This window comes from Bufo gargarizans, chromosome 2 (genome assembly GCF_014858855.1).
Source record: "Bufo gargarizans isolate SCDJY-AF-19 chromosome 2, ASM1485885v1, whole genome shotgun sequence".
Taxonomy (NCBI): Eukaryota; Metazoa; Chordata; class Amphibia; order Anura; family Bufonidae; genus Bufo; species Bufo gargarizans.
Window position 1 is genome coordinate 190924816 of NC_058081.1, and position 72089 is coordinate 190996904.

The 72089-nt window shown below is 43.8% G+C and overlaps 1 protein-coding gene across 12 annotated transcripts; it reads right to left on the reverse strand.

Moving 5' to 3' along the window:
- Positions 1 to 9919: 9919 nt before the first annotated feature.
- On the reverse strand, positions 9920 to 54983 carry TPM1 (tropomyosin 1). Of its 12 annotated transcripts, none has more exons than XM_044279818.1 (10): positions 54688 to 54948; positions 53766 to 53891; positions 53443 to 53568; positions 35273 to 35406; positions 34491 to 34608; positions 33990 to 34060; positions 31648 to 31723; positions 29440 to 29502; positions 29284 to 29353; positions 9920 to 10152 (listed from the first exon to the last, which is right to left on the reverse strand). In XM_044279818.1, the coding sequence occupies exons 1-10, from the start codon at positions 54799 to 54801 to the stop codon at positions 10070 to 10072; spliced, it is 981 nt and encodes a 326-aa protein (XP_044135753.1). In that variant the 5' UTR covers positions 54802 to 54948; the 3' UTR covers positions 9920 to 10069. The 12 variants fall into 12 exon arrangements, with proteins under 12 accessions (XP_044135753.1, XP_044135747.1, XP_044135744.1 ...); XM_044279806.1 differs by lacking the exons at positions 9920 to 10152; positions 53766 to 53891 and adding exons at positions 14730 to 14910; positions 27430 to 27508 and having other exon boundaries at positions 54688 to 54931; XM_044279812.1 differs by lacking the exons at positions 31648 to 31723; positions 53443 to 53568 and adding an exon at positions 32408 to 32483 and having other exon boundaries at positions 54688 to 54983.
- Between the last annotated feature and the right edge of the window lie 17106 nt (positions 54984 to 72089).

Here is a 72089-nt window from a genome sequence, read left to right on the forward strand (position 1 = left end):
AATGGCACGCCACTGCAAGATGCTGTGGTAGCCATGCTGGTTCAATATGCCTTCAATTTTGAATAAATCCCCAACAGTGTCACCAGCAAAGCACCCCCACACCACCACACCTCCTCCTCCATGCTTCACGGTGGGAACCAGGCACGTAGAGTCCATCCGTTCACCTTTTCTGCGTCGCACAAAGACACAGTGGTTGGATCTCAAATTTGGACTCATCAGACCAAAGCACAGATTTCCACTGGTCTAATGTCCATTCCTTGTGTTCTTTAGCCCAAACAAGTCTCTTCTGCTTGTTGCCTGTCCTTAGCAGTGGTTTCCTAGCAGATATTCTACCATGAAGGCCTGATTCACACAGTCTCCTCTTAACAGTTGTTGTAGAGATGTGTCTGCTGCTAGAACTCTGTGTGGCATTGACCTGGTCTCTAATCTGAGCTGCTGTTAACCTGCGATTTCTGAGGCTGGTGACTCTGATGAACTTATCCTCCCCAGTAGAGGTGACTCTTGATCTTCCTTTCCTGGGGCGGTCCACATGTGAGCCAGTTTCTTTGTAGCGCTTGATGGTTTTTGTGACTGCACTTGGGGACACTTTCAAAGTTTTCCCAATTTTTCGGACTGACTGACCTTCATTTCTTAAAGTAATGATGGCCACCCGTTTTTCTTTACTTAGCTGCTTTTTTCTTGCCATAATACAAATTCTAACAGTCTATTCAGTAGGACTATCAGCTGTGTATCCACAACTGCAACTGATGGTCCCAACCCCATTTATAAGGCAAGAAATCCCACTTATTAAACCTGACAGGGCACACCTGTGAAGTAAAAACCATTTCAGGTGACTACCTCTTGAAGCTCATCAAGAGAATGCCAAGAGTGTGCAAAGCAGTAATCAAAGCAAAAGGTGGCTACTTTGAAGAACCTAGAATATGGCATATTTTCAGTTGTTTCACACTTTTTTGTTATGTATATAATTCCACATGTTAATTCATAGTTTTGATGCCTTCAGTGTGAATCTACAATTTTCATAGTCATGAAAATAAAGAAAACTCTTTGAATGAGAAGGCATGTCCAAACTTTTGGTCTGTACTGTACATGGGGACCTAATTACCGGGGATAAGGATATTTTGGGGGTATTCCATGCTCACTTTAGGGACGTCTATCGGTCTAGACTGACAGTCAGCCCAACGGATAGAGAAGTATTTGATGGATATTTCCTTGCCCATTTTAACTGTGGAGCTGTTTGATGGAGATATCCGGCTGGAGGAACTTGAGCTGGCGTTGAGATCTTTTCCTAATGAAAAGGCACCTGAGGGGCGGATGGCTTGCAGGTGGAATTTTATCAGAGGCAACAGGAGTTTCTTCTCCCGCACCTACTTAATGTTTTTTATGAACTCATATCGGGCAGGTACTTTACCCAGTTCGATGAGGGAGGCGATTGTGGTAGTGCTTCCAAAACCAGGCAAGGATCCTACACAGGTAGATTCTTATCATCCCATTTCACTGTTAATGGCAGACGTAAAAATATATATGTTGTCAGTACTATTATTCATGAAGACCAATCTGGCTTGTTGCCAGGAATATCTACATCCTTAAATCTTAGACGCCTGTTCCTGAATCTCCAGTTGGATAAGGAGGAAGGAGGGAACTGTGGGGCTGTGATCTCACTCGATGCTGCAAAAGCTTCTGATAGCGTAGAGTGGGATTACCTTTGGGCAGTTTGGTCCAAAATAGCATTTGGCCCGATTTCCATAAAATGGGTGCAACTGCTCTATAACCAACCCAGAGCTAGGATTAGAGTAAATGGAGGGATTTCTCCAGCGCTGGCACTAGAGAGGGGAACAAAGCAGGGCTGCCCACTGCCACCTCTCTTATTTGCTATAGCGATAGAACCGCTGGCTTGCCTCCTTAGAGCCACACAGATTTTCCAGGGCCTCAAAAGGGGGGGGGGGGGGGGGGGACGGACTTGGAGGAGCATGCATCGCTATATGCAGATTATATCCTGCTATATATAGGTGACCTGATCTCTTCCATAGACCCTATTATCTCACTTATCTCTGAATTTGGCAGGCAGTCTGGACTGCTTATCAACTGGAATAAGTCTGTGATATTCCCTTTGTCCCCAGTCCTGGAAAATTTCTGTCTTGATCATACTAAACTCAGGGTAGTATCCTCATTTAAGTATCTGGGAGTGGACATCTCCATCAATCCAGATAGATACATACCAGATAATTTACTGCCTCTACTAACTAAGTTTAAAACGAAGGCTGCCCATATCCCTAGTGGATAGGGGGTAACCTAATTAAAATGGTGCTGATGCCAAAACTCTTATAGTGCTCCATAATTCTCCAGTATGGATTTCTATACATTATTTTTACAATATTCAGCAAATATTTTGTTTCCTGTTGTGGAAGGATAAGAGAAGTAGAATTAAATATGAACCTCTACAGAGGGCCAAGGATGAGGGTGGTTTGGTGCTGCCTAACCCCTCATTATACTTTCTTTCAGCTCAGCTGCAACACTTTAACCACTTCAACCCCGCTAGCTAAAACCCCCTTCATGACCAGAGCACTTTTTACACTTCGGCACTACACTCCTTTCACCGTTTATCGCTCGGTCATGCAACTTACCACCCAAATGAATTTTACCTCCTTTTCTTCTCACTAATAGAGCTTTCATTTGGTGGTATTTCATCGCTGCTGACATTTTTACTTTTTTTGTTATTAATCGAAATTTAACGATTTTTTTGCAAAAAAATGACATTTTTCACTTTCAGCTGTAAAATTTTGCAAAAAAAAAAACGACATCCATATATAAATTTTTCGCTAAATTTATTGTTCTACATGTCTTTGATAAAAAAAAAATGGTTTGGGTAAAAGTTATAGCATTTACAAACTATGGTACAAAAATGTGAATTTCCGCTTTTTGAAGCAGCTCTGACTTTCTGAGCACCTGTCATGTTTCCTGAGGTTCTACAATGCCCAGACAGTAGAAAACCCCCACAAATGACCCCATTTCGGAAAGTAGACACCCTAAGGTATTCACTGATGGGCATAGTGAGTTCATAGAACTTTTTATTTTTTGTCACAAGTTAGCGGAAAATGATGATTTTTATTTTAATTTTTTTTTTTCTTACAAAGTCTCATATTCCACTAACTTGCGACAAAAAATAAAAAAATTCTAGGAACTCGCCATGCCCCTCACAGAATACCTTGGGGTGTCTTCTTTCCAAAATGGGGTCACTTGTGGGGTAGTTATACTGCCCTGGCAATTTAGGGGCCCAAATGTGTGAGAAGAACTTTGCAATCAAAATGTGTAAAAAAATGGCCTGCGAAATCCGAAAGGTGCACTTTGGAATATGTGCCCCTTTGCCCACCTTGGCTGCAAAAAAGTGTCACACATCTGGTATCGCCGTACTCAGGAGAAGTTGGGGAATGTGTTTTGTGGTGTCATTTTACATATACCCATGCTGGGTGAGAGAAATATCTTGGCAAAAGACAACTTTTCCAATTTTTTTATACAAAGTTGGCATTTGGCAAGTTGGCAAGATATTTTTCTCACCCAGCATGGGTATATGTAAAATGACACCCCAAAACACATTCCCCAACTTCTCCTGAGTACGGCGATACCAGATGTGTGACACTTTTTTGCAGCCTAGATGCGCAAAGGTGCCCAAATTCCTTTTAGGAGGGCATTTTTAGACATTTGGATCCCAGACTTCTTCTCACACTTTCGGGCCCCTAAAAAGCCAGGGCAGTATAAATACCCCACATGTGACCCCACTTTGGAAAGAAGACACCCCAAGGTATTCAATGAGGGGCCTGGCGAGTTCATAGATTTTTTTTTTTTTTGCATAAGTTAGCGGAAATTGATTTTTTTTTGTTTTTTTCTCACAAAGTCTCACTTTCCGCTAACTTAGGACAAAAATTTCAATCTTTCATGGACTCAATATGCCCCTCACGGAATACCTTGGGGTGTCTTCTTTCCGAAATGGGGTCACATGTGGGGTATTTATACTGCCCTGGCTTTTTAGGGGCCCTAAAGCGTGAGAAGAAGTCTGGAATATAAATGTCTAAAAATGTTTACGCATTTGGATTCCGTGAGGGGTATGGAGAGTTCATGTGAGATTTTATTTTTTGACACAAGTTAGTGGAATATGAGACTTAGTAAGAAAAAACAAACACAAAAAAAATATATATTTCCGCTAACTTGGGCCAAAAAAAATGTCTGAATGGAGCCTTACGGGGGGGGGGGGGGGGGGGGGGGTGATCACCCATATAGACTCCCTGATCACCCCCCTGGTAAGGCTCCATTCAGACGTCCGTATGATTTTTACGGATCCATGGATTGGATCCGCAAAACACATGCGGACGTCTGAATGGAGCCTTACAGGGGGGTGATCAATGACAGGGGGTGATCAGGGAGTGTATATGGGTGATCACCCCTCTGTCATTGATCACCCCCCTGTAAGGTTCCATTCAGACGTCCGCATGTGTTTTGCGGATCCGATCCATGTATCCGTAAAAATCATACGGACGTCTGAATGGAGCCTTACAGGGGGGTGATCAATGACAGGGGGTGATCAGGGAGTGTATATGGGTGATCACCCCCCTGTAAGGCTCCATTCAGACGTCCGCATGTGTTTTGCAGATCCGATCCATGTATCCGTAAAAATCATACGGACGTCTGAATGGAGCCTTACAGGGGGGTGATCAGGGAATCTATATGGGTGATCACCCGCCTGTCATTGATCACCCCCCTGTAAGGCTCCATTCAGACGTCCGTATGTGTTTTGCGGATCCGATCCATGTATCCGTAAAAATCATACGGACGTCTGAACGGAGCCTGACAGGGGGGGTGATCAGGGGGTTCATAAGGGGTTAATAAGTGACGGGGCGGGGGGGTGTAGTGTAGTGTGGTGTTTGGTGCGACTTTACTGAGCTACCTGTGTCCTCTGGTGGTCGATCCAAACAAAAGGGACCACCAGAGGACCAGGTAGCAGGTATATTAGACGCTGTTATGCGTCCAGGAGTAAATCAACCACCTCCCGGACACATCGGTGCATTAGGCGGTCGGGTGGTGGTTAAAGGGATGGAATACGGCGGGAGAAGTGGGGAGAGAAGGTAGGCTAGTGGCATGGGCATCTGGTTATTTGCCACTAGTAGTCCTGGAGGGGGATGTAGACCCTAGGTTTAAATCTGCTCAAATTCTGGTGCTTATGCAGAGGGTGTAGACTAAGGCTAGAGAACTCTTGGGTAGCTCAGGACTGTTGAATCTCTCTCCCATCTGGAATAATCCTCTGTTACCTGAATTACCCCAATTAACGGGGTTCTCCCAACGAGGAAGTAATGGCGTTTGGCATATTGGCCAATTATACTCCCAGAGACTTCTAAAGCAGTTTCAGCAGCTGTGTTCCGAGTTTGGCCTCCCCTCCACACGTTTCTATAAATACTTGCAGCTGAGGCACGCATTGGATGCGCAATTAAGGCTTTCCTCACTACAGTACATGACTAATCAGACGCTTGATGCTGTGGTGGCAACAGGGTCTGTAAATGGAGCCATCTCAAAAGTATATGTTTCATTGCATGAGGACTTCTTGAAAAAAAAAAAAAATAAATCCTGACTCAGATTAAAGCAAAATGGGAAGAGGATGTGGGAACAATTGCTGACACCCAGTGGGACGAAGTACTCGTATTAACCCCAAATGTATCCCTTAGTGAAGCAGCTAGGCTATTGCAGCGGTTTATGCTCTATAGAGAGTATATTAAACCCCAGTATTTCTCTATAAAAATGGATATAGAACTGATTCCTGCTGTCCGCAGTGTGGGGAGGCAGGGGCTGACTTATTTCACATGTTGTGGAGCTGTGATAACCTGAAAAGTATACTGGCATGACGTTGTAAAACCTACAGTGCAAACTTTTCCCCTGATCCTAAAATGTGTCTGCTTGGTATCTTTCATGCCTACAGCCGCCTATTATTATAGGTATTAATAGAATGCTATACCAGGCACGTAAACCACTGGCAGAGAGGTGATTCACCCGCTTCCTCCAGTTATAGCATAGTTTATTGCTAGGCTGAATGTAGGGATTTGATTGGAAAGGAGGGGGGGGGGGGGGGGGGGAAGGTATATTGCAAATGAAATTGTCTTTCAAAATTTGAGTATTAGTCTCTGAATAGACCGATCCGGAGTAAGCAGTCCTTGGCTGGCTCTTAATAGTACACATTATGGGATAACATTGCTCAATGTGTTAGGTGAGTGGAGGCTATTGATGGAATGCTGCCACCACCTGTGTCTTCTCATTAACTGACAAAGAAATGTAGGCTATTCTAGCCTGCTGCCATTTATGTACGGGTTATATTGGCTACAGACTGTTAATGTTCTGTCTTGGAGAGGGGGGGGGGGGAGGGGGGGATTTGTTGTTGAGATTGCACTCACGGTTTATTCTTTGACTAATCAAGATTGAATTGTCTACACAATGTATTTTTGAATCCACATGACTTCTCTTGTGATGAAGTGAACTTCTTTTATATATCCCAAAAAAAAAGCCCCCACACAAGACCATAGAATAAAAATATGGCCCTCAGAAAAAAAAAAAAATTTAACCACTTGAAAAAAAAAAAACTAAAATTGGTATCTCTGTAATCATACTAATCAGTAGAATTAAGATAATGTCATTTTTCCTGCACAGTCCATGCTGCAATAACAAAAACACAAGAAGCAATAGCAGAATTGCTGCCTTTTCTTTATTCGGCTTCTCAAAAAGTGTAATAAAGTGGCCAGAAAATTGTAAGTACCAATGATAAATGGCAACTAATCCCACAAAAAATAAATAAGCCCCCACACAGCTCAGTTGAGAAAAATATAAATGTTTCGTTCTCAGAAAATGCTGTAATGGTGCCTCAGGCTGTTATATAGCAACATGTCGTCTGTAAACCAATCCATCAAAATATCCACTGAAAATTCAAAAGGTGATCTTTCCCTTCTGAACTCTGCCGTGTACATCAGTTTACACCCACATTTATGACATTACAATACCCGTCTTACAATGTAAAGGGCATTGTGAGGCTCAGATGGCATGCGCTGGGCACAACATATTGGCCACTGAAATGCCATATCTGTGGAAAACTTGCAATTTGAATTTTGCACAGTCCACTGCACATTCATTTCTACAAAACACCTGTGCGGTCAAAAAGCTCACTAAACACCTAGGCTACTTTCACACTTGCGTTTTTTCTTTGCGGATCCGTTACAATAATACAACCACATGCATCCTCCATGAACGGATCCGGTTGTATTATGTCTTTTATGGCCAAGACTGATCTGTCATGACAGCCAAAAAAAGTTTCACTTTGCACCATCTGCTGTTAATTTTTGCCAAACAAAATGGGGGGGGGGGGGGGGGTAGTCAAAACGCTCACTACATCCCTTGGTAAATTCTGTAAGGGAGTTTCCACAATTGGGTCACTTCTTGGGCGGATGCGGGGGGGGCAGGTTGTCATTATATTTCACCTCGGAGCCTCTGCAGTTGTCAGCCAGTGCAGTATAAGTCACCAAACTAGGCCTTAAATGCACATGGTGCTCCTTCCTTTCTGAGCCGTGCTGTGCACCCAGACAGCAGTTTACAAGAACCTATTTGGCGTTACCGTATTCAAGACAAAATGGGTAGCAAATTGTGGGGTGCAATACATCCTATTAAGGCTACTTTCACACTAGCGTTCGGGGCTCCGCTGTTAGATTAAAAAAAAAAAAATCTGCAAAAAAGTGAACTTTTGAAATTTCACATCCATTTTTCTTTAATTCTTGTGGAACATCTAAAGGGTTAATGAAGTTTGTAAAATTAGTTTATAATACCTTGAGGATTTTAGCTTGGGGTGTTTTTTGTTATGTAGGCCCCTCAGTCACTTCATTGCTGAATTGATCCTTTTAAAATTAGGTTTTGGGAAAAAGAAAAAATTTCATTTAAAATTCTAAGCTTTCTAATGTCAAAATAAATAAAAATTTACATTTACAAAATGATGCCAATATAAAAAGGTGTGCATATGAGGAATGTTAAGTAATAATTTTATGAGGTGTCACTGTCTTGTCTTAGAGACAGTGAAATTCAAATTTTGAACATGGCAATTTTTATTTTATTTTTTAGAAAGGAAAAGTTTTACCTTTGACTCAAATTTACCACCGTTATGAAATACAATTTGTCAAAATAATCTCAGAAAGGCTTGGATAAGTTAAAGCATTCCAAGGTTATTACCATATAGTGACAGTCAGATTAGCAAAAATTTTCCTGGGCCTTAAAAGGAGTTTTCCAAGATTTTTATATACGGTAGTTATGACCTCTGGATAGGTCATCAGTACCCAAATGGTGAGGGTTGATCAGCGGCAGTCCTGGGTCACCCACCAATCCGGTACTTCTGACCTATCCAGAGGATAGATCAGTAAAAACAAAAATTAGGAAAACCCTTTAAAAAGGTGAAAAGTGGCTAGGGTTAATCATAAAAAAAAAAAAAGTGTGTAAATATGTCCCAAAAGCAAAAAAAAAAAATTGACTGGACGTAATCCATACAGGCAGCAAAGCTTAGGAAGACAAAAATATAGAAAATTTCAAGTGTGCTTTTTATTTCATATTACAAGGTTTTACGCTTTTGGTTCAAATCTAAAACTTGTGTAAAAATAAAACAAAATAGAAGTGATGCATTGCAAAGGCTATGTCCACATTGATAATCTCTCCCAAATTTGCATTATTCTGGAATAGTTAGAAGATCTGCATTCAGTTAAAAAAAAAAAAAAAAAAAAAAAAAAAAAAAAAAAAAAAAAAAAAAAAAAATATATATATATAGGGGGAGGAGGAATGCAGTTAGGCCATATAAACAGACCTGATGTAAAGATGATTTGGAAGACAATAAGTCTACACTGACCAGCTGCTGAAATCTCAGATTTTAAATTAGATACAAGTTAAATAAACTAAAGTCTATAAACAACCATTGTACATTAGAACAACCGTATGTAAATTCAAATAACCCTTTCTATAGTAAACATTGGGTATGTGCCATACTGCTTTTCGGGAATATATCTTCATATAATCAAGATGGTTCTAGCTTTGGCTATATTAATATATATATATATTTAGGTTAGGTAAAGGGAAACTCATGTTTTTGACCTGGAGCAATTTACCATAATCTCGTTCACATGCCATCCAGTGTAAACACTATACTAAAGCCTATAATGGATTCTGTTCTGTTTTACACGTCTTCAGCATGACCATGTTCTATAGAGGTATATGGATTTGGACCAGATATTTGGTTGTGATGATTTTTAGAGATGAGCGAATTTATGCTCATGAAATTCGTTCACACTTCATTTGGTGGTAAAAGGTAAATTGCGTTATGGATTCCGTTACCACGGACCATAACGCAATTCTATGACGGGATGCCTTTAGAGGCATTTGGTTATTCATTTCGTCATAATAGAAGTCTATGGGCTGCAAACCGGATCAGTCCCGTTTCCATTATGCAGCCCATAGACTTCTATTATGATGGAACGAATAACGGAATGCCTCTAAAAGGCATTCTGTCATAGAATTGCGTTATGGTCCGTGGTAAAGGAATCCATAATGCAATTCACCCTTTAGCACAAAAAAGGAAAAAAAAAAAAAAACATGAACGTATTTCAAAGGAGGAAATTCGCTAGCCTTTAATGATTTTGCATCTAGAAACTGAAAAAATAAAAGTTAAATTTGTATGACAACTGAATTTGAATAAAAATTAGCAGGCAGGCAGATACCCAAACAAACCGTTAAAATATCAGACACGTTTGGAAGATGTTTGGCCATTAACAGGCCACCCATTCTTGGCACGATGGCTAACTGCATTCTCATCCATCCCTTCCCAGTTTTATCTGTTGACCCCCCCATTTAGTCTTTAGCCATTTGTAAAAAGGGAAGGAGGGAGAGGAGGGAAGAAGGGAAAAAACAAAAAACAAAAAACTAAACGTATATCCATTCCAATCCCAGCCATTATCGGGACTTGTCAAGCAGTGTCTTCAGAAAACCAGATGTCACAGGTAAACACCGGCAGATCTTTTTACATGTTGTTTAATTCCTGAAGTGTTTGGTCCAACATTTGATGCATATTTAAGTTCTCTTCTTTTGCATGTGTCACTTTTTCTGTTTAAAAAATAAAATAAAAATCATGAGGGTAAGGTATGTGACAGTCTTCTGTCTAGACACCAAATTAATGCGCAAAACAATTACACAAAAGCAGTTAGTTCTATGCACTCAACTCACATGCGTTAACATTTTCATGAATATAGCATTCAGTAAAAACAAAAAAACGCGAGTGGAATATGACCATGTACATGTATCCTTGTGGATCTTTTCTACTAAAGCTAGAAAAACGAATGAATGCGGATTAAGGCCCTGTTCACATCTCCGTCAAGCAGATCTTGCACAAATGCAGTCTGTTGGCAGGACAAAAAAAAAAAAAAAAGTTGCATACAGCGGTATTTGTCCAACCAAAACTTGGCATTTATGCCGTAAAAGCATCCGGATCTCATTACAGTCAATGGGGATCAAGTGGTAAACTGAAGAATTCTGCAATGCCAAAACCGGTAGTCTGCTGGATCTGCTTGACGGAGATGTGAACAAGGCCCAAGTCACATTTATAAATGGTTCCATGTACATATATTTTCTTTAAATACATTTAAGACTGGGTAAATTTGTAATTTTGGCAACTATTTCCATGCAATAAAATGGGTTACATTTAACAGGAAAATAAAATTAGAAACATTTAAAAGGAAAACAAACAACCGGCGAGGATAAGTCGTGTTATAAGGTTGCTAAATTAGTAATTAGATTACTTTAAAATGAAAGCATATGATCACCTTTGTAGATAAATACAGTATATCCCTTATTTGCATAAAAAGTTGAGCAACTTTACATATCCTCCGCTTTAGGGTACTTTCACACTAGCGTTATTCTTTTCCGGTATTGAGTTCCGTCCTAGGGGCTCAATACCGTAAAAAAAAAAATATATATATATTATTAGTTTAATCCCAATGCATACAGAATGGAGAGCATTCCGTTCAGGACGTCTTCAAGTTCAGTCCCTCTTACGGTATTTGGCCGGAAAAATAAAATAAAAATACTGCAGCATGCTGTGGTATTTTCTCAGTCCAAAATTCCGGAACACTTATTTCCATTGAAATGTATTAGTGCCGGATCAGGCATCAAAATTGCCACTGACTGATCCAGTCTGCGCAGACCTTTAAAAATAATAAATACTGGATCCGTTTTTTCCGGATGACACCAGAGAGACGGATCCGGTATTTCAATGCATTTGTCAGACAGATCCACATCAGTCTGCAAATGATATCAGTTTGCATACAGATTTCCGTATCCGGCAGGCAGTTTCGGCAACAGAACTGCCTGCTGGATTCTCAACGCAAGTGTGGAAGTACCCTTAATTCTCTGACACTAATCCCAAATGACACATTCTACTCCAGAGCTATGTTTATAGGTTACATTTAGTACTGCATTTTGGGAAAGTGTCCCTCTAAAAAAGGTGGCCATACACAGTCTAAACTTCAGCCAAAACGATGATTTGTTAGGCGAAATTTAACAACGGAGGACATACCATCGTCTAAAACAGCGGTCAGCAACCTCCAGCTTTTGTGAAACTACAACTCCCAGCATGCATACTTGCTCTGCTATTCTCAGAACCCCCATATAAAGGAATGGAGTATGCTGGGAATTGTAGTTTTACAACAGCTGGAGTGCTGCAGGTTGATGGAGGAAAAAGATCATTTGTGAAAGAAAGTTCTTTGAAAGAACATTCCCAGAAAGATCTTTGCTCTTTCACCCAGTGTCACTGAACATGTGTGAACTTGTATGGCTGGTTTCAACAACTGTAAAGGTAAATATGGACTAAAATGTGTATGGCCACATCTGTAAAATAAACATTTATCGGATGATCACTTGTTCAACTGCTGATCAACCTACATGGGATGGCCACCTTATATCGCCAACCGGTTGTTGAATGTGATATACAGCGCAACTAAACTCTTTCTGCAGTGATTATATGTATAAACTGTAAGATATAGTACTGTATAATGATCTAAAAAGGCAAACATATGCTACAAATGGTAAAGATAAGATTCACAAATACAAAAAACTACCAACTAAGAATTAGATTTTTGAAAATAAATGGGTTTTTAGAGACCAAAACACTCATGACATTCTTAGAACATTAAAATTAATTCAACCACATTATCTAAAAAAAAAAAAATTGAGTTATTTTCACACCAAGCCATTAATCTTAGACGATATGTACAAGTATTGTTACACCTGATTAAATCACAAGCAAACCATGGCAGAAGTCAATACAATACCTTGTCTAGGTGTACCACACAGTAACATGTGACAGGGCTTCAAGTCACCAGAGGGTTCATTGCTGTTTAATCTACCTCCAAATACTAATATTTATTATTATTTTTTATTCCTCAAAATATCATCAGTGCTGTATTCGTACAAGAGGCAGACTGCAAACAGGGCTAAACACAAACAGGATGAGTTGGTTCCCCTGCAGTCATCCATAGGTACAGATGGTGCTGGGCTGTAACATCTGAATGGTCTACACAGGGGCTGGGACTGAGAAGCCTAAATGTGACAACTCCATTGGGCCCTACAAGTTGGTTGCTGTAGTGGCGACATGTTAATTGCTTCTCCACTGGATTTTTCGGACTCGTAGCGAATGTTTTGTCTGGTCCATGTGTGCCTGATGCCAGCAGATCTAATCTACTGGATTTTAGATGCTCTGTACTACCAACAGTTTATGTGCAGCAACCAGTAAATGTATCCACAGAATATGCACTACCATCACAGGGAAGGGCATGCTTGGAGGCAATACAATTAAATACCGTACATGTTTATAGGCACATCAGACAAAGGAGCTGGCCCAAAGAATAGTTGGATAGCAGTTAGATATTTTTTTTTCAGAATGTCAGTGTCCATAGAAATTAAAAACATTGAAAAATTGAGACAAAGTAGACTGTGCAAGCACTCGGAACATGACAAGCATTGCTCTGTGCTGTAATATACACCCATAATGCATGTATTTATATGTTCATGTTATTACATTTGCATAAAGTGAGATTAAGCGCCAACCTCCAATTCAGATTAGAAGAAAAAAATGTAATTAAAATTAAAAAAAAAAATGTTGCAAAATAGTAAGATTACATAAAATTGTTCCACCCCTTTGTATAAACAGAGGGAATAGAATTTTTTTTTTTGAAAATATAGATCAGTTCATTGAAACCAGTCACTAAATTGCAGAACATAACCTGTAAAGGCTGTGTGCATTGATCAGTTTTTAGGTTAAAGCTTAAAGGGGGTGTGCACCTTTTGCACACTTACCTGCTTCCTGGCACCGACTCCCTGACTGCTCCGCTGAACTCTGTGGATGTAAACTTCCTGTTTGACACCACTGCAGCCAGTTGCATCATGACAAATGGTGACATAACACAAGGGGAGCAGGCTGCTGTTGCAGCCAGTGATTGGCTGCAGCTGTGTCAAACACTAAGTTTACATCCAGGGAGCCGAATTGAGCAGCTGAGGTCATAGAACAAGCGTTTGGAGCCAGGGTTGGAAAGCAGGCATCTATGCTTCCCTTTGCTAAAGCACCCCCAAAAGATGCACAACCCCTTTAAAATCACCGTAAACATTAAGCGTCTTTCCAATATACTTTGACTGTTCCATGCCATTTTCAAGACCTTAGTTTGTAGTCAGTGAATGAGATTTCTCTTGTTTAGGGAGCATTCACAACCGTATAAATGGATCTGCATCCGTTCCGCAAACTTGCGGAACGGGTGCGGACCCATTAATGTCAAAGGGGCCACAAAAGATGCGGACAGCACACCGTGTGCTGTCCGCATCCGTTGTGCTGTTCCATGGCCCCGCAAAAAAAGCGCATGTCCTATTCTAGAATAGGCACTCTATATAGCAAAATGCGGCATCAGTGTTTTGCGGATCCGCAATTTGTGGACCGCAAAACACTTACGGCCGTGTGAATGCTCCCTAACATGCAGAGGCTGGAAACCTGTACATGGCTAGTCCTGCTCTGACAGAAGTGGATACAATTGTATCAAGCCTAGACCATGCTCTGTGAGCTACACAAGGCTTTCTGGTAGTTTGCAACAATGTGTCAGTCTACAGTGGAGACTGGCTAGAATGAGAGCAGCACTAGTCATGTACTGGTTTGCATCCTCTGGATACAAGGCCCCATGCTCACAACCATATTTTTGGTCTGCATCCGATCTGCATTTTTTGCGGATTGGAAGTGGACCTATTCATTGCAATAGGGCTGTAGACAGCAGTGTGGAGCGTTTTACACAATCACCCAAAGTAAAAAGGCATTTTACTGTAATTGACCAATAAGCGGCAGCTGCCTCCTTATCCGATGGAGCAGACGGGCAATACCACGCGTAAATGCCCTGCAGTGAAGATGACTGGCCAGCAACAATATATGTCACTACAGTTTGGGCCCCCGCTGGTACGTACCCATAAATGAATTGCTACTTTTACTCATGCAAGATCACATATAGGAAGGACATAACGTTCATAAAATGGTAGTGCAGGCACTGTGTAAAGCACATACAGAGATGTCCTACAAGTGTCAAAAGTACAGATTTGCAGTTTTATTAAAGGTTCATTTAAGGTATTCAATAAATAATGCAGAAAAGCAGAGAGAAAATACACAGTGGGTCTTTTATTTTACAGAGTGTCTGTACAGCAGAAAAGTGACTGCAGGATTACTACAGAAAGATGGGTGTAAGAGTTCCCAGAAGAGACTAGAAGAAAAAGACAGCACAGAAAGGTGTATCCAGCCCAGGAAGGATAGAGATGACCATATCAAGCAGAGTGCTTTATCTGTATAGAGAGGGAAAAAGAGAAAATAAGACCGACTAAAAAGGAGGAAAAAAAAAAAAAAAAAAGTTTAAGGGTACTTTCACACTTGCGTGGTTTGATTCCAGCAGGCAGTTGCCTAAACTGCCTGATCAGGAAAACTGTTTGCAGACTGATCAGTATGACAAATGCATTGCAATACCGGATCCGTTTTTTCCGGTGTCATCCGAAAAAACGGATCCAGTATTTATTATTTTTCACATTTTTTAAAAGATCTGCGCATGCACAGACCACAAAACAGGATCAGTTTTACCAGAACACTTGATACCAGATACAGCTTTAATACATTTCAATGGAAATGAATGGCGGATCCGGAATTCAAGCAAGTGTTCCAGAATTTTGGCTGGAGGAAATACCGCAGCATGCTGCAGCATTTTCTCAGTCTAAAAACCCTACAGTGACTGAACGGAAGACCACCCGATGCATGCTGAACAGACTGCTCTCCATTCAGAATGCATTAGGATAAAACTCAGTTTTTTCCGGTATTGAGCCCCTAGGATGGAACTCAATACCGGAAACATTTAACCCAAGTGTGAAAGTACCCCAACCTAGGCCTTGTTCACATACAGCAGTTTTAATGCCATTTTAGCCATATTTCCCTTACACCTTTATCACTCCTAGTCTTGGATTCAAAAAACAAAAAAAATAAGTTAAAAAAATTGAGGTGTGTGAACCCATCCTAAAGAAAATTCTAAGAACACAGCAGGAAGCTGGAGCAAGGAAATACATTTTTGACAGCATCTCATTCAGCGCTGACTAAAGTTAGTATGTTCACGTGGCCACCATGCATCTTCAGTGCCTAGAGAAATCAGTGATCATAAAACGTATATATGACCGCATTCTACGTGCAAGTAATCCAGACCATACTATCTCACTGTGTGCAATACTCAGTTACTACTTGACAGCACATACTGAAGTCTACATGTGAAATCCCAAAAGCACATGCACAGATCCAGGGTCAACAACAAGCATGAAGAAAGCTCCAGGTCATTTCCTTAGGAGTGGATCTTTAAATATAATGAAGGGGATTTTTTATTTTATTTTTTATAACCACTGATTGTGCAAGGAGTGACAATGCCGCGACACAGCCTCATTCACTTGAATGGAAGATTGGTGGGGGTTCCTCAACATAAGGTCCCAACCCTCTAATCAAGATATGCCATAGCCTAATGAGGGAAAACTTCTTTAAAATCAGTGTAGATACTTTTCATACGTGCCCAGGTTATGTAATCTAGATTAAGACTACTAAATAGGGGTGCACCGAAATTTCGGCACCGAAATTTCGGCCCCCAGCTCCTCCTCCCAGTCCCTCCCCGCTATTTTCTATTAATTGTACACATTTTATAATAACTAGTCTGTACTGGAGCGGCAATGGGGGGGGTTCTGTGGATGGCACTGTTATGAGGTGGGGGGGGGGGGTCTGTGGATGGCACTGTTATGAGGTGGGGGGGGGGGGGGTCTGTGGATGGCACTGTTATGAGGTGGGGGGGGGGGGGTCTGTGGATGGCACTGTTATGAGGTGGGGGGGGGGGTCTGTGGATGGCACTGTTATGAGGTGGGGGGGGGGGTCTGTGGATGGCACTGTTATGAGGTGGGGGGGGGGTCTGTGGATGGCACTGTTATGAGGGGGGGGGGGGGTCTGTGGATGGCACTGTTATGAGGTGGGGGGGGGGTCTGTGGATGGCACTGTTATGAGGTGGGGGGGGGGGGTCTGTGGATGGCACTGTTATGAGGTGGGGGGGGGGGGGTCTGTGGATGGCACTGTTATGAGGTGGGGGGGGGGGGGTCTGTGGATGGCACTGTTATGAGGTGGGGGGGGGGGTCTGTGGATGGCACTGTTATGAGGTGGGGGGGGTCTGTGGATGGCACTGTTATGAGGTGGGGGGGGGGGGTCTGTGGATGGCACTGTTATGAGGTGGGGGGGGGGGTCTGTGGATGGCACTGTTATGAGGTGGGGGGGGGGTCTGTGGATGGCACTGTTATGAGGTGGGGGGGGGGGTCTGTGGATGGCACTGTTATGAGGTGGGGGGGGTCTGTGGATGGCACTGTTATGAGGTGGGGGGGGTCTGTGGATGGCACTGTTATGAGGTGGGGGGGGGTCTGTGGATGGCACTGTTATGAGGTGGGGGGGGTCTGTGGATGGCACTGTTATGAGGTGGGGGGGGGTCTGTGGATGGCACTGTTATGAGGTGGGGGGGGTCTGTGGATGGCACTGTTATGAGGTGGGGGGGGTCTGTGGATGGCACTGTTATGAGGTGGGGGGGGGTCTGTGGATGGCACTGTTATGAGGTGGGGGGGGGTCTGTGGATGGCACTGTTATGAGGTGGGGGGGGTCTGTGGATGGCACTGTTATGAGGTGGGGGGGGGGTCTGTGGATGGCACTGTTATGAGGTGGGGGGGGGTCTGTGGATGGCACTGTTATGAGGTGGGGGGGGGTCTGTGGATGGCACTGTTATGAGGTGGGGGGGGGGTCTGTGGATGGCACTGTTATGAGGTGGGGGGGGTCTGTGGATGGCACTGTTATGAGGTGGGGGGGGGTCTGTGGATGGCACTGTTATGAGGTGGGGGGGGGTCTGTGGATGGCACTGTTATGAGATGGGGGGGGTCTGTGGATGGCACTGTTATGAGATGGGGGGGGGTCTGTGGATGGCACTGTTATGAGATGGGGGGGGGGTCTGTGGATGGCACTGTTATGAGATGGGGGGGGGTCTGTGGATGGCACTGTTATGAGGTGGGGGGGGGTCTGTGGATGGCACTGTTATGAGGTGGGGGGGGGTCTGTGGATGGCACTGTTATGAGGTGGGGGGGGGTCTGTGGATGGCACTGTTATGAGGTGGGGGGGGGTCTGTGGATGGCACTGTTATGAGGTGGGGGGGGGTCTGTGGATGGCACTGTTATGAGGTGGGGGGGGGTCTGTGGATGGCACTGTTATGGGGTGGGTGGGTAATATGATTTATTAAATTCATGAAAAAGAATTAATAAAATCATTTAAAAAAAAAAGTATTTTAAAAGTATGTGGGCAAAAAGGCAGTTTCGGTCTCGGTCAAGGGGTATCCTGAATTTTCGGTTTCGGACCAGAATTTTCATTTCGGTGCACCCCTACTACTAAAGATTGAGTCTTTATAGCCAACATTTATAAATGGACACATCCAATGCAAGTGATGTTTAAGCATCTGCTAGCTTGAACAGATCTGCAAGTAGTAATCATTATGTCTTACTGCCTGGGGGGTGTTTAAGAGAAAGTATAGCCATCCAGGCCTGTTGAATCCATGAGAAAAGGCAACTTTGCGACCTTAGCTACCAGTTTAGAAAACTTATCCTAAAAGGAGATTGCATAGGAGACAGAGTATGTAACTAGTTATTGAAATGCAGATAATGATACTATCCAAATAAAGGCTCATCTAAATCTATACAAGGAGACCCATGTGATCCAAATGTAGTGCAGCAGATAACAGAGGAGACTGAATAATGCATGGAATCATCTGCTTTCCAGGATGTATTTGAGTAGTCAGTATAATGCACAGCCAGATCATAAACATTAGAGGCATGTGCAACAATGTCCCGCGACACAGGATTTCAACATGCCCATTCCTTTGTGGTCATAGGAGATTAAGTGCAAGACTGTAGAAATGCTGAAAGTGTATGGGACCCCTAAGGCTAAATGCACACCATCAGGATTGCGTGCAGAAAACACACACCGTAGGTCATGTACATTGTAATCTATGAGAATTTGAAATTTTCAATGCACACGATTAGGGTTGTTGCAGGTATCGAAATTTCGATTCTTTTGTCCCGGTATTAATACGATACCGGGATTTCCATTTTTTTCGATACTGGGCTGCGCAGTCTAGTATCACAGAACATGAGCGCGCTGCTGTGAGCGCGCTCATGTTCCCTCAGCAGCACAGGGGAGAAGGAAGCAGTCTTCCTCCCCCCCCCCCCCCCCCCGTGCTGCTGCCACCAGTGAGGAGAGAGGGGCGGGCACACTGCACCACCAATGATAAGACTTTTCCTACATAGGGCAGCACCCAGAGATGTCCCAGCACTTCCTATTATTCCTGGGTGCCGCTCAGTTCGCCCGCTGTGGCCCCATTACCATCTCCTGCTCCGAATACTAATTACCATCGGAGCAATGGGCAGGAGACGACAGCTTCTCTAATGGGCGTTCCTTCTCCCTGGCTGTAGCTCTGTCTAATCGCAGCGCAGGGAGAAGGAACGCCCACTAGAGAAGCAGATGTCTCCTCCCCATTGCTCCAATAGTAATGGGGCCACAGCGGGCAAACGGAGTGGTGCCCAGGAATAATAGTAAGTGCTGGGACATCTCTGGGCGCCACTCTATGCAGACTGCTTTAATAAATAGTTATTAAATAAATATAAAAAACAAAACAATATTAAGTATAAATCACCCCCTTTCCCAATTTTACATATAAACAAACATATCGCCACGTCCAAACTATTAAAATATAAAAAAATCTACGCGGTGAACGCCAGAACAGAAAAAAAAAAAATTATTGCGCGATTTGCCATTTTTTAAAATGCGGAATGCACGTGGCTTTTTTGGTTTATTTTTTCCCCGCTTGGTATCGGGCATCGCAATACTTTATGGTATCGAAATAGAATCAAAAGTTTGGTATCGCAACAACTCTACACACGATACAGATTTTTTTCCGTGCGGATTTTGACCTGCGGTGCGGATTTTAAAATCTGCAGCAGGTCAATTTATTTTATTTTTCCTGACCGGATTTTCTTCACTTAGTAAAGCTCGCAAGCGGAAAATCTGCACTAATTGATCCAGATTGACCGCACAGATTTGCCTGCGATTCTCCGCACATGAATCCTGAACGTGTGCATGTACCCTAAAGCTCAGATTTGAAGTTAAAATGGTTGGGGTGCATGAATGTGTATATGTTTAAAGGGAGTCTGTCACCACCATATGGCCATATACAGTGCTTACATTGCCCTATAGCACACCTATACATTAATATAATGGTACCCTTTGTCTTTAGACTTGCAGAAGCTGGAAAAAACGAACTTTGATTGATATGCAAATGAGCACTCGTAAGTGCCCAGGGGCGGCGTTCATGGTGTTGGTGTCCAGGCTGCTCTGCCTTTTTTCATTGTTCCCCAGCCTCTGCATATGCCCGCCCTCCTATTCCTTTGAGTCATCCTTCGGTCCGGCTCAGATCCCGCACCTGCGCACTGCCTCGCTGGGTCGGGGGATGCACACTGCAATGCCCATTGTGGGCACTGCGTCGCTTTAACTACTGTGCATGCTCCGGCAAATGCCACTTTGCCGCTGGTTTTGCGCCGTTCGCCGGAGCATGCGCAGTAGTTAAAGCAATGCGGTGCACACAATGGGCAGCGCAGGGCGCATGCCCCGGCGTGGCAGTGCACAGGTGCGGGATCTCGGCCAGACCGAAGGATGACGCAAGTGAATAGGAGGGCGGGCATATGCAGAGGCTGGGGAATAATGAAAAAAGGCAGAGTAGCCTGGGCACCAACACCGTGAACGCGGCCCCTGGGCACTTGCGAGTGCTCATTTGCATATCAAAGTTATTTTTTCCAGCTTTTGCAAGTGTAAAGACAAAGACACCATAACATTTATGTATAGGTGTACTATAGGGCAATGTAAGCGCTGTATATGGCCATATAGGGTGACAGACTCCCTTTAATAATTATTCTAGTTAAAATCTATACTAATCCCTTCATGAACTTCAGTTTGACAGGAAGCATAGTAGAATCTTCTAGTCATGTCTGCAGATTTCCAAGCGATCCTCTAGTATTGACGAGATGCTGACAAATTGCCCCAATGGAGCCCTTGAATATGCAATGCTTAAAAGTAACTGCATATAATCTAACATATAGCTACAAAAACATCTGTGCTATATAGTTAAAGGGGCTATCTAGGACTAGTAAAAGATGGGTGCAGTCTTCCGAAAACCGCACAATACCCGTCCATAGGTTGTGTGTGGTATTACAGCTCAGCCCCAATGACTTTAATGGAGACGATTGCAATACCAGTCACAACCTATGGACAAGTGCGGAGCTGTTCTTGAAATAAAGCAGCCATGCTTTTCCAAGACCACCCCTTTATATATCTAGAAGAGAAAATGGTTTTGTAGTTATTTAGGTCATACTGTATGCAGTTACCTGTACAGCTTATGAAGGCAACAAAGGGACAGTGTACCCATACCTATGTGCATGACAGATGTTTTAATCCTTCTGGTGCCAGGATCACAAGTGCCCAAGGGGTGTTCTCTCCACATGTAGTACCCAGGTTCTCCTCTCTGCTCTTTTAGGCTACCTATACACATGTACTGTCTTGCAGAAATTCCACACAAATATGTGCGTTGTTGCACCAAAATCCACGCGTTAGGCCTCTTGCACACAACCGTATGGCTTTAGTATTTTGCAGTCTGCAAAAAATATGGATGACGTCTGTGTGCATTCCGTTTTTTTGCAGAACGGAACAGCTGGCCCCTGATAGAACAGTACTATCCTTTACCATAATGCAGACAATAGGACATGTTCCATCTTTGAACGGAACAACGGACACAGAGTACCTTCCGTTTTCTTTGTGGATCCATTGAAATGAATTGCGTTCCGTATATGGAACGCAAGAGGCCTTACTTGCAGTTTTTGGTGTGTATTTTATGTGGGTTGGCCACAGAAAAGGGTGAAATCAACACAATAGAATTGACATGCTGCAGATTTCAAAATCCACAGGGAACGAAAAAGCAAAGTGTACATGAGATTTGCCCGATCTCATACACTTTGCTGGTACTGGATTACGTCAGTTTTTCCCCAATTGCTGCCCCATGTTAACAGGGCTGCGGTTAGCTTAGCAAATGCCACTTTTTGATATTTTATTCAGGCATGGAAATGCTGGTTGGCAGCATATCACCTCATGTAAATAAGGAGATGTACTGGCAACATGGGGTAAAGTGAATAGGGGGTATGAGCAATGGCATTAATCACCAGTGGAAGATTATAATTGGGGCGTTTGGGTCTGTAGCCCCGGCATTGCTGGGGGGACCCAAACTACGGCGGGGCACGGGAGCGCATAGTTCCCTGCCCTGCTGTCGATCACTGCAATAGGCTTCAGGGCTACTAGGCCTGAAGCCTATGCGGTAGTAAAATCCTGATGTAGTGTGTGTGCGCAGTGCGCCTGCACCATAGAGACATAGAATGTGTCGGCAGATAAGAACCATTTGGCCCATCTAGTCTGCCCAATATACTGAATACTATGAATAGACCCTTGGCCCTAGCTACGAGTGAGCGCCGACTGGGACACAGGCAAGTATTAGCTTTTATTTTAATTTTTTGTTGTGCGCCAACCTACTATATGGGGTCAGTGTGGGGGTGTTTCTATTAGGGGACATTATTTTTGGAGACACTATACAGGCATTCTTTCCTGGAGCACAATATAGGGTGTTATTATTACTGGGGGCATTCTAGGGGACATAACTACTGTAGACACTATAGGGACCTTTGGGGTAATTTATCAAACTGGTGTAAAGTAGAAATAGGTTAGTTACCAATTGCAACAGATTTTCCTTTTTTGACAGCTCCTTTGGAAAATGAGAGGTGGAATCTGATTGGTTGCTATGGGCACCTAAGCCAGTTCTACTTTACACCAGTTTGATAAATCACCCCAATTATGAGAACTCTAATGTGTCTGTGTAACAAACTCTGTAGAGACAATATGTGGCTGAAATAATTAGTCATGGCGGTCTGGGTCAAACTGAGAAGAGGAAAGAAGATCTACATGACTGGAGAGGTTACTGGATATAACAGGTATGTGGTGCTGTATTCCCCTATATGTAGAGCTGGCCCACTACTCACTCCAAGTCTTTTTATCATAATCGTATGTATGCATTTTAAATTTGGAAACTAACATTTTTGGTAGTCACCTGCAGGCCTATGTAACAGCCCAGATAACAGTGATAACTTTCTGTGTACAGAATGTAGTAGATGTTCCATGCAGTCCTATGTAACACCCCACATAACTCAATAGTTCACTGTGTTATGTGGGGGTGTTACATAGGACTGCAGGTAACATCTATGACATCTGTAGTCAGAGAATTATGAGATGGTGGAGGTCCGACTCCTGGTACCCCCACCAATCAGCTGTTTGAGGAGACCGCGATGTCCCAGTGAGCGTCGCAGCCTCTTTGCCCCTTACCAAGCTCAGCGCTGACCATTTGATAGCCCTGTGCTTGGTATTACAGCTCAGACCCAATCATATAGATGGGACAGAGCTGCACCTAGACCATGTGAACGATGTTATATGGCCTAGGAAGAGACTTTGGCACTTACGAAGCACCGCAGCCTCTTCATACAGAAAAAAAAAAAAACACACAACTAAAACTAAAATGGAGGGGGTGGGGGGCCCCGAATTGGGTAGACAGCCCAAGGCCTATCATGCGCTTAATCCACCCCTGTTAATCACCAATTCAGCCCCCCTCAAAATCACTGCATAGCATCCAAAAAGGACTCCTTGTCGGCTCTAGCAGACTCCAAATTAGAGGAAAGAGCTGTCGTTCAGGAACCTGGCACTGCATGTGAAGAGAATGCCCAGTGGGCACTGATTGCCAAGACTATACATATAGGTATGCGTGAAAAGATGGTAAAAGCACACCACCATATTATGGCTATATTCTGACATGTGTTTGTCCCCTTTCAGTGCTAATATCAGTATGTTCCCGTTCTGCTGCAAAATGCTTTACAGGGGGGAAAAAAAAAATATAAAAAATAAATAAAAAATAATGAGGCTTGGTGTTAATTATTGCCAGTCTATAAAACTAGTGGTTTGCAAAGTTCTTCAGAGTATCTGATGGTCATTTCCATCAGATCACTGTCGAGCTGCTGGTAGAAGAAGCTCCTCTTTCTATGTGCTGAGCACTAGACACGCTTCTGTTAACATTACTATGTGCAGCAATTACCTATGCAGAGGACGGTTATTTCAGTTATGCATAAATGTAAAGGGGCTTTTAGTAATTGTCCCCAGAAATAGTTATTTGCATCTGCCCTTATTGACCAATTTGAGGCAGGCACCAGATAAACTTTTTTTGTAGTTTCCCCTGGCACTAGAGGAAGGCTATAGGGTAAACTGCTGAAAGCATTTTAAGGACTTCACAAAAGTTAATTTTTCTGGCACCGTAAAATGCTTTTCTTCATATTTCACTACAGACCTTAAGGTAATATCTGGTGACAAAACCCACTTAAAAATGCCATGAAAAACATGGTGTTTTTCACGATAGCGCATAGTCTGAAAAGGTGATTTCAATGGCACCGAAGTTGAAAGGCAAATTTATATTAGAGTCATTAGTGTTCCTGCCTGGAAGGAAAAGCATACAAGTTACATGCAATGGCTCCACTCAACTTTTTCAGTTTGTATAACAGAAAGGGCACAGATCACTAAGAATATTATATCATATCTATCTGGTTCTTGGGCAAAACTAGCACTGCTCTTTCCGCATTCAGAAGCCGATCTTATCAGTGATTAACAGCTATGTGCACACAGGTACAGGAAAGCCCATCATTAATAAGACTTGGTCACTAGGCTCAGAAAGCTTTTAATTAAAAAGAGTTAACGGTGATGGGTCCTCTTTCAATAAAAACGTCTGCATGGCCATATTCTGTATTAAACTAGAGGTTTAAAAGGGGTTGTCTCACTTCTGCAAATGGTATTGATCATATAGGGAAAGTTAATACAAGCCACTTATGAATGTATTGTTGTTATCCAACTTGCTTCCTTTGCTGGCTGGATTCATTTTTCCATCACAATATACACTGCTCGTTTCCATGGTTATGACCATCCTGCAAGCCATCGTGCTTGCACACTATTGGAAAAAGCACGGCAGGGACTGTGGAAGCACACATACGCTAATGCTTTTTCCTATAGTGTGCAAGCATGACCATCACTGATTGATTGCTGGGTGGTTGTAACCATGGATACAAGAAAATTTATATATATATATATATATATATATATATATATATATATATATATATATATATATATATAATTTTTTTTAAGTGGCTTGTATTAATTTCCTCTACATAATAAATGTTATTTGCTGAAGTGAGACACCCTCTTTAAAAAGGGAGTCCGTCAGGTCATATATAACTATTGGCATTGCCCCAAAGTAGATTGCAAACACATTCCAAACCATTGTACCTTGTGTATTTATTCCATGTCCAGAAAAAAATAGCTTTTATTCTGCTGGAAAATGGCTCCCAAATGCTCAGCTGGGCGGGGTTTGCCGTTCCAAGTGCCCAAACCAAACTTAAGAGGGGAGGGCTGCTTTAGCTGCTCATATCTTGGGATTGGTAGCTAGATATATATTGTCTTGTTTGAACGCTGGCATTCCAAGCTTTCAGACAAGAGTAGAATCACAGCATTATATCGGAAGATATAGTCAGGAGTGAAGTTGGTGACATCTACTTTTACACAGATTTCTAAATCCCAAATTCTAACAGCTATATCTTCAGATGTAATTGATAGAATGCTGCGATTCTGGTATTTTCTGAAAGATTAGAATTCCAGCTTTCAAACAAGACCATGTTTCTAGCTGCTAAAGCAGTCCTTCTCAAGTTTGGTTTGTTTTAGACACTTGGGAGCAGTTTTCCAGCAGAATAAAATCACTTTCTCTGGACATAGAATAAAGACACAAGGTACACACACAGGTATGTTTAGAATGTGTTTGCAATCTTCTATGGGGCAATGCCAATAGTTATACAGGTGAAAATGACTTGACAGACCCTTTAATCTTTCGCCAACAGAGGGGTAAAGTGGTTACCTCTATTCTTAAGACAGATTAATGTGCATATGCATCAGGGCATTTAAATAAATGGTTAGCATAAATACACAGAAGCTTGCTCTATATCTAAATCCTATTCCTAAATTTGACTGTAAGTGACAAGCTATAAGTACACTGATGTCTGTTATCAATGGATGACGGGTAATACTACATCTGAGGGCAAAAATACTTTCAAATTGAAATAAAATACAGGCTTTACAGCTTCTAAAGTGAGATGTAGAACATAGTCCAAAATTCCTAAATAACCAAGTAAAGTGCATTTTCAGGCTTTGTATATGAAACTAAATGATGCTTTTAAAACAGAACCTGTGACTAGGTTTGAGGACTGCTAAACCTAGTGAGCGTTACTAGTCCTGCTGGTTTCTACATAATTTAGAATACTGTACTGGGACCTGACTCCAGGCACCGCCAATCAGCTGTTTTTGGAAGCCCTGGTGCGAGAACTACATCGCGCCATCCACTGTGTAGTGGCCAGGCCTACTTACTGCTACACTGTTCTCAGGATAGTCCATTGTGTAGTGCCCAAGTTACTGCAGCACCGTTTCCACTCACTTGAATAGCAAAAGTACAGTAAACGGGCTTGACCACCACAAAATAGACAGAACAGTGTAGATCGGATGCCAAACTTCTGAAAACAGCCGATCAGAGAGTGTGCCAGGAGCTGGACCGCCACCAATCTGATATGACTGACCTATCCTATTGATAGTACATGAATAAGTCCTGGACAACCCCTTTAAAGGGGTTCTCTGGACATTTTAGGTAATCTGTCCTTGGTACTATCCTGTGTAAGGAAAATTGTTTAGGTAGTACTTACCCGTCAGCCCTTGCTCTGCCACAGCCGCCATCTCCACTGCACTCACACAGGTCACGGCCTTATCTGCTCAAATCCCGACCAGATCTGTGCCCTTCTCTTCCTGTTCAGCAGCAGAATAGTAAATCCAGCTGAACAAGAAAAGGGCGCACATCCGGTCAAGAGAGGAAGAGCCCGCAGCCTGTGTGAGTGCAAGGGAGACAGAGCTTCAGCGGAGAGAGGGACAGGCAAGTACCAACTACACAATCTTCCTTCCACAGGACTGTACAAAGGCTGAATTAGCCAAAACCCCTTTAATCTTTTAGGTTGTGCCTGTACAAGAGTATGTAGTGTACATTATTTACATAACAGGGCAAAATTTTGTCAGGCCAACGCCATTGTTGTATTGAGAGGAGCCATTGATGTTCGCATTATTGAATTTATACAGCTTTGCAGTGTTCTACATTAGTGTGCATTGACAGTTTTTATGTAAAGAAAAAAAAATAAAAGCAAAAGAGAATGGTAGAAGCAATGAGTTTACATCTGTTTAACACTGGCTTTCAAATTTAAGACTAAAAAAAGTCAGCTCTTGTATTCGGTATCTACAACTCAAATCGGCAAATTAGGTTTTTCACTGCCTCAGAGGCTCATTTTTGCATTTTAGATTTATGATAATATACCATGAGAGAATTACACTTTACATAGGATGCCAGTTGTTTAAACAGAAGTAAAAAAGTAAGTGGAAGTAAGCGAGAGTGAGCGAAAATAAAATAAAAATATGAAGGTGTGAGGGTAGGACGTGAGTTTTATTAAGCGAGCAGAGAGGGTAAGAACAGAAGCAAAGAAAACATAGAAAGGGGAATTTACATTGAAGTCATGTCATTGAGAGCGTGATCCAGTTCTTCACTGATGGCTTTGTACTTCAGTTTCTGGGCATACAGTTCATCTGCTCAAAGTGAAGGTTGGAGAGAAATTGAAAGGGAAAAAAACAAGAGGGTGGACAGAAAGTGACAAAGGCAAGATATTGTGGTAGACGTAGGACACAAACAGGAAGAATAGGAAAAAAGGAATGGTGGGAAGGGAACATATAGATGAGGAAAATGTGGAAGGGAGTCCAGTGTTCACAACCACCATCCAGGAACATGATGAAGAAGCAGATAGCGTGGTGGAGAAGCAGTGAAGAGCCCGGCATGGAAAACAAATTATGCACGAATTTAAAAAAAGAAGAAGAAAGACAGATTAGCAGGAGGAAAAAAAATAAATAAAAATACCTAACACATCAACAACTGCCAAGGATATATTGATTGGCCAAGAAAGGGTGAAGTTTATCATGAGGGGAATATTTGAAGTCTGTTTTGCTTGAGTCTAATGTAGATTTTATGCCACAGTTAGAAAATCTCTCATATCCTTAAATCCGGTCTAGAAGTCTGCTCCAGTTTTCCTACTCCACCCTCCTACTGGACAGAGATCATCATGCCTTAGGCCTCCTTCCCAAAAAGGTATCAATGCACACAATGCATGTGCATTGTGGGAAACCCATGCGAGTAGGCACACAATTACAGTCAGTTTTGACTGCGACTGCATTCTGATGTTCCGTTTTTTACCGCACAAGTGCAATGCGTTTTGCACTCACGTGAAAAAACACTGAATGTGGTACCCAGACCCGAACTTCACTAAAGGTCGGGTTAGGTGTTCTGCAGACTTTATTATTTTCCCTTATAACATTGTTAGAAGGGAAAAATAGCATTCTTAAGACAGGATGCTTACTAAAATGTGGCTTGACGGGTTAAAAAAAATAAACCTCATCCTTTTGTTTGCACAGCCAGCATAGTCTTCTTTCAGGACCTGCAAAAGGACCTTTGATGACGTGATGAGCGCAGTGACATCAGCGCAGTTCCTGCTGAATAAAGCTAGAAGATTTCTATCTTCATTCAGCAGGACCTGCGCTGACGTCACAGTGCTCACCACGTGGTTAGCGCGATTACATCAAAGGTCCTTTTGTAGGTCCTGAAAGAAAGAAGGCTATGCCGGCTGTGCGAACAAGAGGATGAGGAGAGTCAACTTTTTTTTTTTAACCCCTCAAGCCACATTTTAGTAAGCATTCTGTATTAATGCTATTTTCTCTTTTAACCATGTTATAAGGGAAAATACAGTGATTAGACTTTAATGGGGTTACTTATCCCCATCATCTCCTAGCAACCATGCGTGAAAATCGCACCACATCCGCTTGAGATTTTCACGCAGACCCATTCATTTCTTTGAGGCCTGCAGAATATAGAACATGCTGCGATTTTCACGCAACTCACAAGTGATGCATGAAAATCACTGCTCATCTGAACAGACCCATTGAAGTTTCAGTAATAAATCTGGAGTGAAACTGATTAATCATGCACACTTCCCCCCCCCATATTTCAAAACTGGAGTAAAAAAAAAAAAATACAAAAAGTCAAACTTTTTTTGCAAGGGAGCCCAAAATGTTGCAAAAGCCCCAAGTTGCATGTTTTGGAATCCAGAATTCTGGAGTGAAGGCATGATAAATCAAAGCCAGAATGTTTAAGCATATTACAATTATATGGTCACATCTACACTTAGATATGGGAGTGTACATATCCAAATCATCAACCTCCAGTTCAAATGTGCCTATGATAAAAAAAAACAAAAAAAAAACAAAAAACACAAAACAGAATTTTAAGTAAAAAGAAAGAGAAAGATAGCTCGTACCTTCTAAGTCATCAATGGTCTTTTCCAACTTGGCTACTGTCCTCTCTGCAAACTCAGCACGTGTCTCAGCCTGAAGGACAACAGAAAATATGAGTCCAACTAGTTTAACCAGTCTCCTAATTGCAAATACTGAGATTAAGCTGTAGCAGAACCTACTTCCTTCAGCTTGTCTGTAAGGACCTTGATTTCCTCCTCATATTTGTCCTCCTTCTGGGAGTACTGTAAAAAGAAAGAACAAGGTTTAGTGGACTGATCAAGACTTTATCCACAACCAGTGGAGGCCTAGAGAATGCGAGTAGTCAGAAACCAGGGATAATGTATTCACTTGCCTTAGGACAGTCAAATACTGCACTTGAGCAGAAACCTGATGTAGATGAAATTTGCCTCATCTTAACAGTATTTCTGGTGGTAGAAACCCTTTAGGCTACTTTCACACCTGCGTTCAGGTGTCCGCTCGTGAGCGCCGTTTGAAGGGGCTCACGAGCGGCCCTGAACGCAGCCGTCTGGCCCTAATGCATTCTCAGTGGAGGCGGATCCACTGAGAATGCATCCGCCTGCCAGCGCTCAGCCTCCGCTCCGCTCAGTGAGCGGACACCTGAACGCTGCAAGCAGCGTTCGGGTGTCCGCCTGGCCGTGCGGAGGAGAGCGGATCCGTTCCGACTTACAATGTAAGTCAATAGGGACGAATCCGCTTGAAGATGACACCATATGGCTCAATCTTCAAGCGGATCCGTCCCCCATTGACTTTAAATGTAAAGTCTGAACGGATCCGCTCAGGCTACTTTCACACTTAGTTATAATGCAGACGGATCCGTTCTGAACGGAGCCACCGTCTGCATTAATATGAGCGGATCCGTTCAGAACGGATCCGCTCGAACGCTAGTGTGAAAGTAGCCTTATGTAGCTGACTGACATTAGCGATGCGCCCATGTCAGCACTACATAACAGTATGTTTTTAACAGTAGTTCCTGCAGCCGTTTTTGTTAAAAATTTACTTTTATAGATATGCTAATTAGCCTCTAGGTGCTATGTGGGCGTCATTAGCACCTAGAGGGCTTCGTTCACTAACCATTTCAGCCGCCCATCGCGTCCCTCCAGCCCGCCCCGCTCCTGTTGATTGACGTGAAACTTCTCAGTATAGAGCACCAATTCCCGCGCAGTGCACTTCTGTATTCTCCCGGCGCCGGCTTCCTCACTGTGCCAACTACGTTACAATGAGGAAGCCGGCACCAGGAGTGCGGCATTCACTCACTGAGCCGAATACAGAAGCGCACGGCGCAGGCGCGGGAATTGGTACTCGATACTGAGAAGTTTCACGTCAATCAACAGGAGCAGGGCGGGCTGGAGGGACGAGATGGGCGGCTGAAATGGTTAGTGAACGGAGCCCTCTAGGTGCCAATGTCGCCCACATAGCACCTAGAGGCTAATTAGCATATCTATAAAAGTACTTTTTTTTTTTTAACAAAAATGGCTGCAGGAACTACTGTTAGAAACATACTGTTATGCAGTGCTGACATTGGCGAATCGTTAATGTCAGTCAGCTACATAACAGTATTTCTGGTGGTAGAAACCCTTTAAGTTCTAAACGGTTAGGGCCCTATTACACAGGCAGACAGGGTATGTGATTGTCAGGAGGGAAGCGCTTGCTAATCCCTGCTCGCTAGAGGAGACCACTGCCATTACATGCAGCGATGATCTCCTCAATATTGCTAATGCATCGCTCGTCCCTATACCGTCTCATTGTTTGCCGACAGCAAAGCACCTATCAAACGGCACAATCTGCCCCAGGCAAACCAGGATTTTTTAACATGTTAAAGATCCTGTTCATCGGGTAATGGGCGGCAGTATTACACTGCCAGATGATTGTTAGTTAGCGATCACTGCAACAATAATCTCCTCATGTAATATACAGTCATTCAGCAAGTGCAGGCCTCAAGAATGCCCAAAGGAAATATTACACCTAAGGGATTGCACAAATCTTATGATAAAAAAAATGTTTGTGTCAGGGGGCCATTTATACAAAAAAAACTGTACACCACACACAGAAAAAGTAACTTTTCATTCATTTTTATCTGCTAAAAGCATACTCCTTAAATTGAAATCTCTCAGGAATCTGCATTTGTCTAAAGCCTATATAAGCTTTGCCTAATAATTTGCATCCCTGGCTTCTCTAAACAAAATGGGGAGGCACAGCGTGAAAGCTGTACTAAATTAACCAAATCCTTGCCACTCGTTTGCCAGTAACATGTGTCCAGATAGGACAGATTAAGCGTTACAGAAGCCATGGTAGTGTCTTGTCTGAAACCCATCCATGGACAGCTGCAGCGCTCGCCACATAGGTCAACATACACACTGTCATCCTACCTTTTCTGCCTGGGCCTCCAGAGATTTCAGGTTGTTGGTAACAGTTTTCAACTCCTCCTCAAGCTCAGCACATTTGCTGTTTGCATGGGTGAGGTGAATGGAAGAAGTGGCAAGAGTAAAGACGGAAGGAGGGGGGCGAAGGGGAGAGGAGGGGGAAAAAAAAAAAAAAAAAAAAAAAGGGGGAGATTGAAAGGAGAGAATACAATGAAAAACCAAACAGGACCAAAAAGGAGAATTACAGAGCTAAAATTAAAATTTAAAAAAAAAAGCTGTGCTGTTGATGTAAAAGATGCAACGTCTTAAGTAGCATTGAGAAAGTTGCCAAGGAAGATATTTGTTCACATATCTTACTTTGCCATTGTTCTGTTTCATTACAGGATCAGAACTAAAATAATGGAAACATGGTAAAATCAATGTTGCCCAACGGAATCAATTTACCCTTTCTAATGGAAACCCAGAATTTTGACCAGCAATTTGAACGCACTCTAAAGATGTGGATATCATGCTATGGGTAAGTCGCCCACCCTCATTATCGTTGTTGTAACCTCCACATACAAATCACATCTTTTACATGTGGACAATGCAGCTTTTTCTCAGCTTGAGACAGTCACGTACCATTAAATAAAAAAAAGACTCCTAACAGATAAGGGGGGACACCGCAGTGAGAGGAAAGTGCGGAAAATACTGCTTTAGAGCGAGTTAAGAGGAGATCTGAAGCCCAGCAGCCAGGGATAAAGAGGGCCCAGACTGGCAGCAGTACCTTCTCCTCTGAAGCTAGTAATCTTTTCAACGTTTGGTCCGTTATTCTCTGCTGTTCATCAAGCTGTCGGCAGCGACTATTAATGAGTGCATGAAATAAGGAAGGAGCACACAAGCCATTCAAATATGTGGAGCATGCAAAGAAAAACACATTGTTACACGTGAATACACGAGAATCAGTTAAAGCTAGTTCTTGGTCAGTAGGAGTTGGGTTATCAGTTCTGAAGTGTGCCAATATATTCTGCCAAGTATGTTCACATATAAAATTAGTCTATTGCTTTACTTATGCACTGATCCACAGCTTCAGATCTCACATCTAGCAGAATCCATTGGTTGCTCAATGTCTAGCCAGACCTTACAAGTACAGATTTGTCTTGCATCCACATTTTTTGCGGACCCATGGTCCATGCACAGGACATAGTCTATCTTTTTTGTGGAATGAACATACAGTTGCAGATCATCCATGTGCTTTCCACAAAAAAAAAAAAAAAAAAATCTGCAAGATGCAAACCATGGACGGAACATGTGTATAGGAAGGTAGAGGGGACTGGGCAAATGACTCAGCCATTGAAGGTATATGGCCACTTTTAGGGGGTGCATCTTGGTAGGACTGACTTCCAGCAGATTTGGAAATGCAGCTCTGGACTATAAAGCTGTAACTGATGAGCAGTATAAAAATTAAGCCAAACAGTTTTATGTAGATTACAGCAATCGGCAAGATGGTAGTTAATAGTGAACATACACTTGCACGATAACATCTAACGAGCAAATTATGTGTTTTTTCCTCTCTAAAACATTAGAGAGCTTGTGTCACTTCAGCAAATGGCATTATGTAGAGGACGTTCATACAAAGCACTTACTAGTGTATTGTGATAGTCCATATTGCCTCCTTTGCTGGCTTGATTCATTCTCCATCTCATTATACACTGCGCATGGTTACGACCACCGTGAAATCCTGCAGCGGTGGCCGTGCTTTTACACTATAATAAAAAGCTCTGGCCTATGAGCATTCCCGGCTGCTAAAGAGGCTGGCATTTTTTCCTATAGTCTGCAAGCACGACCACCACTGATGGATTGCAGTATTGTCGTAACCATGGAAACAAGCAGTGTATAATTTGATGGAAAAATTAGTCAAGCCAGCAAAGGAGGCAATATGGACAATCACAATACATTAGTAAGGGCCTTGTATTAACTTTCTCTACATTAAAAATGACTTTCTGAAGGGAGACAACCCCTTAAAAATAGGTGTAATGTATTTGTATTTCATAGCAAGTAGTCATTACTTGTTGAAAGATTCTTTTTAAAAAAAAAAAAAAAGTTATCCAAGTTTTTATTTCTTTACTGTGTGAACCATGTTGCTATGGAATATCATAGACCTATATTCTGCGTTTAGAGACCAGCAGAATATATATATATATTTTTTTACACAACAGAACACCAACTTTGGAGGGTCTCCAGGCTGCTCTAAACCATGCAATGCATTCCTGTGGGGAAACATCTCCAGGATGATGTTCAAGGTGTATATTAAAGTGCACAGGGATGCAGCCAGTGGAAACATGCACACTCCGGGGACATGCACTCACCTCTCTGAAAGTTCAGCACGTTCCTCTGCACGTTCCAGGTCACCCTCAATGATCACCAACTTACGGGCAACCTACCACACAGAGGGAAACTCATGTTATGCACAGAATTTAACCAAGCAGTGAAATGAAGAACATGAATGACAAATGTCTTCCTAGGAGCCATTTCGGAAAAGAGAACACCCCCTCTGTCTATCCTGTCCAGCATGAACAGGGATGTGCTGCCCACAAACTAGTACAGATTCCTTTACAGGGGGGATGCTAGCTGGGTGTAAATTGTAATTCCTATCAGAGGCTGGGGAGAAGGTTGTGTATATAGAGTTGAATAACTGGATGGGAATGTTTATTCTGCAAATTAAAATATCTATACTTTATGTAAAACTAAATTATAGTGTCTTTAACAGACTAATGCTGCTTCCGATTTGACTCCTAAAAGGTATACAAGATCTTTCCTCTTAAGGGCACTTGTTTGGCCAAAGGCTTAAGAAGTCTTTGTGCCCTCACCTCTTCATATTTGCGATCAGCCTCCTCAGCAATGTGCTTGGCTTCCTTAAGCTGGATCTCTTGCAGCTCCATCTTCTCTTCATCCTTCAGGGCTCTGTTTTCAATGACCTTCATGCCTCTGAAATGCAGCAGGACACCCACCAGTGAATACAAATTGCACACTAACGTATTTTCATTCAGTGTCAGTTCCTTTTTTTGCGGACCATATACGGAACCATTCATTTTAATGGTTCCGAAAAAAAAAAAAAAAAAAAAAAAAAAAAAAAAAAGTACCCCGTGTGCATCATTTCCGTTCCGCAAAATAGAATATTTCCTATTATTGTCCGCATTACGGACAAGGATAGTACTGTTCTATTAGGGGCCAGCTGTTCCGTTCTGAAAAATACATGCGGTCGTGTGCAAGAGGTCTAAAACTCAACAATAGTAGATGTGCCAAATAAAGTGTAGGACAATAATGCAATGCCCCATACAGAATCAGCGCTGGTTATTTACATAGCAAAAAAAAAAAAAAAAAATCCAGACACCCAGGTTCTGCAGTTTAATGTATTGACCGAGGCACAGAAACCCTACACAGCTGGCCTTGCAAGGCTAAATCACAATTAATAAGGTTTGTAAAATGGTAAAGTGGTTGACGACCATCTTCCAACCACACAGAACGTTCCTTCCATCTTAGTTTGAAGGATGACATACGGTCACAGCTGAAATGATGTCTCAACACCAACGCTGACCACTTAAGAGGAAATCTAAATGCAAAAAAAATAAAAAAATATGTAAAAACTCACCTCTCGCTCTCATCTGCAGCCTTCTCAGCTTCCTCCAGTTTCTGAAGAGCTGTGGCCAAACGCTCCTGAGCACGATCCAACTCCTCCTCTACCAGCTGGATGCGCCTGTTCAATGAGGCTACATCTGCTTCAGCCTAGGTGAGCAAGAGAAAGAATGCAGTCAGTGAAACAAAATGATGCCCACAAAGATGAACAAAGGGCTAGGCCAGCATCTGGAAGGACCATCATCTGCCACATAGCACAAACCAAAACCATAAAAAAAAAAAAAATCCATATGTCTGCTTGCTCTAATAAGCATTATGGGGAACATTAAGAATCCAGAAAACTGGCATCAAAAGTTTGCAAAGTTAGGCGTTTGGGGGGGGAGCTCTGCTCCCCATTTTTCCAATAAATGGGCAGGGAGTGGGCATAGCCACTCATTATAGCCCAGCACATTATAATCTACCCCAGGAGTGTGTAGGATGTGAGGTTCCATTTTCCAGTGGTCTTTGTGGAAGTAAGGACTCTAGAATAGCATCCATTACTGAATTTCAGGTTTTACAAAAGGAGAATTAGGCCGGTGTGCATTTATACCGAATCCACAGCAGAAATCTAAGGCTGACCCATAGATTTCTGCCATGAATTTTCAGCTTACCTGCTGTAGATCTGCAAATAGCTTTTTTCTTTTTTTTTGCAGTTTCCATGTTAAGGTGCGATTTTTATTCTACTACGTGGATTTTCATGGGGGGGGGGGGGGGGAAGACATGCCAGAGATGCACCAAAATCCTTCAAGAGAAGGTGTCAGCAGATTCATGCTGCCCTAACCTGGCTTGACTGACCGGACTACAGGGAGAGAGAGAGAGACCTGTCAGAGTTTGGTGGGAGAAGCGAGAGGTGATCTGCCTAACAAACGTCACCTGAAGCCCAGTTCTTTATTAAAACTGTTGAAATACTGCAGCATCTCCGGGTAAAACATAGCTTGGAAGTGATGGAGCTGGTTATATTCGCTGCCTGTGGTTAGGGGGGGGTGGTATGAATTCATCAGCACATTCCCTTTATAAAGCGGCCTTGTAACCAGCTCCGTTGTCTTCCTGGTAATACCCATACTGAGAATTCTGCTGAAGTTTTTCCTCCAGAAGAAAAGATCCAACTGCTAACCAAGACCCTTGACCATACATCATGACATGTCTTCCGTGGAGAAGACAGTCTTTGATATTATAAAAAATGGACTAATATAGAATATATAAATGCCAAGAGCTAAAGGTCTGCTGCATCATGTTATTCTTCATCTATAGGGTGTATGCCGGGATGTGAACGTAGGATGTGGTCAAACGCCTCTCAAACGAGATACAAACACTTGGTAACTTCCTCTTTCCAGAAGAGGCAATGAACATATCTGTGGCTTCTAGTGTTCACACAGTAGATAAGGTTTCAAAAGGTAAGAAAGCCTGCAAACCATAGGACTGTATATTTATGTACACAGCAATGACCCTTAACCAAGAGTCAAGCATACGGGATGCAATGTTCTGGCCATACATCAAGTAAGTCCTCCATGCCTAGCCATTGGGTTTGATGGAGTGTTTGCTGAGCAACCCGCCCTACAAAACTATGTGTGCGTAATTAACCCCTCCTGTACACAGCCTGGTTTCTAGCCATTACACATACATTTGTCAGTGAGTTGGGTAACAACTTCCTGAGGGCAGGACCATCATTACAACTATGTGCTGTGTACAGAGAGACCCTGACCTCTCAAGGACCCAACACACAGGTGTAAATGTGCACAGCATATACTGAAGAACCACACAAGGCTATATGTACAGTGTGGAACATCTGACCCAATGCATGGTGGCCACCTAATGTTTAAGGGTTGTCTCAACTCTTCCCTGAAGACAGATTGGGCAGCTGGATTTCAACATGCCCATACCTAATGTCCTCAGGGAGATAAGTCTCTACTACAGTTATCCGACAGTAGCTTAAAGGGGATATTCTGGCTACAGGATAGGGTATAACTATTTGATCAGTGGAGATCCTACCAATCATGGGAGGGCCCCAAACCTCATAAAGCTCCCCCTGAAATGGACAGAGTGGCTGGTAGGAATGCACACCGCCACTCTATTTCTATAGGAGTGCCAGAGATAGAGCATTGTACTTGCCTATCTCCGGCACTCCCACAGAAATTAATGGAGTGGCGTCACACATTCCAACCAGCCACTCGATCCAATTCAGGGGGAGCTCCATGGGGTTTGAGACCCCACCAATCTAAGGGCTCACGAACATATTCTGTGTCCATTCCAGGTTTTTCTTTTGCAGACCATATGCTGAACCATTAATTTCAATGGATCCCCCAAAAAACGGTAGTTACCCCATAAGCATTCTGTATTTCTGTTCTGCAAAAAAATAAAACCACCTATTGTCCACATAACGGACAAGGATAGGACTGTTATTATGGCAAAGCTGTTCTGTAAAATTAAGAATGCACACGGACATACATACTTTCATGTATGGTCGTGTGCAAGAGGCCTAATAGTCATCCTCCATTACCAGTGTAGGGGATACCTTTTTGTTGCCAGAATACCCCTTTAATCCTGTTTCTATCAAATGCACATCCATGCTTGGCCAAGCAGACCATAAGGGGAGATCTGCAGCAGCAAAATCTACACCAAATTCTGTGAATTTTAAACAGAACACTGCAGATTTTACTCTTTCTATTGCAAATGGTGAAATCCCTATCAGATATCTGCAACATAAATTGACATTACAACCCATGTTGTGTGGACATTCTCTGCAATGCATGGATGAGATTTAGAAAAAAAATATCTATATCTTTGCTGCACAACACTGCAGATTTGATGCACACAAATCTGCCGCGTTTATGCAACGCAGGAACATATACCAAGCGGGTCGGAATAGCTGCAGCCACACAACCCTTTGGCCGACAGCATACCGACCCACAAACCGAACAAAGCTCTTATCCCATGATTAATGTAAAAAAATTAAGATCAGACATCATATGACAATCTCTAACAAAGCTAGACCCAGCCCAGTACCTCACATGGATCCTGGGATCTCCCCATTCATTGTTCCTATAGATTTATTTCAGGTTGGAAGCTCATAGGGCATGCCCTCTCAAGGGTCAGGTCCTTCCTTCTGCAGTTTACTCCCTGTAACTGTCACAGCTTCTAACAGAACATCTGACTGATGGCAGTGGAAGGTAAACGTGCACTGAGCATGTGTGACCACCTCAGCAAGGTGGACTGAGAGATGATCAAAAGAACAAACAGCAGGTGGCGCTATACAGATACATTTTATTTAGTTGCTCAGTGGCTATGCTAAAAAAAAATTATTTAGAGTATTCTAATTGGTTTGAAAAATGGTAGAATACTTTCATGAGACCACCTCCTTAATACAGGTACAATGGATCTGAAAAATGACTGACGAGCGTCATATTGGGCATTCCCTTTCTATACAGGAATTATACAAACCACCCATCAACATAGCAATAATGTGAATGAAGACTATAATAATGTTACCTTATAAACAATGAAGAAACCACATGTTATCCCAGATATGACAATTTCCGGCCCCGGGCCATATTATTAACGTAATAAAATTAGCAGTTAGGTCTACTTGGCAAGTAGACTAATAACTGGATTACAATTAATGGTAGGGCGCTGTCAAATCAAGCGCTAGCGCAGCAGTCCGCTCTACCGGTTTTACAGTAATGTGGTGAGAGGCGATGAAGGATTCTTAGACTGGAGAGGGAAGAGATGACAAAGTGACAATGAGACATGCACTAAACTCCACCCTATGGTAAAAGAAAGGCACAAACAAAGATAAGAGGACCACCCCAGCAAAAGGTTAGAATAAAAAATAAATCACCAAATTGCACGCAGTGACTAAATATTTGCATGCCGCTGATTATATCCCAGTGTTAACCATTTGTGCACAAGGTCATACGGATTTGGGAGGATTCAGACATGTTTTCTGAGAAATAAGAAGCAGGGTTCTTGAAGGAACCAAGGCTGGGAATGTTCAAGCACTATAGAGGTACTGACAAGTGTGTATCAATATTTAACCAGGGCGAAACAATCCAACTTCCTTCAAAGTAACAGAAGTGAAGAATGTGCTGGGAGCAGTGAACTGCAATGTAGTGCTTCCTGTTGTGTCACTGGAGTATTTGAGGGGAAGGACATCGGTACAGTCAGTGACAAGACAAGGCGGACAGCCTTATAAGGAGAGGAAAGTTCAAAGAAACTCCCAGCAGATCTGCTGCCTCCCCGGGATCTGGGGAAGACAGTATGGCCCCTACATAAGGCTCCCTTACTGCATGGCCGAATAGTTTCCAGCTGGAATCACGTGGATGGAAATATAGCTTAGAACACTTCACCATCAATGGACAAAGGCAGGAGGTGGAGCTAGATGCCAGGCACTGTGACCACCTGGGCACTCATTGGCTTGGCACCTATACATACACACCTCAAGGGCAGATCAAGGATCAGCTGCTGTGAAACTACAACTCTCAGCACCGACACTTTCTTGGATGTTCTTATAACTCCCACAGAAGAGAAAGGAGGATTCTGGGAGTTGTAGTCTTAGAACAGCTAGAGCGCCAGGGGTTGCTGATCCCTGCTGGAGATGATAGAAACCAGATAATGAGAATTAGATGCAAATTCAGATATGGCAAGAAAATAAAATAGAAAGTTCAGCACCTGCATGTATGAGATGAGTAAAGGCTAGATGCCAGCCTGAAATGCGTAAGCAATACATGGATTTTAAATTGTCTCAATAAAACCTTCATATTGGATGCTGTCAGTTCCTTATTACAGGTTCATCAATTGATATAAGATACAGTCATGGCCCCAGATAGCAGCACTCACAACATGGAGTAGAGGTAGGAAGCACCACACCCCAGGTAGATGCGGCAGACAAGGAGTTAACCGCAGCCCAGATGAGCCCTGTTGCATGCCTGACATTCTCTGCTCTAGTCCCAACCATCCCCTCCCTAGGGCCCAATGCACAGCACAGAGTGCAAGCTCTTGGGACAGGCAGCCCTTCAGTTAACTGTTAGCTGGCACCTGATGGCTGCTATAACAGGGGCAATGCCAGGCACCAGTGGGCACGCTTACCGTCTCCCTCAGCTTCCTCTCCACGTCCCGCTCCCTCTGCAGCCGCTCTGCCCTCTCCTCGGCGGCATCCGCCTCGTCTTGCAGGCACTTGATCTTCCTCCTGACGGCCTCCAGAGAAGTCATGCCGGCCATTCCTCCCGCTCTCTACAGCTGACGCCGCTTACTTCCGGCTGCTTGCACAATGTGAGGAGAGGGATTCGTCCCCGGTAATTCTCGCTTTCACTCTGACTCGCTCAGCCTGCAGACAGGAAGTCTCCTCCTTACATAGGCTCCAGCCCCTCCAATTAACCCTTTCATCAGAGGACGGCGGCTGCTGCCTGGTCAGGTGCTGGGGTGACTACCTCTAGGTGGTTAGGGGTGTCAGGCACGTGTGCCCCCGCTCCATGCTATATGGGCGAGGAAGGGGCTAATACCTAGATAAGCCCCCTAACCAGGTAATAAATGCAAGTATTCAGCAATAAGCAGGGGCGTCACCGCCACCTAGTGGTAGTCTGCAGACAGAGCGCCTTCACCACAGGTAGTAAGTAGTCTCCTGGTGCAGGCTGAGGTCTGTGCTCACATATATGTAGTGCACATGGTTAAGGCCTTATTCACACGGGCAAGCGTTATAAGCTGCAAAAAAGTCCCAAGGCGTCTTCTGTTATGACAAAAATTCTGACATCATAGGGCAGGGATTAGCAACCTCCAGCACTCCAGTAGTTCTGAAACTACAACTCCCAAAATGCCCCCATTCACTTCTATGGGAGTTAGAAGAACAGTATGTTTGCATGCTGGGAGTTTTAGTTTCACAGCAGCTGGAGTGCCGAAGTTTGCCGATCCCTGCCATAGGGGAATGATCGCTTTTGCAGTATTCCTGACTTTACGACTAGGGCTACATGTGTCACGCAACGGCGACAAGTCACGCCACCAAAGACAAGCTGCTTGTATTGCTTGAATGGCAACTTTAGATGAAAAAAAAAAAAAGCCAAATTGCGAGTCACAGTCACATGTGATGGGCGTTACCGTCTAGTCACTTGCATCACAGGCCGTGAGAGTCGTGTCCTAAACAGCCATATAGGGATTATTGGGGTCATTTATTAAACTGGTAGAACTGGCTTACTTGCCCATAGCAGCCAATCAGATTCCTCCTTTCATTTTTCACAGCTCCTTTGGAAAATGAAAGGTGGAATCTTATTGGTTGCTATGGGCAACTAAACCAGTTGTACTTTACACCAGTTTGATAAATGGACCCATATATTCTGAGTCTCAAACTATGTCCAAACTATAGTCAGTACAAGTTTCTAGAGCAGGTAGAAAGGCTTGTGCTTCTCCCTGGTGCCCACAGAGGGCGCACTTGAACATACACTAGGTGACAGCTGGGTTTTGGTGACTGTCTCATGGTGTTACCACAGTCACTAAAAGTAATAGTCTGCAGACTGTCTGAGGCCACCTGCATACAATGCGGATTCCGCAGCAGAATACAGTCACGGAAAAAGTGTATGAGATTAGACCAATCTCGTGCACTTTTTTGTTCAGTGTGGAAACTGACCTGCTGTGTGGATTGTGAAATCTGCAGCATGTCAATTGTGTGATTTTTGGTGCAGGTTTCACCCTTCTTAGGCCTCAGGAACATGACAGTTGTCGGCCAGTTGCCCGCAAACTGCTTGAATGGGTCCACAATCCGGAAAGTGCAGTGTGGAACGGAGGCATGGAACCCCAGACCATCTACTGCGGATCACGGACCCCATTCAAGTGATTGGGATCCTTTGTACAGTGGCCCGGCCAGCACACGTTTGCGTGCATGAGCCCTTAATGGAAGAGTGAGATCTATGGCAAAATCACTGCAAATCCGCACCAAAAGCTGCAAGTACCACATGCAGATTTGGTGAGGAAACACACAGAAATCCACACGGAAATCTGTGCGGAATTAGGGTGCTGTCACACAGCTTTTTTGTGGCAGTTTTTGATGCACTTTTTTATTTTTTTTTAAAGTAAATCAGAAGTGGATTCAGCAGGAAGGAGAAGTAGAAGTCCTTCCTATCTATTTCCCATTCATTATGAAGCCACTTCTGCTTTGGTTCAAAAAACTGCAACAAAAATAGGCCTAGTTCACAAATCAGTGATTTCGTCAGTGTTTGGGCTTGTTCACACAAACGTATGGGTTCTGTTGCTGTATTGCGGACTGCAATAAACGGACACTGTTCCGTGTGCATTCCGCATCACGGATGCGGACCCATTCACCTGAATGGGTCTGCAAATCCGGAGATGCGGAACGGAAGCACGGAACAGAAACCCACAGAAGCACTACGGAGTGCTTCTATGGGGTTCCATTCTGTACTTCCATTCCGCACAAAGATAGAACATGTCCTATCTTTTTGTGGAATTGAGGGATGCGGACCCATTCAAGTTGAATGGGTCTGGACCCCTCCCGGAGGCCTCACGAACGTTCTCTGTGCATTGCGGACCGCAAATTGTGGCCCCAATGCACGGAACGGAACCCATTTATTCAAGTCAACAAGCCCTTTGGCAAGTGATTTCTGTCAGTGATTATAAACCAAAACCAGGAGTGGAGGAAACACAGGTATAAGGTTACTGATGGAAATCACTGATCAAATACTGATTAATGCCTCATTCACACGTCAGTGATTTCCATCAGTGATTGTGAGCCAAAACCAGCACTTGGCTTTGGCTCAAAATTACTGATGGAAATCACTGATCAAACACTGAATGTGAACTGGGCCTGAAGTGGTGAACCTACAGCTTCCAACCTATGACTGAAACTGAACTTAACTAAACTGAAGTTACTCCATGTGCATTCCGTTTCCGTATTTCCGTTCCGCAAAAATATAGAACATGTCTTATTATTGTCCGCATTACGGACAAGGATAGTACAGTTCTATGAAGGTCGAGCTGTTCCGTTCCGCAAAATACATTTTTGGCGATCTTTTTTTGCGGACTGCAAAATACATAGGGTCGTGTGCATGAGCCCTTATACAGAGGTAGGGGCAGTTTATGGACACAGACCAACAGATCAAAATGTTTGCAAATTTCTTTTCAAAACCAGGTCTGAAACCAACAGAATTCAATCCTGGTTTAGAAGGGGAAAAACCAATATGGGACAGCACCATGGATATGTGAGCACCGCATAAGGAGGCTTGAAGAAACCCCAAGATGATGGGTCTCCAATGATCATCACCAGGTGCATGCTTGAGCAGAGATCACTGGGGAGGGGGACAACTTGAGTACTAAATAAAGCTGAAACCGACATACAAGCAAAAAAAATGAGTTGACTAAAAGAGTCAGTAATTGGTTGTTTTTTCAGTGGGCTAGTGACTAGGTGTAAGGCCAATGTCAGATGAGCGTATTCAGTCATATGCTCCATGTGACAGCGGTATTTCCCGGACTGAACGCCGCTCCTGTAAGGCTAGATTCACACTAGCATTCGTGCTGGATCCCTCTGTATCCGGTATTGCCGGAAGCTACGTGAGTGACGCCCACTCCATTAACTTTAATGGGGACTGACAGAGATTCGGCCGCAAACTGGCAAACATGCCGAGAATCAGCCAGACTAAAACCTCCCCCACTGAGGATGCCGTTGTATGGAATAGAGCAGTCTGCTACACCTTTCCGTACTGTTTCCTACGTATACCGGCCAGAAGGACTCGCTTTTGGCCTCTGTGTGGCTAACGTTTCCCTATGGACATGCTCAGGATGAATGTCAGGCGCTTTCCCAGTATATCAGCGGAACAGACACCACAAATATAATGTGAACAGACCTTAACACTGACACCTCTTCGTTGCCCTGGTTTTCATGTACAAGCTCAGTCTTCACTCTTTGTAATGTATTATATTTGCTCCCAGAGGGCAGGCAGAAAAGGAACAATGAAATGTAATACGGCCATTAGAGCAAACTGCGTTCCATCCGGACTCCCAAGCAATGCTGTCTGCTGCTTTGTACATGCAGTGCACATTAGGCATTGCATCTAAGCCTCTGTTCACTTCTCCTTTTTATCAAAGGTATATGTGATGTGCCCTTTAGATGGAAGCCTCAGACAAATGCAAACCCCCACTGAAATAAATGGATATTTTTTTTACTGTGTCCCTCTCCATAAGGACCCAGTCACACAACTGTATTTTTCTGTCTGCATCTGGTTCTGCAATTTTGCAAATCGGATGCGGACAAATTCATTTCAAAGGGACCACAAAAGATGCGGCAAGTACACAGTGTTCTGTCCACATCCGCACTGCCGATCCGTGGCCCGCCAAAAAAGGTACAACATTTCTATCATGGAGAAGGATGTTCTGATCTGCAAAATGCGCAATGCACTCGGCCCGTGCTCGTGTTTTGCGGATACGCAAACCCAACACATATCAGTCCAATGTATACTGGAGGGGCACATTGGGGATAGATAAATAGATAGCTAGCGATAGTGATATAAAATATTAGATAGTATTAAAGATAGCTAGTGAGGAGCCTATGGACACATTAGAGGCACACAGGGGAGTAACTTGATTGACTGATTGATTGATAGATAGATAGATAGTATTAGTTAGCTAGTGATAGTATTATATGTCTAGTGATAGATAGTATTAGATAGCCAGTGATAGATAATATTAGATATCTAGTGATAGTATTATAGCTAGTAATAGATAGTATTAGATAGCTAGTGATAGATAATATTAGATAACTAGTGATAACTAGGTAGATAGCTAGAGAGTATTAGTACTGTGTACAAGGGAGCCTATTGACATTGGAGGCACACATTGGGGAAAAAAATGATAGATAGAATTAGATAACTAGTAATAGATAATATTAAATAGCTAGTGATATATAGATAGAGAGAATTAGATAGCTAGTGATAAAAAGATAGCTAGAGAGTATTAGTACTGAGTACATGGGTGCCTATTGACACATTGGAGGCACACATTGGGGAATAAAATGATAGATAGAATTAGATAACTAGAAATAGATAGTATTAGATAGCTAGTGATAGATAGATAGAGAGATAGATAATATATACAGTACATAGATAGAATTAGATAGATAGCGTTAGATAGCTAGTGATAGATAGACAGTCAATCGAAATACTTGTAGCCCTTGTATTTTCATAGTCCCTTTAAATGAACAGCATTACTGGATCAGTGTGATTGTACAGGTGTTACTAACCTGCTACTAGAGATCTAGTTATAGTACTAAAGGACTTCTTTATGTTACGTAATTCTGCTCTGCTTTTCAATTAGTGATATCTTTTTTTATCTATGAACTTTGGAATCAGAATGAAAGTCAAATAATATCTAGAATCTTTTCCTTTACAGACATATTGCAGCTAGGCTCTATTTACACTGGCGTCCTGGTGTGCACTTACACTTTGTAGGATCCACAACCGATTGGATTTCATCCATTATGATCCCTTCTTCCCTCTCCACTAGCTTTTAATGGTTCTGTCAGGTTTCTGCTTTTTTATTTGTTTTATTTTACTGGACAGAATTGTGCAGAATGCTACATTATTTGCACAGTAAGGCCTAGTTCACACAATCAATGGTTGGTCAGTGTTTGATCAGTGATTTCCATCAGTGATTTTGAGCCAAAACCAGGTGCGGCTCTAAACACAGAACAGGTGCAGATCTTTTCTCTATACCTGATGTCTGTGTAGGCTCCAGTCCTGATTTTGGCTCACAATGACTGATGGAAATCACTGACCAAGCCAAAGGGTGGTCTCACGCACAGCTTGTTGTGGGAGTTTTTGAGGCAAAGCCAGAAGTGGATCCTGCAGAAAGGAGAATGATAATTCTTTCCTTTATTTCTCATTCCCTGCCAACCCAATTCTGACTGTTGCTAAAAAAAAAAACTGCCACAAAAGCTGTGTGTGACTTCACCCTAAAAGAGTAACAGAAACCTGATGGAGAAGAACTAATGGAAGTGAGAACATTTGTAAGCCTCACGGGCAGGGCCCTCTCTCCCTCTGTACCAGTCTGTAACTCGTCTTATTCATGCTTAGTGCAATTGTCTGTATTATGTATGTGCACCCCTTATCATATGTACAGCGCCATGGAATGAATGGAACTTTAATAATAAATAATAAGAGTAATACATAATAATCAACAGAGCCTAATTACATTTAGAAAACCCATCCATACCAGTCTATTTTGTCAGCTCTGTGCGGTATTGTACAATCCCAGCAGAGGGCGCTAGTTACTGTCTAATGACAATCTACAGTAGTTATAGAGTATAGCTGGGATCAGCAGTCTTCGGCACTCCAGTTGTAAAACTACATCTCCCTGCATGCTCCATTCATTTTTATGGGCATTCTGAGAAGAACAGAGCAAGTATGCATGCTGAGAGTTGTAGTTTCACAACAGTTGGAGTGACGGAGTTTGCTTACCCCTGGACTATAGTATGAAATCACATTACAAATTATTTTTGGTAATCATGTACCTTATAGTGTAATAAATTAAAGTTCCCACATTCGGCAGGTACATTAGAAACAATCCTGAGAAACGTATGGACAGAGATAGGCAACTGCATGCCTAAACATCCGCCATTTGCTGCAACAATTTAAAAAAAAAAAACGTAAGAAACTTGTAAATTGCATTATATGATGTATAAACTGATAAGCAGTGGCATACTGCCAATATAGGCAGACCACTCAGCTGCTATGGGGCCCTGAGCCCTGCTTGCTTCTCCTATGCTCTGTCAGGGCCCCAGAGTGGGGAATTTCCCAGCTTAGGAGTCCCTGCTCTGACTCCATATATGGATGTGTCTATATATGGAGTCAGTATTACCAACCAACCTGAAAGGGGTATTCCCAAGCATGGTCACTATGTTTGAGGGACACCCTGTGTATACAAGTCTAATTTAGACTCTATTTTTTAAAATGTTTCTGCAAGGATTTGAACTCACAACCATCTTCATTAAAGACAAGAACCTTAACCACTGGGCTATAGAGCTCAGTGCTAAGTCATTACTGAAAAACTTCGTAGAAGTTTCTCTTGTGTAATACAAGAGAAACTTCTATGAGGTTTTTAATACAAGAGAAACTTATATGAGGTTTTTCAGCAACAACTTAGCATTAAGCTCTATAGCCTAGTGGTTAAGATTCTTGCCTTTAATGTAGATGGTTGTGAGTTCAAATCCCCACAGAAATGTAAAACTGAAATGCACAGGACTCACTTCATAAAAAACGCAAATTGACCTTTTTTTTCTGTTACGCCATTCACCATATGGGCTAACTTTTTAAAATATTTTAATAGTATAGGCGTTTTCGCATGCGACGATGCCCATAATGCTATTTTTTTTTGTTAATTTTTTTTTGGAATATTAAGTTTTCTTTATATATTTTTACATTTAAAAAAAACTTTTTGTTAGGTCCCCCAAGTGGACCACAACTTACACTCATGAGATGTAAATTGCTCCATTAGTCTGTATAGAAATCACTATATCACAGTTCAGTGCTGCCATCTAGGAAGCGGGCAAAAAAATTCCAAACGGGGTGGAATAAAAATAAAATAAAAAATTCCTCCACCGCTTTACGGGTTTTGATCCTATGGTGTTCCCTTTGTGCCAAAACTGACCTGTGCCCTTCATTCTCTGGGTCAGTAGGAATACAAAGGGGGTGTGGCAGGGGAGGAGCCAGGGCAGGTGGTGGGATGGTCCTCGGTGGGTAGCGGGTGGAGTTAGGGAGCCCAATTCAGATTCTTGCTATGGGGCCCAATAATTTCTATGTACGCCCCTGCTGATAAGTGCAGTTTTGAGAAGAGCAGTTTACTGCTAGACTTCACAATTCGTTCGTTTAAAAAATATCCTCCACAGCAGCCGAAAAAATATTTGTAGAAAATTTGGCTTATGGGGCATAATGCTGGATTTCTCTAAGGGCTCATGCACACGATTGTATCTTCTTTCCGTGTCCGTTCCCTTTTTTCTTTTTTTTGCAGACCGTATACGGAACCATTCATTTCAGTGGGTCCACAAAAAAAAGGAAGTTACTCCATGTACTTTCCGTTTCCATATGTCCGTATTTCTTTTCCACAAAAAATAGAACATGTCCTATTATTGTCCGCATTACCGACAAGGATAGTATTGTTCTATTAGGGACCAGCTGTTCTCTTCTGCAAAATACGGAATGCACATGAACGTCATCCGTATTTTTTTGCGGACCACTAAATACACACGGTCGTGTGCATATGCCCTAACATTGTGATGCCTATATGTCTATAAGCCTCCAGAACTTGGGAGAGCAAGCTCATCAAGGCCCAATACCGGCTCATGGATTTTCTGTCTCCTGGCAGGAGTTTCCCTCTAATCTAAGAGGAACAGACTGCCATATTAGGCTGTGAGAGCAGCACAATAAGCTTCAGTCTGTGCAATTCATTTTACAAGTTAAAGGGGTATTCCAATCTCAGCCTTAGTAACGTGGCGTAAATTAACACAAGCAGGTTTTGATCAGGTTTTTTTCATGCAGTTTGTAAAACCAAAATCAAGAGTGGAAGGTAATGAAAGCATGAAAGATAGATACTGCCTTTCACTTTTTGAATCTGCATAAAAAAACTGTTTGACACCTACAGGTATGAATATACCTCCATTTACTAAGCTGAAATACGCCTAAATTAGGCTTATTTCAGGTGTACATAACTAACCGTTGTGTCGCTATATGCAACTTCGCCCCGCTCATGCCAGGTCTGAAAATTGTGGTCGTGGCGTGGGCAGGGAAGGGGATGGGCCAGCAGGCCTGTCTCATTTACCATTTTCTACACCTGTTTTAGGCTCAGTAAATGGTCTAAGTGTAAGAGAGCTCGGAAGCGGTCTTACATTTAGAAATGGCGCTGCATGCACTGAAGTTATGGACCTTTATTAAGACCGCCGTTTAAAACACCGGTCTTAATAAATGTGCCTCTAAGTTCCCACCTCAGCTTTTCATGGCTGAGATGGAAATAACCAGAGTAAGGGCTGGCCCAGGGTGTCCGCAGTTACAAAAATGGGTGAGCAGGTTATGCTCTGCTGTTTCTGTAACTCCCATAGTGAATGGCAGCTGTGGAAACAGCGTGGCACCACGAACTCTGGTAATCAGGAGTTACAGAAACCGCGCAGCTAGCTGCTCATTGTTAATGGTTGTGCGGTAAACTGCAATCCTGTGCAAATATTAAGGGCTCATGCACACTACCGTATGGCCATGGTGCCCGTATTGCGGACCGCAAACTGTGTGCCGTGTGCATTGACTGGAAAGGGTCTGCACTCCTCAGGATATGCAGCGGAGTGGAGGCACAGATCGGAAGCACTATGAAGCACTTCCGTTGGATTTTGGTTTGTGTCTCAACACTGCAAAAAAATAAAACATGTCCTATTTTTTTGCGGTGTGGACCACCTCTTGCGGACCGTCTGTTGAAGTCAATCCACATCTGGAAACAGCGTGCACACAGACGTGGCCCCTGCACTTTGCAGCACGGGCACAGGGCACAGACGCTGGTGTGCATGAGCCCAAACAATGAGCACCAAATAATTCTGTTCTAATCAGTTAATATGATCCCTCTGCAGCTGGCATGGCTATGAGGTACTCAGATCCCAACCCTAGTACAGCCGTGCTGTGTGGTCATACCCTTCACAGTGAAACAGGCAGCAATCACGGATTTCCTTTATACATGCATGGACATAGATGAGTTTGTACTGACACTATTTATGATAGCTATACTTTTACACAGGTAATTATCATGGTTTATCATGATTTGCAAGCTGTAAAAGATATAATCATATATATATATAGAGAGAGAGAGAGAGAGAAGATGCAAAGATATGATACAAATATATATATATAGAGAGAGAGAGAAAGAGAGAGATATAAGATATATATATATATATATAGTTTTTACATAGTGCTGTACTATATACATTGATAGTGTCTATGTTCATTATTGTTGTGTTACCTTCCTGGCACACAGTCTATGGAATATTTAATTCCTCTTATTACATTGCTTTGCTTTAGGCTTTCCTGTAATTAACCAATTCATTTAGGCAAGTTGCTACAGGCGTTGTAACTCTGTTAAAAAAAAACCACACTGCTGACTATTCCCACTATAAACTTCCAAATGAAATGTGTCCTCGCCGTCTGGATTGTGCATAGAGAGCGATTTCTAAATAGTCGACATACTTTTCCTTATAAGGAATATCTGTCTGGAATCCATATGCAGTCTCCTGCCGCACAATACAGAACCTTCCATTGTATCCCCCTCTCACAGTACACCTCACTCCATGCCAGCCAGGACTGACCGGCCAGCTACTTTTCATGCCATTTTACAAACATTATGGATTCTTCTTCTTACAGGAATCTTTTCATTCGTACTCCTTATGCCGTATACAGTATCTATAGAACTAAAGATGAGGGCACTAAGTGAAGAACACACTGAGCACACATTCTGATATTGTGGCACTGGGGAGGTCCTGCTTATATCTACCCTGAGGTATGTGTGAGAAGTAAGAAATATAGATAGATATGAGACGATAGATATAAGATAGGAATATGTGTAATGATAGATAGATAGATAATGATAGGCAGATACCAGCCCAATGTATACCAAAAGGACACTCTGCATTTACTAGGTACATCAGAGCCTATGGACACATTGGAGGCACACATTGGGGAGTAACATGATAGAAAGGTAGATAGGTAGATAGATAGATAGATAGATAGATAGATAGATAATGATAGGCAGATACCAGCCCAATGTATACCAAAAGGACACTCTGCATTTACTGGGTACATCGGAGCCTATGGACACATTGGAGGCACACATTGGGGAGTAACATGATAGAAAGGTAGATAGGTAGATAGATAGATAGATAGATAGATAGATAATGATAGGCAGATACCAGCCCAATGTATACCAAAAGGACACTCTGCATTTACTGGGTACATCGGAGCCTATGGACACATTGGAGGCACACATTGGGGAGTAACATGATAGAAAGGTAGATAGGTAGATAGATAGATAGATAGATAGATAGATAATGATAGGCAGATACCAGCCCAATGTATACCAAAAGGACACTCTGCATTTACTGGGTACATCGGAGCCTATGGACACATTGGGGAGTAACATGATAGATAGATAGATAGATAGATAGATAGATAGATAGATAGATAGGTGAAAAAAGAGAAATTCCACAGCACTCCCAAAAAAGTAGATTAAATAAAAATTGCTTTAATCACCAGACTGCGACGTTTCAGTCCTCTTACTGGGACTTTTCTCAAGCAATGACTGGTCAGTGTTGAGCCGAAATGTCGCATATCCACATGGGTGAAATAAAGCATTTTCTTAATTTTTTACTGATTTTGGAGTGCTGCCTTTTTGCTACTTTGGGCGTGCACCCTGTTTTGTTCAAGTTGGATGTAGTGCTGCTAGATTTTTGCTTTAGATAGATAGATAAATATGAGATAGATAAATCGGCAGATATGAGAGAGAGAGATATACCGTAGATAGATAGATAATAGATATAATAGGCAGATATGAGATGATTGAGAGATAGATATGAGATGATAGATATGTGATAATAAACAAGGGATGATTGATCGATGGCTAGATATGATTGAGATATAGATATGAGATGATTGATAGAAAAATATGAAATGATAGATGGCTATGAGATGATATACATAAACGGATAAATTAATATATATATAAAGATATAAAAAAAAACAGATATAGATGTGTGGATGGATAAAGATATCTACATGTGGATAGGTTTTTGTGTTTCTATATGATATATATGTGTGCACTTCTATATATCTATTAGTTGATCTTGTCCTGCATGCGGGGATGGTATAGTGTAAGACCCGCCCCAGCACAGTTATTTCACATTTGACAGGGAGCAGACAGCTGAGGCACAGAGTCTTGAGTGTATACCATATAAAGCTTGGAGTTATATATAAACCAAGTGTATTCCTATCTCTGCACTCTGCAGGGACAGCAAGTATCATCTTCCTCCTTCCTTTACAGTAGGGACTAGATTTCTCCTTGGCAGATGTATGACAGCATGGTAGAAAGAGGTCACTGCAAAATTCATATGGCTCTCGTCATCTACTAATTCTCATCTCTGTGACTTCATCAGCCAACAATGGTTGGACGTCACCATGCTGTAAAAGTTTCTTTCCATAAGGCCATATATATTGTCACCTTGTCAGATGCACTGCAGTCTGTACAAATAGGCACAGCTGAAGCCAAAGAAAGCTCTGTCTACCCCTCCCAGATCACTGCACAAATATAGCAGTGTATGGCTTTTCTACAGGACATTGTGGTTACCTGAAACAACTTAGTGGATCTAAAGGGAAGCACTAGACTTGTAATGGGAATTCTGGAGCCTGAAATAGTTGGTTCTCCAATATATAGCTATGAGTGACCCTAAATATTCTAAGAACAAATCCTAAATGAGAATTAGCAGAGGAGGCCTCATGGAAAAATCCAATGTGACATCTGCGGCAGAAATCCGAGGCTGACTCTTGAAATTTGTGCTGCCGATTTGCAGTTTGTACTGCCGCGTGTCCGCATGCAGATTAGCCCCATCAGTAGGGTTAATCCGGATGTGGTAAACCCACCTCAGGTTACTCAACGCAGATTCCCACTGAAATCAAGCCTTTCTTTTGTATCTACAGAAAACCGCTACTTTTTTGTACTATATTGCCATGTTAACTTTTTACACATTACAGTATTTGTGCCCATTCTGCTTGTGTGTGTGTATATATATATATATCACTAAGCATATTTTTTTTACACTTTATAGTCCATGCAAATTCATGAAACTGCACTGCAATACCACACACAGCCCATGGATAGGAGTAGCTCTGTGTCTGGAAGAAAGCTGACCCTTCCATCTAATCCTAGACAACCCATTTATGTCGCTCTCCATGCATTGTCTTTATATCCATACAGTACTGAAGTATTGAAAAAATACGAACTCTATAATGTCCAGTGCTTCTTTGTGACACATGCAGAACATTAAGGGCAAGAACATCTGAATAGAACAAGTGCAGAGCTAGTGTAGTAGCAGAAAAAACATGGACTACGCAATGGGTGGGGGGACTTTGTTCAACCTTAACTTACGTCAGTGGCCTTCTTCTCAGCAAGTTCCAACTTTTCTTGGGCATCCTTGAGGGCTTCAGAATATTTGTCCAGCTCATCCTCAGTACCTTTTAGTTTCTTCTGCAGTGCTACAAGTTCATCCTCCAGCTGAGACAGGGTTGTACAAGTACCATTGGGGGTAGAGGGGGTAGTGGGTGGATGGACGAGGGTGGTGACATAGGGCAACAAGGTGGTGGTAGCAGGCAACAGAGGTGCAGAGGGATAGGACAGGACAGGTACCACAAGGAGAGAGAGAGAAAAGAGAGAAGATAGTTAGACAGGTTGACCTTGGTACAGCCTTATACCTTAGCAGCCTTCTCCTCTGCAGTTAGGAGGCTCTCTTCTGCTAGATGATGGTCATCCAAAATCTTATCTCTCAAGTCCTCCGTCTCCCGCAGCTGCTTTTCCAGTTGAATAATCTCTTCTTCTAACTAAGTGGTTTCATAAAGTTTAAGAATAAAAAAATAGAAGCAATATGTATATAGTATACACATTGAAGCTCTACTGAACCATATAACATCTCTTTATATAGCAAGCTTTCTAACGTGAAGAATTAGTATTCATGTTAGGGTAGGTTCACACAGAGTTTTTAGAGGAAGTTTTGAAGCAGATTTCCTTTCATATTTTTTATGTCAGAAGTGGATTAAAAAGGAATCAGAAAAATAAAAGAACTTATACGTCTCATTCCTGCTGGATCCACATCTGGCTAAAAACCTGAAGGGATTTGCCTCAAATCCTCCTCCAAATAATCCTCAATGTGAACTTACCCCAAGACTCATTCACTAATTGCTGTGACCAAGCATGGTCTCTTCTTGCTCCACACCTTTACCTTTATGAACAAGCCATGAATAAATCACTTAGTGTTATACTACTGCCCAAAATACAGGTCAAATATTCAGACTGTGATGACAGAAAGAGCCAGACCACAATTCTGAACTGCCAGGCAGCTAACAGTTAACTACATTTAGATAGTTCCAGCAACACAGAAAAGGAAAAATATTCCTTCCATTACTATACTATTAATGCAGCCCAACATTTTTCATATATACTTGAGACTAGTATGTATAGTAAGGCATTTGATGTCTTTTCTTTCCATTCCTATGAATGGACTATGTATTCATTATGACTGAACAGAAGGTCTTGTGGGCTACAGGCAAGACCAGGGTGGCATGAGATGTCCTCCATTGGCACTGCCATGGGAAATAGAGTAAGGGTTTCCAAGCAGACCTGTTTGCTCTTGTCCTCTGCTCCCTTCTTGTCGGCTTCAGCCTGTTCTGCTCTGTCCAAGGCATTCTCCTTGTCCAGCTTGAGCATCTGCATCTTCTTCTTGATGGCGTCCATGGCTGGTGTTTGGTTTGGGGGGAGTCAGACAGAGAAACGGGACAGAGAACAGAACTTGGGAGGATGCAGAGAGAGGTTCAGCTCCTTCTTATTCTGAGCCCTGGGCTGGAGTGCAAACTCTCAGCTGTTCCAGCCTCAGAAATATGTACCAGGGAAGGCAGAGGGGGGCAGGCACATTCCTCAGGATACTCAATACTTTTTTGGGAGCCTTGCCTTCTGTCCCAGTGCTGGCTTTTTTTAAGGCTAGCTCCTTCTATTCGCTGCAGAGGACCATTTGACTGCATTTGACTATATAAGGGGTGTGATGGGCAGAGGCATACATTGGGTGGGTAGGAGGGGGGCTGGGGGGAGCAGAGTGTTCCTATTTCTAAACCTCTAGGCATGAAGCAGTAAGGGGAGGTCTCTAGACATGGGACGTCTCAGGATAACTCCTTCAAGTAACTGTATTCTTCCTGCAGGCAGAATTAGAGATGAGAGGGTGTACAATGCTTTCTAATGACAGAATGCTGCCCTGTCTACACATACCCCCCTGTGTACTGCTATAGAAGCCACACACACTGTATAGTACTGTAATAATGACACACACCAATAACAATACTGTAATAATGACACAAACACATGACAAATCTAACACTGACACGTAACAATACTGTAATAATGGCACATGTGTAACAATACTGTAATAATGACACATATGTAACAATACTGTAATAATGGCACATGTGTAACAATACTGTAATAATGGCACATGTGTAACAATACTGTAATGACACAAACACATGACAAATCTATCGGTAATGAGGTCCTTTGGCATTTCATAGATTATTTCAAAGTGTAAGTCTCTGGGACTATCATATTCCTAATAGCCGTTGGTAATACTTAGGCCCACATTGATGGTCAATATATTTCTAGGTAAAGATCCTCTTACCTTCCTCGGTGTTGATATACTTCAAGCCAGGGTCGGGCGGCGCGGGACAATGCCAGTGTCACGCTCTGTACTCCTCTAGCAAGCTTCCCCGAATTATCGCGGGAGTTGGGACGGGACTTGCGTCTCTGTTTCGTCCGTACCTGTTTGTCTTCCGGCGCAATACAGAGGAAGGTACCTTTTCGGTCTGTGGATTCTTGTTCCGGAAGTCTTTCCTCTATCCTGTAATTTCAATTTTCATAGCGTGGCCACGCTTATGATTGCGGAGGTGCTCTTTACAGGTGTCCGATCCGGCCCAGACGCGTTTCGGGAATTAGCCTTCCCTTCATCAGTGGTATATCACAAACACATGACAAATCTAACACTGACACATATGTGACAATACTGTAATAATGGCACAAACACATGACAAATCTAAAAATCACACACATATGTAACAATACTGAAAAAATGACACGTATGTAACAATACTGTAATAATGTCACACACCTATCACAATACGGTTATAATGACACAAGCACATTACAAATCTAACAATGACACATATATGTAACAATACTGTAATAGTCACAAACACATGACAAATCTGTAATGTCACATATGTTACAACACTGTAATAATGACGCACACCTATAACAATACTGTAAAAATGACACAAACGCATGACAAATCTGTGACAATACTGTAATAATGTTACACATGCGACAATACTGGACTAATGTTACACATGTGACAATACTGTAATAATGATACACATGTGACAATAATGTAATAATGAGACATATGTGACAATACTGTAATGATGTAATAATGTTACACACGTGTCAATAATGTAATAATGATACACATGTGACAATACTGTAATGATGTAATAATGTTACACATGTGTCAATAATGTGATAATGAGACATATGTGACAATACTGTGTGGTTAAGGCTACTTTCACACTAGCGTTCGATCGGATCCGTTCTGAACGGATCCGATCATATTAATGCAGACGGAGGCTCCGTTCAGTACGGATCCGTCTGCATTAAAATGGCAAAAAAAAGCTAAGTGTGAAAATAGCCTCGGACGGATCCGTCCAGACTTTCAATGTAAAGTCAATGGGGGACGGATCCGCTTGAAGATTGAGCCATATTGTGGCATCTTCAAACGGATCCGTCCCCATTGACTTACATTGTAAGTCTGAACGGATCCGCTCGCCTCCGCACGGCCAGGCGGACACCCGAACGCTGCAAGCAGCGTTCAGCTGTTCGCCTGTCCGTGCGAAGGCGAGCGGAGCGGAGGCTGAACGCCGCCAGACTGATGCAGTCTGAGCGGATCCGCTCCATTCAGACTGCATCAGGGCTGTTCGGGTCCGCTCGTGAGCCCCTTCAAACGGAGCTCACGAGCGGACACCCGAACGCTAGTGTGAAAGCAGCCTAACACTGGTGCCTTGCAGTTCTTGGGTCATGGGTTCAAATCATCAGAGACTGATTCAAATGTCTCACAGTGGGAGCTAACAAGGCATGCCGATGCATCTTCCTTGTAATCTAACTTTCCAAAGACATAAACTGCGTTCACAAAATGTTGTGATTAATATGGCCCAAGTTACAATTTTTTAGGACCCTGTTATGTTGGTTCTAACCATACAATTGATTCATAAATCTATCCCATTAAGCTCACATCGGGCACCTGTAACATTGTATTATGCCAGTTTTCCACCAAAGTATGAAACTTGCTAAGGCCCCTTGCAAACGAGCGTGTCTGGATTAGGTCCGGATGCGTCCCGGTGCATTAAGGCAAACCCGCGCGAGTAGGTACCCATGTGCAGTCAGTTTTGACTGCGATTGCGTTCCGTTGTTTAGTTTTTATCACGTGGGTGCAATGTGTTTTGCACGCGCGTGATAAAAAACTGAATGTGGTACCCAGACCCGAACTTCTTCACAGAAGTTCAGGTTTGGGTTCAAGGTTGTGTAGATTGTATTATTTTCCCTTATAACATGGTTATAAGGGAAAATAATAGCATTCTGTATACAGAATGCTTAGTACAATAGCGCTGGAGGGGTTAAAATAAAATAATTTAACTCACCTTAATCCACTTGTTCGTGCAGCCGGCATCTCTTTTGTCTTCATCTGTGAGGAAAAGGAACTTTGATGACGTCACTGCGCTCATCACATGGTCAGTCACATGATCCATCACCATAGTGACGACCCATGTGATGGACCATGTGATGAACGTAGTGACGTCATCAAAGGTCCTATTCCTCACAGAACAAGACAGAAGAGATGCCGGCTGCGCGAACAAGTGGATTAAGGTGAGTTAAATTATTTTTTTAAAAAATTTAACCCCTCCAGCCCTATTATACTATGCATTCTGTATTCAGAATGCTACTATTTTCCCATATAACCATCCCGATCGTCTCCTAGCAACTGTGCGTGAAAATCGCACCGCATCCGCACATGCTTGCGGATGCTTGCGATTTTCACGCAGCCCCATTCATTTCTATGGGGCCTGCGTTACGTGAAAAACGCACAAAGAGGAGCATGCTGCGATTTTCACGCAACGCACAAGTGATCCGTGAAAATCACCACTCATGTGCACAGCCCCATAGAAATGAATGGGTCCGGATTCAGTGCGGGTGCAATGCGTTCACCTCTCGCATTGCACCCGCGTGGAAATCTCTTCCCCTTGTGAAAGGGGCCTAATTGTTTTTTGTAACACAAGGGCAAAAATGGCATATACATATGATTGATGACCAGTAAAATAGTAGACCTATCATACTGGCCCACCAATTTGTAACTTATTAGGGTACTTTCACACTAGCGTCGCTGGTTTGCGGCAGGCAGTTCCATCTCTGGAACTGCCTTGCGGATCCAGCAATCTGTATGCAAACGGAACTGGAACTGCCGGATGCGGATCCATCTCACAAATGTATTGCAATACTGGATCCATCTCTCCGGTTGTCATCCGGAAAAACGGATCCGGTATTTATCTTTTTCATATTTTTAAAGGTCTGCATATGTGCAGACCACAAAACCGTATCCGTTTTTCCGGAACACTCAGGGCATTAATGCATTTCAATGTAAAAGTGTTATGGAATTCTCCGTCCAAAAAACGTACAGTGATTGAGCTGAAGACATCCTGATGCGTCCTGAACGGATTGCTCTCCATTCAGAATGCATTAGGATAATACTGATCAGTTTTTCCCAGTATTGAGCCCCTAGGACGGAACTCAATACCAGAAAAGAAAAACACTAGTGTGAAAGTACCCTTAGGGCTGTTTCACACAAGCAGATGCCGTGCGTGGCATCCGCTCCCTGAAAGAATGCCAAGACCCGATGCGGACAGCAGAAGCACGGAGCAGTAACATGACTGATAATGCTCCGTGCCTCTCTGTGATCTCTTTACTACGAAATCACAGTGACAACTGTGATTTCGTAGTAAAGAGATCACAGAGAGGCACGGAGCATTATCAGTCATGTTAATGCCCCGTGCCTCTGCAGTCTGCATCGGGTCTTGGCTGTCTTTCACGGAGCGGTTGTCACGCACGGCATCCGCTCGTGTGAAACAGCCCTTACTCTACTGTCTTTGGTATGACTGTGGAAATTAAGATTTCATAGAGGATTACCAGTGTTACATGTACCTAAAGTTTATCCTGCTGCGCATTGGTCAGTGCTCTTGTTTCTAAGACCAGATATGTCCGTGAACGCTCTGCTTTCTGGTGCACACCTGCTGGTTGTACGGTCACATGTGGTAGTAGGCAGTAGCACTAGGCCCCATTGTTGTTAGTGGAGTAGCTCAGGGCTACAGGCTTTGGCCGTGTGACATCAAGTTGCATGACCACAAAATGTGACTTTATTGTTTGAAGTTGTACTAATGTTTAAAGTGGCTGGCCCCATATTCAAACTTATCACCTACATACAGATTAGGTGATAAGTGTTCAATTGTGAGGATTTGACCTCGGGGACTCTCACCCATCATAGGAATGGGGTTCCTGTGTTTCCTGTTTGATGGTGGAGATTTCCTGTCTGTTGGAGAAGATAGAGTCAAGGGGTGGTAGTGGCAGTCGAGTAGTTCTCTCCGCCGAGCTGATGACCCTTTGTAGTTTGCGCTTGTCACTGGCTGATGAGCCGGCATACCACACCAGAAGGGACGAGCACAATACCGACTCGATGGTACAGGAGTAGAAGGACTTCAGTAGGTCCTGAGCCATGCCGAACTTCCTCAGTTGTCGAAGGAAATAGAGCCGCTGGTGAGCCTTCTTTATGATGGACGAGATGTTGGGACGCCAGGATAGGTCTTCAGAGATTGTCGTGCCTAGGAGGCGGGCACCGGGTACCCTTGCAACTTCAGATCCGTCTATATGGGTCGGGGGGGGGGGACTACCCTTCCCTTCCTGAAGTCGACGACCAGCTCGACCGTCTTTGTGGCGTTTAGGACCAGGTTGTGCGCGCCGCACCAGTTGCTGATCCTGTCAATTTCCTTACGGTAGGCCTGCTCATCGCTGTCGCTAATCAGGCCCACAAGTGTGGTGTCATCAGCGAACTTGATGACTTTAACTGAGGCCTCCTCCGATCTGCACTCGTTCGTGTACAGAGAGAACAGGAACGGCGATAGTACACATCCCTGAGGGGCGCCAGTGTTGGTGACCCTCGGTTTGGAGGTCAGATTGCCTAATCTGACGACCTGGGACCTGTTAGTGAGAAAGTCCATGATCCAATGTCGTAGTGTTGGATGGACATCAAGTGCCGTAAGGTTACTCTGCAGGATGCTGGGGGAGATGGTATTAAAAGCTGAGCTGAAGTCTAGAAGGAGGATTCTCGCGTATGTGTTGGGTTTGTCGAGGTGTTCAGATAATGTGAGCGAGCGGGCCAGATAATGTGGTAGCCGGGACTGGGGTGCCCACTCTGGGGGACATTGTACGAGTTACATCACCCTCGGTCGAGGTCTCGAATCTGCAGTAGAACCTGCCCAGCTCCTCTGCCAGCGCCTGATGAGGGGTGGTGAGCGCCGGGGGGTTGGTCGCGGACCTAAGGCCCTTCCAGACCGCCCTCCGGTCGTTTGAGCGCAAGGAATGGTGGATGCGTTCCGCGTATGCCCGTTTCGCCGCACGCAGTTCCCGATTTGGGCAGTTTTTGGCCAGTCTGTATTCTAATTGATTACCGGATTTATGCGCAGTCTCCTTGTGCCTGCGTAGTTGTTTGAGCTTGTTTGTGAACCACGGTTTGTCATTTGGGTAAATCGTGTTATGGGGGCATCTGTGGATGACACTGTTTTTATGCCTCTCATTAGCCCTCATTATGCCTCTCATCACTCCCATATCAACCCCCATGCCTCTCATTAGCCCCCATATCAGCCCTTATGCCTCATTAGCCCCCATTATAAGCCCTTATGCCTCATTACCCCCATTATTCCTCTCATCACTCCCATATCAGCCCCCATGCCTCTCATTAGCCCCCATATCAGCCCTTATGCCTCATTAGCCCCCATTATAATCCCTTATGCCTCATTAGCCCCCATTATTCCTCTTATTAGCCCCCATTATGCCTCTTATCACCCCCATATCAGCCTCCATGCCTCTCATTAGCCCCCATATCAGCCCTTATGCCTCATTAGCCCCCATTATTCCTCTTATTAGCCCCCATTATGCCTCTTATCACCCTCATATCAGCCCCCATGCCTCTCATTAGCCCCATATCAGCCCTTATGCCTTATTAGCCCCCATTATAAGCCCTTATGCCTCATTAGTCCCCATTATGCCTCTTATCACCCCCATATCAGCCCCCATACCTCTCATTAGCCCCCATATCAGCCCTTATACCTCATTAGCCCCCATTATAAGCCATTATGCCTCATTAGCCCACATTATGCCTCTTATTAGCCCCCATATGCCTCTTATTGGCCCCATATGCCTCATTAGCCCCCATATGCCTAATTAGTTCCTATATGCCTCATTAGCCCCCATTATAAGCCATTATGCCTCATTAGCCCACTTTATGCCTCTTATTAGACCACATTATGCCTCTTATTAGCCCCCATATGCCTAATTAGCTCCCATATGCCTAATTAGCGCCCATTATGCCTCTTATTAGCGCCCATATGCCTCATATTAGCGCCCATATGCCTCATTAGCCCCCATATGCCTCATTAGCCCCCATATGCCTCTAATTATCTAATTAGCCCCCATTGTGTCTCTAATTAGCCCCCATTATGCATCATTAGCCCCAATTATGCATCATTAGACCCCCATTATTCATCATTAGCCCCCATATGCCTCTAATTAGCCCCATATGCCTCTAATTAGCCCCCATTATGCCTCTAATTAGCCCCCATTATGCCTCTCATGATTAGCCCCTATTATGCCCCCAGCAGCCACATTTTTTATAAAATAAAAAAACACTTACCTCTCCTGCTCCTGGACGCCGCCTGCAATTTTCTCTCTCCTCAGTCGACTGTGCTCTGAACTGGCACGCAGAGCACCCTCACGCTGTGCGCAGCCCTGAACAGCCGATAGCCGAGGACCAGGAAGTGGTAAGTACAGAGCGTTTACCGCTTCCTGGTCCTTCGGTACTAATGAGCGCTTCCATAATGGAAGCGCTCATTAGTATTCACCGGTCTGCTTTGGGGGGAATCAGCGGGGGGGCACCTGGGGGGAGGCAAAGAATAACATAGGGGGGGCAATTGCCCCCCCCCCCTCGCCCCCCTGTAGAGACACCACTGCTGTTACTCCTAGAGGCTCTGCTCTCTGTGCAACTGCCAGCCACTCTGTACTTTTATTGATAGCGACAGGTGTGATGATGTTTTTTACTGTGAGGAAAAAGTTGAACGGCACTCATCAACATGTGTAGGGAGGTGCTCAGTGGTATACAAGGTTCATGTATTTGAAGGAAAGACCACAGCACTCTCTTTTTGCCGTTACATCAAATGCTTATTTTTATTGATATTGACTTATTGTATCCATCCAAAAGTTTTTTAAGCCACTGGCCAACGTTTCGGTCAACAATAGACCTTGATCACGGCCGTAGTCATGGTGCTATGTGATGGAGTCAGATGGCGTATTGATAGCGCCAGGTGTGATGATGTTTTTACTGCCTGGTCCTATCAAAGTGCAGAGGGTGCAGCAGTTACAGAGAGAGCTGATCTAGGAGTAACAACAATGCCCCTCTGCTCCAAGAGGACCATTTGTATATATTCACACTTCCTTTTTCTCAGCAATGCGGCCACATATGAACATGGGACCAACACAGATGCCTTCAGCTGCCAAGTGCACATGTAACAGGTCAGCCAGTTTCATAGGTACAAGTCTGCTGAGCTGACATATGCTCTTTAAAGATCATAATTGTGCATTGTAATATCACATCTAGTCAAGGTCAATGTGGTCATGTTGCAGCTGATGGCTAACATTAGACTACAGAGCAAGGCAGATTGTATGAAGCAGGCATGGCTGTGAGGAATTTGGAATTGAGGCTACTGATAAACAGCATTATCTGGGTTTTCCAGGAGTTCGATATTGATGACCTTTCCTCAGAATAGGTTATCAATATCTGATCATATGCGGTTTGACTCATGGCACCCCCACTGTTTAGCTGTTTGAGGAGGCCAGTGATGTCACATTCATCGGTCACATGGCCTATGTGCAGCTCAGTCCCATTCAGCCACTATAAAATGTACATCACTGTGTTTAGTAAGCTGTGAGGTGGCCACAGCACCTGCCTCTTCAATCAGCTGATGGGTGGGGTTGCCAGTGGTCGGTTGCCAGCATAGGTCATCAGCACTGAATTCCCGGAAACCCCTTTAACTATAATGCTGGGCACTCAGAACTCAGACCATTTATATGAGTACTAAGTAAGTCCAGATCTCTTGAACTGGCTACAGTAGGGGCAAAGTCAGACATATTATGTTAACTTATATACACTACTCACAAAAAGTTAGGGATATTTGGCTTGTGGGCGAAATTTCAGGATGAACCTAAAATGCACTCTAACCTTTACAGGTTAACTTACCGTGACCCTCTCTAAACTTTTGAATGCACATGTCCAGCTGTTCAGTGTTTCAGTACTTTTTGCACAACTTGCTGTTCTCTAACAAGGAGCTTAACGGTAAAATTCACAACAGATGTTTGATCCATGAATTGCCCAATAAATTTCCTGGTTCAATTAGAATTGGTATTTAAACAGTCCTCCTCATCATGCTGTTCACATTTTGACATCATGAAACCAAGACGACACCTAACAATTGATCAACAGTACCTCGCCATTGCGAGGTTTCAAGCAGGATGTTCTCAGACAAAAGCGTCCACTGAGCTTAGAGTGTGACAGAGTGTCATCAGCAGGTTGCAACAGAGATACAGAGAGACTGGAAGAGTCGCAGAAAGGCATAGAAGTGGACGTCCTTTGGCCACAACCCAACACTGATGACTGCTTTATTGTGAACAATGCCCTGTGGAACCGGATGATGAATGCCACATTTAAAGGATGTGAGAGGCACCCAAGTGTGACATCAGACTATTTAAAACCATTAACATCAGAGTGGTCTGCGTGCTAGACGACCTGCAAAGGTACCTGACCTCAGGCGTCATCATCTTGCATGGGCCAGGGAGCATCTACGCTGGACAAGGGATCAGTGGGCCTCAGTGCTGTTCACTGACGAAAATCGATTCACACTGAGCCGAAATGATGGCCACCTATGATGTTGGAGACGTCAAAGAGAGTGCTATGCATCAGCCACTTTTGTCACCAGATGAGCCTTTGGTGGTGCTGTTACAGTGTGGGCAAGTGTGTCTAGTCAATACAGAACTGCCCTAAACTTCGTGAATTGTAAGTGACGAGCCCATACTACTAATCCAGTCATTGAGCCTCTGCATGAACAACACAGGCCTAATTTAATCTTCATGGATGACAATGCGCCAGCTCATCGAGGTCACATCATTAGGGAATGGCTGCTGGAGACTGGGGTACCAAAACTGGAGTGGCCTGCACTTTCTCCAGACCTGAATACCAATGGTATCAGCTGAGTCGCTGATCGTAACTCTGTACCCCAGAATCTCAATGACCTGAGGGCAGCCCTTCAAGAAGAGTGGGACACCATGCCCCAGCAGACAATAAGTCGACTTGTGAATAGCATGAGATGTTGTTGTCAAGCTGTAATTGATGCTCAAGGCCACATGACAAGTTACATTGACATTATTTGTTGGGGTATACCCACCACTGTTGTTGGTTTTTGTTTCAATAAATTGTTTCAGTTGAGTAGATCACAATTGCATGCTTCTACTTAAATATCCTTCTTTCATGATATAATATCACTGTAGTGTGAACTTTTTATGTTTCCATAATTTTCACCTGAAAGCCAAATATCCCTAACTTTTTGTGAGAAGTGTATGAGCTCTGTCAGAAATGAGAAAAGCACTTTTAAATAAGAATCTGCTATAATATATAGGCTGAACGAATAGAGATGGGATGGCTCACTCACTATATAAACACGGATTGGTGCCTATGTCCAAAAATGAATCACCCCTTCAAAACAGTAAAAATCTAAATAATATTGGACCGGCACTCAAACAAATGGCTTCACGCAGAGAGCCAGTATGGTATGGTAAAATAGTGCAATTTAATAAAATATAAAATACATAAAAACAAACATACACGTAATAGTGGGATGGATGAGGTGATAGTTCAAATGACTCACATAAAGTCCATATATTGTATATTGTTACAGTCAATGTCCCATATTTGTACAGATATTATTGGAAAATCGATTGCAAACTCTATCCAGAAAAATCGATAGGATAAAAATTGATAGGAAAATTCGATAGTACACAGTCTTAAACTGTAATGAGAATAGTACTCACTTTTGCGCAGTCCTGTGGCATTCCCCACTGAGGAAGAAATAGGGATCTATTTTAAAACGCGTTTGGGACCGATGGGATATTCATAAAGAGTCCGAAATTTAAAGCATGGCCATGCAATATTGAAAAAGACCTAAGAAATTATCATTTGAAACAAAAGTAAGCAAAATTTCTGGTGGTCGAGGTGGACGGCTGGTGACTTACAATTATCGAGGATTTAAAAGATCGAAGCTTCACTACAATTTCAACTGTGAGTGATAGAGTCTGTATCATTTGAAAGAGAAAGAAAAGAAACAGCTCATCTCGCGATAATTGAAGCGATCATACGGAGATCCGATTTTATGACGTCAGTTAAGTAATCATACTTTGCCGTTTGTATCGGACTAAACCGAGACCAAGGTAAGCGCTCTTACACATGGGACGCCACAGGACTGCGCAAAAGTGAGTACTATACTCATTACAGTTTAAGACTGTGTACTATCGAATTTTCCTATCGATTTTTATCCTATCGATTTTTCTGGATAGAGTTTGCAATCGATTTTCCAATAATATCTTTACAAATATGGGACATTGACTGTAACAATATACAATATATGGACTTTATGTGAGTCATTTGAACTATCACCTCATCCATCCCACTATTACGTGTATGTTTGTTTTTATGTATTTTATAAAATTTATTAAATTGCACTATTTTACCATACCATACTGGCCCTCTGCGTGAAGCCATTTGTTTGAGTGCCGGTCCAATATTATTTAGATAATATATAGGCTTTCTCAGAGAAGTTGACAGTATATAGGCCCATATTTTATGTACCCGCATGTAAACTGTAAAATGGGGTCCAGAGCTGAGCATAAAAAGTGCTTGAAAGGGGTTGTCCACAAGGATATCTACCTTTCTAAATGTAAGCTCTACATATGATCTGCTGATTGTGGTTCCAAGTCTTGGAACAGGTCAAAAGACCTAGGAGAGGAGGTGATCTGAAGAAGCTGTTATTGCGCAGAGAGGCGTATTGGATCCACACGTTGGATACTTTACATCCCAGAGGCCTCAATAGAGATTATGAGATCATGCATATCTAATAAGTTAACATTATACTTATGTTTTATTTTTCAGACATGTAATATTCGGTGAGGGATCTTGTATACCTGGAAACATTATATATATACATATATATATATATATATATATATATATATTTGTGGTCAAGGCTCCGGGGGAGCGCTGGCCGAAGGTGGAGAACTGGAGATGGAACCTAACTTGGCTAGTGGTGTGCCTTTAGCCATGTAACGCGGGTGAGCCAGAAAAGGGGGCTAACCCAGGGAGTCTGAGCTTGGAGCAAGACTGGAGATGAGGGAGGGTAGGGTGGGGCACCACGCGATGCCGACGTCTGATGGATGCAGCGAGGGAAGGTTAAGTACCCTATGCCCCTCCCACAAATGCAGGCTGGAAAACCAGCCTGCTGTACTTGTGGTCAAGGCTCCGGGGGAGCGCTGGCCGAAGGTGGAGAACTGGAGATGGAACCTAACTTGGCTAGTGGTGTGCCTTTAGCCATGTAACGTGGGTGAGCCAGAAAAGGGGGCAAAACAGGAATTTAGGCAGTTTATTGGATGAGAATTTACAGAACCAGACTGGAGAAGGCCCTGGCGATCTCGGCCCGTGGATGGGGGACGTAACGGGAAAAGCACGAAGACTGCCACCGTCCCATCTTCCGTATGACGTGAGCGGGCACGCCGTGTTTGGAAGCAGCTGATGCGGCTCCGATTCGGAAAGAGTGCCCGGATATTGAGGCCGCGTGAAAACCTAGCCCCGAGGCTAAGGAGCGGATGTGTTTGATGAACTGCGCAGAAGTCAGTGAGAGCACGGGAAAAGGCAGTAAGGGGCTGTCAGGAGTTCTGTCACGTAGAGCGGAGAGCAGCTGGTTGAAAACTGTCACGGGACACCAAGGGTTGAATGAATTAAAATACTCGATCTGCACTGGCGGACCGACTTGGGAGGTCTTGGAGGAAGGAAGGAAGAAAATGAAATGGTCGAGACTGCGGTGGAGCTGACCGATTGCTGGCCTAAGTTCCGTGCCGAGGTGCAGCAGAACTCCCCAGGCCTGAGGAACCCGTAGAAGCTGAGATAGAGGGCAGCTTTGAGGACCAGGCTTTTGAAAGGGCCAAAGGGACTACCATCTAGGGCGGCCGAAATTTTTTGGAAAATGTCCCCTGTGACCGGTTGCCTGGTGGGAGCGGATGGAGGAGAGAGCTTCTGGATGCCCCTCAGGACCGCCTTGACCGCCTGAGAGGAAAAAAAGGAGGAGTGACTGGGGTGACTGACCATGTGGTGATGCTGGATCCCTGCCAGGTAGAGTCTGATGGTATTGTGGGATAGTCGTAGCTCCTTGTGGCAGTAAGCCAGGAAGGCCAGGACGAAGGAGACTTTGTCCCTGTCCCCCCTGGGGTGAAGAAGTGAAAACCGTCTGAAGGTGTTCCACCCCGTTAAATAGATCCGGGCAGTGTTGGCTGAGAGTGACTTGCGGATGAGACCATGGGCTGCGGAGACGTACTTATCTAGTCCATTATCAAGTCTTCGAACCCTGGGGGGGGTGATCCCGACTTTCCGTGCTCCCGGCATGATCTGAAAAAACAAACTAAAGTTTAGGCGGGACAGGGCATCGGCTGCGGTGTTTTTCTTGCCTTCGATGTGCCTGCAGATGATACGGAAATTGTGTTGTAAGGACAGCCAGGTGAGCTTGCGAACTAGACGCATGACCTTGGGGGAGCTGGATCTGCCCCTGGCGAGGATGTCGACCACTGCTTGGTTGTCTGTCATGCAGCACACCGGCTTGTCCCTCCATGACTGCCCCCAGACGTGAGCAGCCGCTACGATGGGGTATACCTCGAGTAAGGGGGAGGACTTGGCAGCCTCCTGGTCAGAAGAGACCTGCGTGGGCCAAGGACCAAAGAGGGAGATGCCATTCCAGCTGGACAAAAAGACTGACCACATGGCCAGGTCCGCCAATGCATCGCGTCCGAGGTGGACGAGGGCATGCTGATCCGAGGCTGTTGGGAGGAGTCTGAGCAGGCCAGAGGTGAAGGATCTGCCCTGGGGCATGATCCTGGCGGCAAAATTGAAGGACCCCAATAAAGATTGGAGCTCCAATTTTGACACCGTGCGGGTACCCACGAGCCTGGCCACAGAGTCCCTGAGTCTGACTAATTTGTCCAGGGGAAGGCTGGCCTCCATCTTGACGGTGTCCAGGGTGATTCCTAGGAAGGTGATCACCCTGGACGGTCCCTCGACCTTTGCCGAAGCCACGGGAACGTTCAGGCGGCTGAACAGGTTGAGTAGGCTGTCCAGCCTGTCCGGGGCGTGCACCGCCTGCTCGATGAGCAAGAAATCATCCAAGTAATGGATCACCCTTGGACAGTGGACATGATTCACCAGGATCCAGTGGAGAGCTTGGGCGAACTGGTCAAAGAGCCAGGGGCTGCTCTTTGACCCGAACGTCAAGCGGGTGGCGAAATAATACTTACCCCTCCATTTGATGCCATAGAACCTCCACAGGTGAGGCAGGATCGGCAGCAGCTTGAAGGCATCAGAAATGTCAGCCTTTGACAACCAGGCTCCTGCCCCGACCTGTAAGATGAGCTCTATGGCCTCATCCAAAGAGGAGTATTGCATTGAAAATTCGTCTGAAGGGACCAGGGAATTTAGGCTGGGGGTGCTGGATGCATGAGGAGCAGACAGGTCGTATATTAATCTCTTTTTATTTGAGGTTTTTTTGGTGACCAGACCTATGGGGCTGACCCGATACACCAGGAAAGGAGACTGAGCGAACGGCCCGATCATGAAGCCCTTCTGCAATTCGGCCTCCAACAACTCGTCCACTGCCACGGGGTCCGTGAGAGAAGACAGAAGGTTGGGGCATTCATGGGTGACCTGTGGGAGGGTGACTAACCCTGTGTGGAAACCTTCGGAGAAACCCTGCTTGAGGAACAGGACAAAACTGGGATCATGATGCCGTTGGAGGAGGGAGAGTAATAGGTCAATGTTGACCCCGCCTAGTCATGAGCGCTTGGCCGTGCGCTGGGAACAGGAGGACTGCGGATGGGCCCTAAAGCAAATGGAGCAGATGTGTAATGCTTTACACTTGTTATAACTGCAGAACCCCAGATTAAAATTGTTGCAAACTTGGTTCTTCCCTAAAAAGGTGATAGGTCGCCCGAGTTTGTCCGTAAGGGGGTTGGACCTTGGCGCACTGGAGCTGGTCGTTGGTCTGGCAGAAGTTGGATTGGAGATGTGGGGGCACCAGTCGGAAGCATGGAGGACAGACTGGCAGCTGGCACAAGCCGGGGCTTTCTGGCCGGCAAAATGCCTGCAAAAGAGTTCCATATCCAGGACGGCCCAGTTGGTGACATGCTGGTACTGGAGGAACGCTGCTGCAGCTTTTGCGGAAAACGACCGGTGATACTCGTAGAAAGCAGAGCCGCCATACTTGTAACCTAGCTCGGTGATCCGGTATAGGTAGGTATCTAATTCTTCCCTGCGATGGGGATGAACGGAGCACACGATGTCACGGTACAGACTGAAGGTCAGCATGAACTCGGGAATGGTGAGTTTCCTGTTAAGTCGGACGTCTTTAGATCTCAGCACCACCGATACGTCTCCGCAGGCAATTGTCCGATTTTCGACTGTGTCGTGGGTCGAGATCAGGATAGCGGCCAAGTTGATGTCCTTTCCTGCTAGGATATCCCGCCTGATATTCTCTGGTACAAAGAAAGCGGGGGCGATGTCGGGAGTGCCAAGACTTGTACCTGGTGGGTTGGTCCGGGAAGTAGAAGGAATGGCTTCGGGCTCCGCCGGGGGAGGAGATGCGGAATCCTTGTTCTCGATGACCTGGAGTCGTGAGTCGATGTCCGAAATCGAGGATGCCAGATTGTTTATGGTTGCGTGGAGCTGGGTCAATGATAGCTGGATGGTCGACATGGAGACCAGGTCTTCGGAAGCTCTGGGTGGTTCAGGGGCCCTGGGCGTTTCAGGAAAGAGCAGACGGTATAGCTCTGCCTTTCGAGCCGATGCAGAGTAACGGATCCCCTTCTTTTTGAGTTCGGTGATCAACCTGGGGATGGTCCAGTGCCTGTATGAAGCACGGCTGGCTGCCTCGGAGATTGCCGACTCCGGGATAGACATTGAGTCTTCAATGTCAGACATGTGGGACATGGTATCGGGAAGGATGGCCCTCGTTTGAGCTGGACCCTGTTGGGAGGATCTCAATTGAAATGACAAAACCCATGCAAATAACCCCACGGAAATTTTTATATTTTTTTCTTACCTGGAGTCAAGAGGAATTGGGGTGGAAAAAAGGGGGACCTGGGAGCAATCAAAAGCCCGGGAAAATTCACGAAGAGGGTGAGACCTCGCAACCGCAACCTGGGACGTGTAAGCGAGGCAGAATTTAACAGGTACCTGCGTGAAGAGGTACGCCGAACAATATTTCTGAAAACGGAACTTACGCAGATGATGATCAGGAAGAACGAGACCTGAATAAGGGAAGAAAAATGACAACCTGAGCGGGCCAGGAGTTAGCGAGAGTGATGGATTGTGCAGAAAAATCGGACTGAAGACCCCGGGGTATCCCGGGAGCTGGTTGCTGGGTCCCGTAAACGAGACCGAAAGCCGAGATGCCCCTGGTGACGAGGCCTCGGCTGGGTGTCAACGTGGAATTTACCATGGTGGCCGCCAGCGAGGCGACATGACCCGCGCATGATGGCGACGGAGAGCCAACGGGACCCGAATGAGAGAGGTGAAGAGCCTGAACTGACCGTGATGGCAGGTTGAAGCCGAAAAAGCGTGACAGGACAGTGGGGAGGGAGTTGACATGGGTGGACAAGGACAGGTGAAGGACCTGACGGGACGACTGGAAAACATTGAGTGATAGTGGGAGAGTCAGGCGACCGGCCCTGAACATCCGTGCGGATCGTGAAGGAGACAAAACTGAGCCTGACAAGCAAGGGGACATGACGAAACCTGACCATATCGGGCGCCCGGACATGAAGGGTAACAGAACATGAAGAGAAAGCTGGAAAAACAGGTGACAGGACACGAGAAAAAACTGAACCTCAAAGGTGACAGGACATGAAATGAACCTGAAGTGTCAGGTGAGAAGGCACGAACGAACCTGAACGTATCAGGCGGCAGGACATGAAACGAACCTGAACGTGTCAGGTGGCAGGACACGAAACGAACCTGAACGTATCAGGTGGCAGGACACGAAACGAACCTGAACGTGTCAGGTGGCAGGACACGAAACGAACCTGAACGTATCAGGTGGCAGGACACGAAAAACGAACCTGAAATGCATCAGGTGGCAGGACATGAAAACGAACCTGAACGTATCAGGTGACAGGACCCGAACAGAACCTGAGAAACATGGAGACAGGACACGACAGAGAACAAGAACGTATCTGGAGGCGGGACAACGAGGTGAACCTGAATGGCTCAGGTGACAGGACATGAAGAGAACCCGAACGGATCAGGTGACAGAACA

Coding starts and splice junctions, on each gene's coding strand:
- TPM1 (XM_044279818.1), bottom strand. CDS start 54,801: ATGGACGCCATCAAGAAGAAGATGCAGATGCTCAAGCTGGACAAGGAG. Junction 53,569..53,765: donor CAGAGGAGAAGGCTGCTAAG/GTATAAGGCTGT, acceptor ACCCTGTCTCAG/CTGGAGGATGAACTTGTAGC. Junction 10,153..29,283: donor GACCATTGATGACTTAGAAG/GTACGAGCTATC, acceptor TTTTTTAAACAG/AAAAAGTGACACATGCAAAA.